This window comes from Sinohyriopsis cumingii, chromosome 10 (genome assembly GCF_028554795.1).
Source record: "Sinohyriopsis cumingii isolate HCF-2022 chromosome 10, ASM2855479v2, whole genome shotgun sequence".
NCBI classification, from domain to species: domain Eukaryota; kingdom Metazoa; phylum Mollusca; class Bivalvia; order Unionida; family Unionidae; genus Sinohyriopsis; species Sinohyriopsis cumingii.
In genome coordinates, this window is record NC_142970.1 from 67,952,666 (window position 1) to 68,024,754 (window position 72,089).

Sequence of the window (72,089 nt, forward strand, 5' to 3'; positions counted from 1 at the left end):
GACATAGCATGCACACCAGAACATCGGTTGCTTTTGTTAAAACTTGTCTTGGCACGGAATCGAAAGTTAGGTAGTATTTTTATGAAATGAGTGGAGAACATATCGTGAATAGCAGCAGAATCCAGCCGTTGACGGTGAAAAGAATGCAAAAGAACCATACCTGAATATTTAATCCAGTGATATCAAGATACTGAAAAATAAGAAATCTGTAAGGGTTGTTGATGGAAAGCACTCTGTGAATTAATTACTGTTTCTAGAAATGGAAAACCACTGGCGTCTGTGAGAACAGATAGGAATCCAGAGGGTTGAGGAACAGCAAACAGTGAAAGTCGAGTAATTTCGTTTTAAAACATAGGCCAATATATAAATGCATAGAACAAGCGCTGTGAATTGTATCTGTCACATTCAAATATCAAAGTGGTTTATTCAAGTAGAGTGATAACGCTGATTTTTTCGTTACTGATATAAATTATATTCTGTTAATCTTTATGTCATTTTCATCTGGTATAGGTATATGGTAGTAACTTTCATAGTCCACAGTGTCGCATGTGATTTATGCATTACTTTCATTGTAGCATCAAAGCGCCTGACATTCATTCCGGATTGTACTTGATCACACCTTTTGGTTAATATCGTCTAAAAATGTATACGTACTTTAACATTGATTTTTCCTTATGCACCTACCTACCAAAATGAATATGGATGTATGCGAATCGAAATTAAATGAATGGTTGCCACTTAAAGGCATGAATAATCAAATTCAAAAAAATGATACCCATTACTGAAAAAGTCGGTGTTGAATGCCTACATGACTTATGTGACTTCAACTCTAGCTGAACTGTTTCGACTAATATATTTACAAAACAAACAAATAAAACAGCTTTTTTTTCTTCCTATTTCGTTGTCGTATTTATTGTTTGCATTAGTCACACGATCATATTCCTATCCAATAATTCAACTCAAAGGTAACACTTTGTTTATATAGCAGCCATGGTACTGTGCCAGAATATTTACGGTTACAAAAGGTTTAGTTTGTTGCTTTAAAAGAAAGCTTTTCACATGTGTGTTACAACGGATACAAGACTGATTCCGCAGTAGTCCAGGCAAAAGTTTCGTTATTATATGATTCATGTTTTCCCTAGCACGCATCACCCCTAGCAGGGTATATATGTCTGCGTATTATACAATTTGAATTTTACTCTTTTAACCATGTTGTAGTAATATTTCTTATTTCAAGCAACACATTAAGCTAGGAATAGTATAATAAATGAGTCCAAAGTAGATTATGTAATAATGTTTTATAATTCAGCTACATTTTTTAAAAAATTAAAAGATGATATAATAACAATAACCCAAGGTCAACATAATGAAAAAAAAACATCTTGAATTTAGCAAGTTGTTATTTTTGAAGAGTGGTAATGTTGTTGTGTTTACTAAAATCTTAAGCCCTCATAGATGGGTCTGATTTGCTGTTATTGTCGTAATCGGATTGAATGCTACCATAGAGGAGTCGAATTCCAGAATAATTTCTTTCCTTTTTGAATCCATTGCGAATAATAACCGGTGTTATTGCTGTTTATTACTAAATTTGAAGGTATGTTGATGCCATGACGAATGTTTACAAGTTGGTGACTATTGATCATAAATATTCGTAACCAATATGCGCGGCATCAGTCATGTATTTAATTAAGAGAGCACGTGACATGATCGTGGTACGTTTAAAACGGATTAAAGTGAGGTAGCACATTTTGAATTAGCCATTTATGGTTGAGATGGTTCTGCTGCAGTTCAATAGTGAATAGAGAGGAAGATATACTATACCCTGGCATTTTATGCGATGTTTATTATAAAAGAAGTCGACATCTTTTGTTTGTTTATTAGTCTTTACAAGAGCCCGCGGGTTATATACGTCCGAGGGTTATCTCATATACTTTTTGTACCGGATTGAAAAGTTGCGGGTAACACATGGGTTAATGTTTTATTTGGACACATGTTATATTTGCTAAATTAAGGTAGTTTTCTTCAAGCTGGTCGAAAGTTTGATAATCGAAACTCAGATAATTAACTTAAAGTAAACTGCCCACTGTACTAAAGTCTATGTTTCTGTAACACATAATTTGTTCATCGAAGTATTTTAATTAATACCGTTTGACTAATATCGTGATGTACTGAATAATATACTTATTTCTCGATAAGCAATTAATTTGTACAGATGGTCTTTTAGGCGAGAACGTCACATGTTAGGCAGATTAATATACGATATATATATATATATATATATATATATATATATATATATATATATATATATATATATATATATATATATATATATATATATAATATGCTTATTTCAACACAACCAATACAATCAACTATCATTAACATTGTCAGTGGTGGTTGTGGTACTAGTATATGAGGGTATATTAATTATTATATTTAATAACAAAATGTTATGAATATAGAATATGCAGAGGGATTGTGGAATATTAATGTATTATGTATATATAAATTGTGTGCTTAACTGTTATCAATGAATGAGTCGTGTAGTCTAAGCTAATGATCATTTATGAACAATATATTTAGTTAGTGTTTTGGCATGATTGTAGGTTCAACTTTAAGCTAATATGGACTTTTACCTTAGAAGATTTTAGAAGCTAACCAACAGACGATATTCTGGTAATATTACGCTTTCGTAGGTTTTATATATGATTCGTATAAACAAAAGTGTTAATTCCTATTTGTAGATGAGAGGTATAATAACTTTTAGTTGTGTTCACGTATAATGTGTAATACCTAATGTGTTTAAAGTGTCGAATGGGTTTACAAATAGTTCATCAAAGTTTTGGACTAAACACTATTTTTGGATTATTACGAATTCATTCAATTTCATTCTGGAGTATGACATTGTGACACAGCGAAGAGAACTGGAACATCCGCACGTTCGTAATTGTTGGTATCTATGGCATATTGAAGACGATTGTTAAATCACTGCATTCAATCCTAGATTCATCTGTTAGGGCTATAAACTATTGCATGTTTATTTGAACATTTATTACGAATTGGAATTTAATTCACAATATCTTAAGTTTGTACAAAATTGTCACTTTTATTCTCGTGAATCAAATTATGTGTTGCTTTTTACTGAACCTGGCCGTGGCGCTTTTTGTGTTATTTAGTTTGCGACGGTCAAGTCGAGACATACTGTTACTTTGATAAGATGGAAAAGTACTTCACGATTATAGTTCAGAATTGTCTTTCGAAAGCAGGCCAGTCACGTTCTTGATACATAAGGCACGAAGTCGTATATATACTCGTAACATGTTACAGATAGGGATCATGGACGGAGACTAACTTGTCCATTTTACAATAAATGCTGCAGCCACATTGACATATATGAACGTACCGTCGACATGGTCATCTGATATGACTATTAAAGAAGGAACGTCAAATTCAATACGTAACCAGAAATTTAGAGTTTTAATTTGAATAACTAAACCACAAGGGAAGAAAACAAACATCAGTTGCTGGACAGTGTCTACCATGCCGGACGTATAGGTAAATTCTCATGTGACTGACATAAAACATGTGGATAGGACTGACTTTCAATCATAACGGACTTAAAAGAAGATATACTTTCTACGCAGTTATGACCCGACCAGCCGGAGTATAAGACCATGGAGTGCATTACTATTGATATTATTATATTCCTGATCAGCTGTCGCGATATTTAAGTAAGGAAATACCAATTCGCACAAATTGTTCCATTGATACAAGTGTTATTTACGTGTTGTAGGTAATTATAGCCAGTTATAATGGATATATATATTTTAAGTTTTGATTGTCTAAAACATTTAACATCCGTACTAATTCAAATTGATCTGAAAGCACTAGTAAAATGACAATACCAGCAAATGTCTTTCATACGTACCTCAGAAGAGATAACATATTGCCAAATCAAATTTGAATGTAGAAACTTTGTCTGCTAAGGAAAACCTCTTCAGATAATCCGTTGGTTTAAATTTAATTTTGTTAAAGAAGAGGAACAATATAGAATCGTAATATATTTTAAAATATCACCTTATTATTCAACCTTCTATTTCATTCAACGTTTAGCTAACTTTTGAAGTGATGGACATGATTTGGCCTCTTTTCATTTATATAGCTTGTGTTCAAATTGTATTCGTTCATCACACTGCCTGGCAGGACAATGTCAGTCCTGCATATATTTAGTAATCGTTACTCCTATAAAATGTACATTCTTGCCACTGTGCTTTATGTTTCACCCCAATTTACTTATCAATCTAAATTGTTCGGTAAGTACATATAAATTATAGGAATGATTAAATGGGTTCTGTCACATACCAACAGTATGTGTTGAAAATACAATTAAAGTCGCATATATATTGTTTAATATTTTTGTTGTTAAAATATCACACGTACAATAACGTTTGTTTCTCATTTCTTTTCAAAAAATATAATTGCTTATATTCAAGTATTCAAATATGTTTCAAATATCCGCTATGACGGAGATTGTGCATATCACGACGTACACATCCAAGTGGACCATTCCGTGTAAATGGAGATCACACGTCTTCAACAGCGCTTGTATTTGTCAACTGTAATGCAACATATTGGGCCACCTGGAGAAGAGAAGAACATATAATTATTACTAAAATATAGTTTTATTCAATGTTGTATTTCTTGTCACATTATAAATATAAATAAATGTATAAATATTGAATTACTGTTATGAATCTATTGCCGTAAACTAAATAAAAGAAAGAGGCAAATGTGACACGTTTTGTTAAACGTAACAAATAATTTACTTAGCAAAGGTTCAAAATGAAAATATAGGAGCAATTTAAGCGCCAGTTACAAAAAAAAATTCAAATCCAATTTGCGCTCCGTAAATCTAATGATTACTCATAGCTAGTGTTTCTTCTGATATAATATCATAAGAATCTTAAATACGTCTTCACACTGATGTTGCAAAAAGAATATAAGAAACAAGATTGACTAAGATTGTCCAGCGCCGCACATTTATATACAATCTTGTCGGGTGAAAACGCATTTTGAAACTACTAGCTGTTTGTATTTTGCAAACAATACAATTGACCTACCCATCCAAATGGAAATAATTTCATTCTTCTAAGAACACGTCGGACCTCTTTGTCCTATGGAAAACCTCCTAAAACATGTAAACATATTGTATTATTAATATTATTATTTGTTGTAAGCGCTTACGTCATCATTTCGATACATATCCTACGCAATCTACACACTTGATATGTTGAAATCGTTTGCTGGTTTTGCTTCTTTCTGTTCCTTTGTTTAACACCATCGAGTCTTAACAACAACATCCATAAATGAGATCACGGTATTGTTTTGTCCAAGGTCAAATGGAATCCGGTAAACCAACGAACGTTGTCCTTGTAACATGGTTTTGATAGTGTGAATAGTATCACAATTATACACAGAGACAAACAAATATATATAAGGAATATACACGTGGTTGAGATCAGGGAGGTATTTGGACTCGGAATAGTCAACTAAATGTAGCATATGGAACAGATTGTGTGATTGATTCAATCAAAACCAACAATATCTTTATCATCATCATTGTCATTTTTCACCGCTTCAGAAGAAAATGTCATCTAATAAGTAATACCTGTGTCGTTGTAAAGTTTAATACATCCGTCTGTAACTTTCTGGATATATAGATCCACACCTTGCGTTTCGACCCACATAGTTGGTTATCATATTTACAATGACTACACAATTAATCAAAACATCTCACAATGTGATTCTGAAATGGGTACCATAATGTTGAACACATTCCTGCTACGTATGTTTCACCTCTTAATGCCATAACTCTTAACTAATAGAATATTGCCTTATGGAACGGTGAATTGTAATTATTTCATAATATGAGATTACTAACAATACGTAGTAACTATGCTTATATATTTATTGTAGATAAGTCTTTGGTATGACACGGCCGGTGATCGAACCCACGACTTCTCGCATCCGAGGCGGACGCTGTAACCACTAGGTCACCGAAGCGGTTCCGTTCTAGGAATACGTCTCACTAATGGTAATACTGTAATATTCGAAAACTATTCCACGACCAACGATGACCCGAATGGTGTTCATATAACTAGGCTATCATGTTCCCCATATATGAGATAAATCTTTATGTAAAGACATCATATATATTATCGTAACTTCATTTGGATTCTGCGGCGTTGTTTAAGTTTTATAAAGCTAAAGTTTTGTGCAAACATATTAAAGGTCTGGTTTGAAAAGAGCTATCATATGATAATGCAAATTTATATGTGCCTCAGATGAGTTTATTCAAAAGGGCTCATATATTGATGACTTTAATCTGAGAATAAAATGAAGAAGATAATGTACAACAAAAAATTTAATTTGGTCATAGTAATGAAGGTAAACTGTCGAAACAAGAAAACTAATAGGATATCGATGCAACGAATATGAATCTAATCCAGACTATGACATAACGAATACACACTTTTAGACTAACATAATCTTAACAGTATTTATATATTATGATAATGGAAAAATAACATTCGTTATGGCACAAAATTACACAAACCATCATTTATATGTGAAATGTAAACTGAAACAGACTTTCGAATGAATATGCCATAATTATGAGAGAGTTATATCTGCGAAACGAATTGACTTATTTATTATTGTTTTCGGATTCATTGGTCCACCACAACGTTGTGTCCTAACTTTGCATCTCGCATGACAAGGTGAACATTGCCATATGTAATGTCTATTTTGTTCTATATTGTTTTCCTCACATGCTACATGCCCATAGCGTAAGCGTAACGGTATTACGATGAGAGGTTTAATGTAGAAACCTGCTTACAACAAGTAAACACCACGGATAAGGCATATATCGAGATTTGTTATGCTTTTGATATTACCACTGTCACCTTAAACCGAAATATGTGCCATCCATATTAACGATCACTCTTGCTGGCGCGCCTTATAGACACAATCATTAAGCCAAGCTTTGTATTTGTGTTTGCAACCTACTACTGATTTATTGTTATTGTAGCAAACGCATTATTTTGCAACATATGAAATGTCTTAATTGCTATAGTTTAAAAACTGTCTTGCTCTTATTGTAACGAGTATGATAATATATGTTATTTGAAGTTGCCGTCTGCTTCATACTTAATTTGTATATCATTTACCTTGCAAGCTATTTACAAATGGAGCAGACGGATCGACTGTGTGACCTGTGGAACCAATTTGATCTTTCTTCTAAGGGTTTCCGTCAGACATATATACAAGTTGAAAATACTTTTCTGATACGATAACGCTGAGCTGCTGTGATTACATATTACTAACCTCAGCAGGAACAAAGAACCTTAATTCAGGTGTATTATAACGTATCAGGAATATTGAAATTACAGCGTATCACTACGTCGATAAAAAGAGTTGCTTTGTCCCTAAATTTAGTAAAAGTGCAACGATTGTTCGATTACCTTAAATTAGCTATTTCTTTTAAAGTTTTGCATTCAGTGAATCCAAAGGGATAGTTTCATTCATATGTCGTCCCTTTTGAATGAACTTTAGTATCACAAATGAAACGCCCGCAATAAACAAACACATCACATTATTTAAACTTAGCAAGTGAACTTGGTCATGATAGATAATGTAAAAAATCTAGGTCACATATGTCGAACTTCATGTATTCAGAGGTATATCAATTTAACTGTGGTTTCCTCAAAGAGACCGTATGTATGAACAGTTGTTGTGCTTAATATGCTTTCACACGTATAAATTCCAGTATGTTTTAAGTATGGTAAATAGTATACTAAATACAACAATGTTAATGCTAATGGTCTAATGAGAGCAATGTAACAAACACCTTCATTGGAAGTTAATATTACTAATGTTACGATGATAAGCTACGAAAAATATTGCATAAATTTTGATTGGATTGGTAAATCTCGTTTTCTCTCTTTAAGACATGAAGTCGTATATGCACTTCGAAAATAATGAAAGGATGAATATTGGCTGAGATTGCGTATTCTTGTGCGCAAATTTGTTATGTTTATAAACCTAATTTTTGTCTATTGGATATACCGCTCTTCTGTGAAATTAATGTAAAGTCATATGAGACCCGAATGAGTTCATTCACAGGTAAAACTTTAAATTCTGCCTTACGCAAGCAGCTGAACAATTTAAATCAGGAGATCTGTAATGGCATCTTAAAGAAAAAATTGGTAATATAGTCTGAATACGTTCCAAATTTAGATTTCGTGATATAAATGATGGGCTGTTAACATGTAGAATGATATATACTTGTTAGGCTCTGAACACCACTGGATGCATCACATATTGGCATATTTGGTTTCGTTCGATCAAGCACAGAACACAAGATGTGGGATCCCGAGATAAGTGCCATTTCTTTTGCTTCGTTCGGAGCTGCAACACACACGTTTTATTAAATCTATAGAGCTTCATTTTCTGCCTGGAAATTGATTTGTATCAATTATTGTTTTCACTAGTATAGAGTTTACACTTACTATATATTAGTATGTGATAATCGTAATATATATCCCTATGCTATATATACTATGCTTATAACCTATGCTACCCTTTGTCTAATGGTATATTCATATTGTAGGGCACATACTAATTTCATTTTTTATTTGGTTCTATTTAATTTATTATTGTAATTGTCTGATATGCATGTGTGTTTCATCCACTTTCGAATCTTTTACAGATATTCTTGCATGACACTGTTGTTTACTTTAAATATTACAAAGGATACAATATAATTATGTTACATACAAATAATAAAAAATAACCGTGTACATATACAACAACATGAACATATTGTACAATTCAGTTATGGCTGAGTTTTCATATATATATATATATATATATATATATATATATATATATATATATATATATATATATATATATATATATATATTGTTATTATGCGAGACGTCCTGGTTGACATCAAATCGGATTGGTCGTTAAATAACGTGCCAATCCCTTACTCTATTCAAAATAAACGAAGTCGTATATACACGTGTAAAAGAATAAAAGTGCTGAGCATAGTACGAAAATGCAACTCTTTACTTTGTATTTTTATTTAGTTAATACAACTAATTTTTGTACAATCGATTGTAGGGTCTGTTGAAAATGGTGCTGAACATTTGTCAAAGCAAATTGATACGAGCCCAGGAGGTTCTAAGGGTTCATATAGTGACTTCTTCAACATCAGTATATTCGACACACATATAGGTCAACTAATATAGATTAAACATTTGAATTCGGCATAGACAAGCTGGTGAAGAGTAAATGCCATGAGAACTGTGATGACATCTAAAATGCAAAGTGGTAAGATATTTAGTATATGTTTCAAACGTAATCTTCGTGATATTGGTGACAAAATCGATTTCCTTCCAAATTTCTGCTTATACATGATACGCTGTTAATCCTGTGCGAAGAGTTTTGATAGTTAGCCTTGGGAAACCACTAGATGTATCGCATATGGAAATAATCTACAGGGAATTGGAATATACAGTCTCATTGGGTCACATTTTTAAATTGTGTAATCTAAAGTTAGTTCTACTACCCTAAACATCAAAGCAATGTGCGATTCAGAGAAACATTCCATTAACTTTTTATAGTCGAAAAGATATTTCATATTATTGATTAAATCTAACGATCTTTATTTTGTAATGGAACTTTTATTTAATATATTATTTCCCTCAGACAATGTTACACGATTATGATAAGACATTATAACAAAATTATTAACTTATGATATGTATAACAAATATTTAAACCATGCATTATATACCATATTTTAGAAAGTAGATTGTTATTTCTGCAATGGTTCATCCGGGGGATTTTTGTGCTGCTAACTGTGATATTTTCCTGATATTTTCATATGTTTCATCTGGTTTCTTTTTCAACCATTGTTGGGAGTATGATACTTTTAGTCGATTTTAAGTATCAACAAGAATACAAGGTGATAATGCAATCAGAGAGACATGTCTTCTAAAAAAATATGTATTCAGTTTGCATTTTTCATATACGAACGACTTTCCACAATTTTTTTCAATAATTTATATTGTTATTGTATACATGCATAGTGCACATAAATAAGTAACAGACATTATGACATGTAGATGCACGTTTTATAGTGTTGACGGAAAATTAGACTATACTTGACTATTAGAATCATTTTCATTAATTATCTCCAGAACACAAATTAAAATATGCAGAGGGAGATTTTAGGTGCTGGAGAAAAGTAGGATATAAATAAGCAATCGTAATGTATGTGATGTGTCTTGATTTATTGTGATTGTGATTGTTTCCCGATTCTATTACAGTGAATATACTACGGGTCATAATTCTGACAGTCGCATCACAAGGTAAACGTTTTGAAACAATAGAAAATAAATATTATAAAGTCGTAAAGTTAATTACATTACCCATAATCGCCTTAGAATCACCTTTCAAAGTGTCGTGGCATTAAATTCAGAGACCAGTCATAATGGTATATTATTGTTGGTTATATAGACATTATGACTTTATATTCTTATAATCGAACTAAGACTTTTTCAGAATGCCGGTGTAATATTAAGTTTCCATTACCATCACCATCACCATCACGATGACATTTTATCATCATAGTCGCACAATATACACCCATTGCATATCAGGATAACATATCGTTAAGGAATATACAATATTGATATTCTGATAATGTAAGGAAGTAATGTATGACAAAAGATAGTTAAAGGTAGCAAGGAAACCATAATGACCCCAAAAAGATACGCATATAGAATGCCCAACTGGCTTCACGTCGTGCATGGGGTAATGTAGCTCGTGCATTTATCTTGATTTTGATACTAATTATACAGCTACAATATATTAATATCGACTGGATGAAAAATTTTTCAGAATATTTTCCCATGTGTGATCCAATGATACGTATTTCAAACTCTGCTTAACATCAGCATGTTACGGAATGCTAAACAAAATATTAGTGTCGTTACTGTGGAATACTTTCATTTGTATTACCTTCGCTACTCAGAAAAGAGTTCATACGGCATTTAATCATATGCAAATATATCTTTGTTTTCATTAGTCACTTCATGCAGTGCATTGAACAGGGACGGAAGAAACCTACGGCGTGACCCATGTGATTCTCGACAATACAGAGGCATGGCATAAAATCTAATTAACTAATATATAATCTATTTACTTCATTTATGTGTGCAAATTTGTATCTCTCTTGCGTTCAAAATGTTAGTTTGATACGAAGATATACTTACTATGCTGAACTAATCTGTATGATGACTATAAGTGTTGATTCCCTACACTAACTGGTTCAGGGAAGAGTTATATATATATATATATATATATATATATATATATATATATATATATATATATATATATATATGTGTGTGTGTGTGTGTGTGTGTGTGTGTGTGTGTGTGTGTGTGTATTAGGCGGAATCATTTTCTCGCTCGGTGATTCCAAGATGTATTGCAATAAGTAATAACTGTATGAGTAAGTAACATTATTTTCATATAATTATCTAAGGTGTTCAGACTTGAATTTGAAAGCTTGTTTGTTTAATAGCAGAAAGTTATATAATCCATGGTCACATAAAAATATCATATTGTTATATAAAATTCCTGTATAAACATTGCATTAGCTCAGCAAGCATATACAGAATACAAATCAGGTGGCGAATAGCAATCCTTTCAAGCGCACTAGATCTAGGAAGGGATCACGTTTCAGGGATTGATTAATATAAATGCAATACACTGACAATGAACAGTGCGAAACTAGTATCTAGCAAGCCTGAGCGCTTTCGACTCTTTAATGAGTCCTTTTCAAAGGCAAATACAAAACATAGACAAGATAACAAATAAAACAGAAAAACGGTTATGTTTGCGAAACTGTACATGGCTGTTTCTGCAGGAATTCCACCTATTACATTTCAACTATTTTATTTCATCTTATTGCTGATACTGGAAACTGTTTGTATTGACCTCGAAATTGATGAGCCATAACGACATCTGTTATTTTATGTAAATTTATGTAAACGCAGTTTATATCCCGGATTTTTCGTTGTGTTGTAGTCATAGGTTATTAGGCAAATTTAGGGAATTACTTAAAAGAAAATGTGTCGGCTGCAATATGTAAATTTATTTGTGCATGATTTTCTTTTTCTAGTCTTCTTGGTTTAAACCGCTTGGATTCAATGTTTTAAGGCGGCGTATCTAGTAAAATTCCTTTTTTCTCCCTGTTTGGGGACTCCAGCTGGGGCTGTGAGCAATTTCAATAAGTGTAATATCACTGAAAGTGTGGCCAGGGGAGGAGAAGTGTTCTGCCATCGGCCTTTTGTATATCTTTTAAAGATTTTGTTAAAATAAATCGAATGTATCTGATATCAACGATGCATCTTTTTTTGATTTTGTGATGTCTTCTATTAATTGGCTTGCAAATTACATACATTGTTATAATATTTTCAAAACATTTTCATTGTTCCCGTGCTAAGTTAGTTAAAATTGTTTTAACAAGGCTTTAACTGATCGTGTCCGAACTGTTCACATATAGTGCAACAGAATGCTTAAAATGGTTTTCAGCTGTTTCAGGACCATTCTTATGTAGGTGCTAGGATATGTGAACATGTTTTAAAATATTGTTTTAGACATGTTCTCCTGTTCCAAAGGGAACATGTTTAAACTGGATTGAAACTTTCTTAGGAGTGTTCGTGCATAGGTGTTGGGTACCTTTGAAGTAGTTGACTATTTCAGGACTGTTTTGATACAGACGGACCAGCCGGTTTTAATGGTACATGAAATATAACGTTTCTCATTTTGCATTAAGCAGATTGTATAGCTTTAACACATTTATTATATTTCAGGAACTATAGTGAATTTCGTTTTCATTCAGTAATATGGATGAATACCAAGTGAAAGAACAAATGAGATTGCGAGACCATACTTTTGCCGTAACTGTGGAACGGCGCCATCTGTACTTGATTAGAGTCTTGACGAGTCTTTGTCGAAATAATCCATGGGCAATGCTATTTTTCGGGGAAAAATGTATCCTAGCAATATGTATAAAGGTAAAATCAAGCGCATGATATTGTCATGAACTATTCAATTGATCGCTGCTAAAGCTGATACTAGATTATATAAGGTACATCGGCGTTGTTACCTGCCGAGTACAATAAAAATATTTTGTCTTCATGTTTTTATTTGAGATTCACTCAAAAATGCCATGATTGGACTATTGAAACTTTTTCTCCTGGGCTCCCTTCAAACCTGCTTGGTCTACAAGGCAGATTTATCAAGCGCATAATCTTAAAGTTTAAATTGTATTGTCTTGACAGGATGCACTAATTAAAAATGATATTTCCAAATAAAACTTTGGGTGAATGACTTTGGCTGCAGACTGTTTGTCTGTGCAGGAAATGTAATGCTCTTGATTCGATGGCTCGGCTTGTATCATCTTCAGTATGGTTTGTGGAAGATATGGGTTGCTAGTGCTTTACAATCACAGGCTGTTTGTCCTTCTATTTGTATTTTAGAATCGTATTGATTATACACGTTGAGTTATTTGTAATTGCATACTGGATTATTTCTTTACATTAGACACTGTCAGACAATATAAATGTATATCGCATTGAACATAAATAGAACGCTTCAATTAGAAAGGAGTAAGTTAGCAATCATCTTGTTAAAGAGCCTTGTCTTCAGATATACGATTTCTGAAACTGATCTCGTATATTGGTTTTCTTATTTCGTTTCAGATGTGTTGGCTCTCAGAGATACAGAGAATTGCATAGGAGAAAATCACGGTTAACACCAGCAATTTAGTTCATAATCATGTTATTAAAATGGGGGCAGTAAAATATTTTCAATCAGATAGTAACGTTGAAGAATAAATCTGATATTGGATATGTCAGAGCTTTCAATGTCATTATAATTTATCGGCTTTTTATATTGGGAAAAGATGAATGCATTCGGCTTTAAATTATATTTTATTATTTTTTATGTAAAAACGACTGTGCTGTATATAACTGCATCCAATACGTGCATACTGTCCAACTGTATATTTAGTTATAACGCAAGTTCGTCATATTGAGTTTTCACATTTCAAATGATTTTGTAAAACTGTCAGTTCCTTATATAATGTTATGTCTGGCACGTATACAAATGATGGCATGACAAGAATTTTAGAGTTACAATTTATAATAATCCCTTATGACTGAATATTGTGTGCTAGATAATATTTTTTTAGAAAACAAATGCATTGTTATTGGCAATAGAATATTCATATTTTCACGTATGCCTTGACACAATGACCTCATACGTTTGAGTGAAAATATGTAATGATACTGTACTATATATTTACGTCTAAATCACACAATATGTCACGAAGGTGCTACACGAAGAAGTTTCATCAAACTGTATAACACGGTCAATGAATGCCAATGTATTTCCACTGTTATTGTATATGTTTCAGAGCAGAACAATGCATTAAAAACAACAAATTAGTCAAGTGTTATGGCATATCATATTGATTCCAGGAAAGGTGAATTAGGTATAGAGACTTAAATGCAATTAGATTCGACTTTGAATTATTATAGTCATTTCCATTCCAGTAAACGGTGTTATCTGCCGTATGTAATCTGTCTCAATATAGTTTGGACTGAATTTTTTTTATAGTTAATTCTCGTCAGGGTCGTTTGTTTCACGTATGTTCTATTCTTAAATAAAAGTTGTTTTGATTGCTTTGGCTAAGGATTAACAAGAGTTGATACTGATATTAAATAATTGTATTATATTCCCTTTATGCTTTCTAATACCTGAAATAAGCTCGTTTAAAACCAGAACAAATACCTTTTGCCTACCCTCCCATTAACAATCTATTTTGATTGTTTGGAGAATCAAGTAAAACCATGATTAGAACTAGCTAATAGCATTCGCCCTGACCTGCAATCTCATCAAGTACTATATTGTTCTGACTTGATACTGTTAACTCTTTGTTTCGTGCTATACGGGTAACTATTGTGATCTAAATTGGCAGTGTGGGGTATGCTCGATAGTCTCTATCATGCCACTAATGGACCCTACTGCATGAAGCAGGCAATCATGCTTCTGAGTGGTGAGTAATATTTCTTTATACTCCTTTAACATTAGTAATTCCTGCATCAGTTTTATTCTGCAATGGATTTATTAATTTCATTTATTATTTTCCTAAATAACCACAAATTAATAGTTAGGAACACGGGAACAATACTTTGTTAAGACACACATCATGTCCTGATGATATAATTTGCAATTTTCAAACACATTCTTGATGATAACCAAAACCTAGATGCATGCTTGAATTTGTTAGATTTTACTGCAGTTAATGGTGAATTGTTGGGTCTTCCTATTCCTGAATGTTGTCCGTAAAAGCATGTAATATTCTGCTTTTCTGAAGTGTATGCATTAGGCTGATATAAACGTTTTCACTTTACACGACATTGTAAACATAGACATTTTCGAAAATGTTGTACAGAAGTAATATACGGTACATAGCAATGACTATTGCAATTTAAACACACCATTATTCAGAATCCTGTACGTCAGAGTTATGTAAAACCTCCTAAATATGTTTAGCGTGCATGGGTTTAAGTATAAAATTAAAGGCATACACGTGTATGTATGTCTGTATATATCTTTTCGGGTGAGATGGGCGGTTTATCCTAAAGAAACAAACATGACATCATAGTGGAGTTGTTTAAATATTAAAGTAGTTAGTGCAGAAATGTTGTCTTAGATCTATGTGCACTTTTATATTCCAGCAATATTTAACGATCCCAAACACAATCCAAAGTATTGTACATGCACTGGATGGAACACTCTCAGAACTCATCCAAATGGTAAGCAACGAATGTCACATACTAAATATTTTTCAATGTATGTTTCTATATATACGGTTATATAGTCTAATTGATATGATTGTATGTTTTAAACTATGTAACACAAATAAGTTAGGCACACCTGTTTAGAACAATACAATTATGATTTAGTTTGAAACTAAAAAATGTAATGCATTTACAGCATTGTGAAATGAATCACAACACATCCTCATTTAACCAATACATGCGCAAAGGTATAGAATATCCAAATTTAATTTAAATGATATTGAATACCGTGATATGCCACCATGGAACAAGTCAGTTTGTCTCTGAATGGTTTCTCAATATTCCCTACGTTTGATTTAAATCCAACAAGCCAACGATAACTTTGTTATTTCAAACAATTAAATTAGGATTTTTCCTAGTCTAGTAGAGGGAATATGCCGTTTTTGTCATTTGTATCCTTTCGGTTCCTGATAAATGCGACAGCCTCTACCCCTATGACTTGGCAAGCAAGCTTTATAGGCTGTGTAAACAATAGATGATTAAGAATAATAATTCATGTTCTTGATGATATGTACAAGACAACAAGCAAATACTAAGCACAAGTGCTGAATCGATCGATACGTCCAAGCTATACGTACAAAAACAAGCCATAACTATGTGCATATATAATCATTTTTCTTACCAGAGAAATAAGCTAGTTGTATTTGATTTAGCTGTGCAATAATTTCGGTGTGAATTAAATTCAAATCGAAGTTATAGAAATCTACACCTAGCTATAACAAAATCTGTTGTGGTAATAACCCAGATCATTATTGTTTAATAAGAAGGAGACCATCGTGCCTAAGCTTGTGAAAGTGGAACATGAAAGACAACTTCATGCTGAAATATCAACCACAGTAACTGATACATGATACACATAATCTTTGAATCGAGTCTGAAACTGATATGGGCTGCACAGTCTGACTGTCACATATCACATATAACGGCTTACCATTAGTGGCGTGCCAGTTACGCCAAAGACCTTATTAAACACATCAGTCCTGTTATCATTTTATACTTAAGAGATACCGTGGTATATAATGATAGAAAATCATCTTGGCTCTCGAGACATTTTGAAAGAGTTTATAGAGATATCTAAAATATGTCATAAGTTAAAAAGTGGATGGTATAAGAGATATGTGGCAGAACGACGCCTATGTATGTATCGTTTGATGTATCAAAGATGCTCACAATATCTTATGTACGTTTCAGAAATATACCAAAACCTGCTAATACATTTATAAACTTAGGAATAATCTTTGGAGCGGATTTGAGTAAACTAGGCTTTGCTAATGAATATATTACGATACAAATAATAATGTAATATGTATGAAAGAATAAAAACGAAGCGGCCGACTATGATTTACATTCTTTCCAATATCGTTATATGAACGATACATTCAAATTTACCTGCTTTTCAATATCGTTTTATGAACGATACATTCAAATGTACATGCTTTTGAATATCGTTATTTGAACGATACATTCAAGATTTCGCTTATATCGGAGTGTAGATCATACACCTTTTTTTGATGTTCGGTGATAGGACATAATTCACGTTTGTTTGAAATTCCATTTCTTAAGTTCATGTTTGTTTTTTGTCGTTGAGGTAATTGTTGTTGATGGTTCCATGTTAGAGACTTTATAATTTTCCTTATCTTTTTGTTTATAATGGAATCAGATTTCTTAATATTTATTTTGAGTTTATAATAAAATTCTTGTAAACGCAGTTGCTTTTGGTGCCTTCCCTTATCCAGTCCAAACCCAGCTTCATCCTGTGACAATGACCTTAACAAAATCAAACTGTTTCACTAGCAACTTAAAAGGTCATTGATAAGTTCAAGGATGATGAGAGCTAGGGCAAACCAGTCGAAGTGTATGTGGGACTGCGACATAAATGTACTCAGTCGTAGCTGGATCCAATATAAACATTCAAAAAGCCAATGGGGTATTTGTGGAGATGAAGGGTCTCCTCAAGCAATCTTCGCTCACAGAGCAAATATGCCACAGTGTCAAAAACATCAGATGCGTGTTTACCTATGCACTACGCATTTGGCCATCATTTTAGTATGGTTCTACTAACGGCTGGCACATTTGAGTATAGTGCATTGTGCATCGACATGCGTTTCATTCATTTGTTAAGACAATTATAGCTGGTAGTTTCGTTTTGACTGGTACGACTTGCGATTTCCCTTTCACAAATGTTCAATTTTGATGTTGTTGCTGCTTTTCATTAATTGACCCCAAACGGTAACATCTTGCTTATTTTGGAGTATGTGCGTTCCGAAACTGTAATTCATAAATGGACAATAGCAGTCATTTGTAATATGTTGCGCACTTTCTATCTTCCTAGGTGCATACATACACCAAACACATTTGTTGCAAGGGTGCCAGCTGTAAAGTCATATTTGAGTAAATGTAACAGTCTCCATTATTCACTAATGTTTGACTACTTGAAGTCGTGTTACCCATTCACGAGATCCTGAGCTCAATCAGCTAGTTCACTTGCATCACTGACTTTCAATAATGATGTAAAACTAACCGTTATGTCAGTGTGTGATTAAATCATTCTGCAAAATATTGCTTAATGTATATATTTACTTGTCAAACAACAACTCTCGCACGGTGTTAGAATAAGAAAGCTGAACCATTGAAATAAATCTGAGAAATTCTTTAATACCAATTACTCGAAACAATCTTGCCCATGCTATTGTCGACGGCTCAACTTCTTTATAGATGCGGGTATCATCGACTATCGTTAATTCGTGTATGTTTATGCGACCCTTGATATCATCAAGTGGAAGAAATAAGAAATCAGTCTGATGGGCCTTGTTTGGTGTTTCAACATCAAAGAAACGACGTGAAAGTTATATTTGTACTGGTAGATATATGATAAACAGCGTTTCTGTGGGAAACCTAGTTACAGCAATCCCATGGGTGACGTCTGAGGCACTTGCTAACATTTCCACGGTTTTTACTCTCAAAAACACAAGTGGGAGATACAATATTTTCGACAATGTCGGGATGTTTGTGTCCATTGTTTGTTTATTTGTATCGGGATAATTCAATTTCAATGATATTACCTTTGTTCCTTAATGGCAAAGCATCCATCTGGAATCTTGGCTTTCATAGCCTTTTTGATGACCCATCTTGCGATCTCTAGTTCAGGGTCTCATATCATATTCCCTTCATTGACGAGATGGACATCAGTGCATTGGTGCTCACTCAATCTGCTAGCGGATCGATCGTTTTAGAATTTGAACAAAGTTACGCCACCCAAACCATTTTAGTTCATCATAAATGTAACCATCTTTAAAGTCAAGATTGAACTTGCTTATCATATCTGGAAGTAACGGACCGTGAGGTCGAGGGGGAATATTGATATATTCGAAATCTTAGCCCGATTAATTTAAGACTGCTATCGCATATCGAAAGAGAGAATATTGATATGAATTGTTGCACGGTTGCAGTGTTCTCAATGTAAGCATCCGCTGCCAGTTGAAATCACACCAAGTCAGTACATTCCGCGCTAAGACGCAATTAAGTACATACTGATAAACCTAATTATAAACTCAAACACAAGTGGCGGTTAAAACTCGTCCGGTTGAACATTAAATGCTTGAAACTGAATTTCATCTACCGCCACTAATAATGCAAATAATGCAAACGATTGCATTCCAGAGTAAAACTAAACGCAGAGTATAGAATGTGGAAGAATGATATGGGATTAAAATAAATAATTATTTGCCATATCCAATTTACACTAATATCCTTTGATGTAAGACACAGCAGAATGTATACGAATTACCAAATTTCCAACTAAAAGTTAAACCGAGTTGCCAACTTGTTTGCTTCCATGAAATGGTAAGCTGATAAACAAATGAAGTGTTTGAACTTTAATTATTGTATATATGTTAGGGCCATGACCAATGTCCGATAAAATAATTCAAAACCTGAGCCTAAAAGATAATAATCAAGTACGTACCACACAGTAAATATACGTTATTTTTTACTTTACTTCACATGGTATACTTTAAAGGTAAATACATAATCATATTAAGAGATACTTGAAGACGACAATAAAGCCAGTTTAAATCCGTATGATTATATGCAATTCTCCGTGGTAATAACTCAAATTCATTCCGCAAATAATTTACGTAAAATATGTTTGAATTATGTTTGCAATTTTATACCTTTCAGGTTTCATGCAACATACGCAAGACTGTGCTAATAACGACCAGTTATATGTGTGTAAGTGTTGTCTATATATTCTCATGTTTCTTTCGTGCGCTATCCTATTATTGTCTGACAGTATTGAAGGTACATGGATAACAGTTGTAAAATAGGTTTCTAAATAAACAATTTGGTGTCATGTTCTAACAATTACGTCATTATTTAAAGGACGCGACATAGCAACACGTTTCAGACATGCATACCATACTTCTATGAAAAGCATGTTTGCATGACATGAAACTTTTAGGTACTAATCACTGAACCATGCTAAGCATAAATAAATTATACTTAAATAAATTCAATACAGACCCTGCAACGTGCCAATGGAAGCACATCAACATAGTGATATGATATACAATGTGCAATTTGTTTGTTTGTTTATATATTATAGCCAAAGAATACTTCTTCGCTATGTCCGTAAGATACCAATTTCATTGTATATGCAATATATATTTTATCCCTGTATAATGTAAATCCAATCTGATATAATTAGGAACAACACTAGATATGGTTGTAGAGTGCATTTGAAAAGAAAGAGTTTACTTCTGGCCCTTAAAAATAATCATTTTGTTTTAAACTCTCTACACAATGAATGCAAATAGATGCCTTTTTGTAAAGTAGTCACAAAATAAACAAATATTTAACACTAACGCAACACGACTTAAATAATACATTTTTTATGCAAAACGTTTGCTTAGTTTACGTCCCAAATAATTGCTTGAAAATGTATATGCATACACTACGTAAAGCTAAATTAAACCAAAACAGTTGTATACAATTTTATGAATTACGTATTTACCTGGAAGAAAAAGAGATAATTGTCAAGGCGGTACTTTGAAGAAACAAAAAGACCAAATAAATAATTGTTGTATCACACGTCCAAAAGTACTCATTATTTCTACTGAATTGTAATAATGTCAAATGGCTTGATTTATTACAATGTTATAATTCCGAATATATATAAATGTATCTTTCCATAATAATCCTAAAATGTAATGGCTACTTTCAAAACAGTCAAAGAGCACTTCTTAATTTGTCCAAAAATAACAAGTGAATAAATAAATTCTCTTTGCATACATATATCCAATTTGAGATTTGTCACAACTGCAATTTATGAGAAATTAGTGGTAAAATAAATCCAACATATTCTCACCTAGTTCGCTTCAAAAACAAACGAACTCGGCAACTAGGTTAGCCTTTCAATTGATGTCTTAGCAAACATCGTACACACTTCACATAATTCAGATAAGCCGAACTTATACACTCAATAACATACAATTATCTAATAATACATACCAGTGTATACAGTACATATAAATATGTCACGCCTGATCATATTTAGAATGTGTTTTAAACGAGGATCATGCTTTGTGCTAAAATATGATATGGCAACTCAATTAGAGCTTTTAAAATGTGATATATGTACCTACATAATGCACTTAATATCCTATCTCAGATTTATACGAGAGACACTTCTTTATGGAACATACGAAATATTATCAACAACCTCCCCACTGCAGTTCACATCACGCAGGTAAGTTCTATGTGCACAAAGATAAAGTGAGTAATATCATTACATTGCCAATATTTGAGGCAAACTACGTACTTAGTTTACACAGTTAATATGTTTCAAATCATGAAATTATTTACCAAGTGCACATCTGGTTTCAATAACCTGTCTAGCATAATATAATTATTCAGTCTACATCATATAAATATGTTGAATTATCGTATTACACAACGTTTGCTTTAATCAATGTAGTGGCGTTAATCATCAATATAAACATTATGGGAAAACACTTATATATGATGCATTACGAAGTTATTGCAATAAGATAACTATTGGTGACTTAAATGAAGCAACATGATCTGAAATTCTCCTACATAACAGTCATAGTATTTGTGAAGTTATAAACACAGCAATATACTTCTAGGTGCGTGCAGATTGCGTGATATAATATCATTTAACTACTTGCATCTGTAATACGCCCTCGTGTAACATTACGCTTACTAAACGTCAAATTTATGGCCTCCCATAATAATTTGCATGATGAGAATCATCAGCGTCAAGAGCGCCATTTACATGTGAGAAAATATAAAAATATGTGGTCTTAATGAAAAATATATGAAGGCTAACAATTCTGAACATGACTTCATTGATGTTTTGTGTAGAAAGTATCCTAAGTAAAAATTAAAGTGACTGTCAAATACATAAGATTTATAAACCTATACTTCCTACTATAATTCGATGACAGTTTTAATTTATATATCTTATGTTGTCTCTATATGTGGTTTAATTTCAGTCTGGCCTGCCCTGGCTTCCATTGGCAGCGATATATGCAGAAATGATATAGTAATACAGGTGGCTTGTAAGCGATAGTTTTTAATGAATATTTTCATCTTGCTGACATCTATATATGTCAACCTCGTCTCTTCAAAAAGGAAATTCCAAAGAGTTTCGATTGTTAATATAATAGGAAACTGGAGAAACATCTTGCAAAATTAGTAAAGCATTAAACATGCATAATAAAGGCTTTCAGTCTCACAAAGGATACCACAACATTGAACAATACCTTATAAGTTGTAAACAAGAGAGACAATAATTAATTTTGATGTCAGTCAATGAATTTAACATATAGAAGATTATTATAAACATTTTAATCACATTCTCATGCGTTATGTACTTGGGTAATATATAGCGATAAGTAATATTTTTTTCTTCTAAACTTCTGATGGAATTGCTAATAGAAAAGAACTACATTTAAAAACACATACTGGAACAAGCACACACATATAAGCACACACACATACACTCACATATGACTACCTGATGCAGTTTAATGTATATTTAATTTGCATTTTGTGTTTGATTGATATTTTTGTTTCACTATATGCTATATATAATTGTATTTCGGACATGATCTTGTCCTAAATCAAGTCTATTTTCTGCCAACATGTAATATATATATATATATATATATATATATATATATATATATATATATATATATATATATATATATATTCTGATCTCTATTATCAAGATTAACTATCATGATTATTATTTTTGCCTACGACCAGGACATTATGTTCACTAGGTTATTCATTATAAGTTTGTTAAAAGGAACACTCTGGTTATCACTACGAATTCATCTTGTAAACATTTAATACGTTCATGAACGAAAGTTTCCATTACGTTACATTTTGTATAGAGACCAAGACTTGAGGTCAAGTAGAAGACTATATAATCTGTTTTAGAAATGATTTATTATTCTTTTAAGGTGTGATCATAACCATTTGTATTATTTTTGCGTCCATTAGGGATGGAGTTTATTTATTCAAGTGATTTACTTCAAGTTATTCTTACCTGTAAATGCAAAGTGCTAAAAAATAATATTTCTTCAAATAGCGCAGAATATATATATATATATATATATATATATATATATATATATATATATATATATATATATATATATATATAACATTCTAATAATTAAATATTATGGGATTATGTTATTGAGATTCAACAAAAGAATCGTGGTACATGAATACGAAAGAAAACACCAGAGACACATCAACACTGTTAGTGTTGTATGTATAGTAATACATTAGTACAGTTTATTCAGAACTTTAATCAGTATGACCTTTGCTCGAAAATCTAGGATTATTTAGGATTTTAGTCGCAAGATCATAAGTTCGTTTGAAAATGTTTCTCTTTGTATGAAAGAGATATACATTATTCGTTGATTTTTACAAACTTCTTCATCTCACTATTATTTTACCCACCTGTTATTAAGACCATAGGGCCGTATAGAGAATCGTACATCTGTTTGCCTTGAGGTCAATATTTGTGTTGCATCTTTGCCAACATATCTTCTATATTTCTACAGCAATGTTTCGATCTTCTGGAGACCAGTGCTCTTGCTTGAAAAAGGCAGAAGGTACACACCCTTTGTTCATTGCTTCTAGCTTCGTATTTGCTTCCAATACAAATGTCTGTATGTGGTTATGCTTGCGTTGTCATGAGTCAACATGAAGCAAGCCTTCTACGAGTTATGTACACATACTTGATTGAGATACTTTAATTAATATAATGTTGTCAACCGTTTATACAAAACTAGACCACGTTTGTCATTGTGTAACTTTGTTTGAATAAATACTGCGTTTTATGTATAGATGGTTTAGGATTACATGCATTCATTGCAAAGAAAATTATATGGTTGAATTAACGTTTGATATTGAGTATGTTTTCTTTAATTACGTGGTGGCCTATGCGACATTTACAATGATTCTTTTAATTCTTGAGCAGGTAACGAAACACAGCAACCACTTTATCCAGCCAATCAAGCCACATTCTCACCCAGAGTACCGTCTGATCACTGTCTCCAATATCAATCATATGCATGTAAGTTGTTATTCCCCTGCTCTGTAACACAATTGTAACTTGTGTTACAAGTAACACATTCCACACGATAAATACACAAACGTGGTATATTCCTACAATTTGCTTTAATCGATAGATTTAATTCCTCGACATCCGAAGGTTCTTATATGGGATGAAATGTTGCATTTGTGCATTTTACAGTGAAGCATCTCTAGTTCGTTGCACTAATACTGTTGTTAGAAATTACAGTTTATCACTGAACCTTGCAAGCAAGTATATTCAAATGTAATCAGGACATGCAAGAGCAAAAGCATGTGTGTAATTCTAATCAGACTTTTTCCAAAATCCACAAAATTAATGATAAAAATATTTACTCATTGATTGTTACAAACTATTTCAAACATCTGGTTCATTTTTACATGTTCTGTTTTAAATAATTACTGCTTTAATAATAGTCTGGCTCAAATACGTCTGGAGAAGCCTTTTCTAATACGGTATGTATCAACCACACAAAGTTTATTTCTTTTCATGGAAGTTAAAATGCGTTAGATATTTTGATTACTTATTCCTCTTTATGATTAAGTACGATAAAAACATTCAGTTATAAATCCATATAGCCACAATATTGTATTGCAATGAACAACATATAAAATATTCACTATGCGTCGTTAATATTATCCAATAATTTATTTCCGATTGAATGCGAACTGATACTTTGTGTCTAGATAGGTTATATACTGATATGCGACCTGCCTCTAAATGGGCAGCTGTGAAAACTCGAGAAAATTATTAATCATTCTGAATAATTTTCTGACATTGTAAAATATAAAATTCAAACACTACGTTTTTAAAGAGAAGCCATATAAACATATACTCTGAATTGGCACATAACCGGATAATAATCTTTATAATTCAGTAAAATATATTAAACATAAATCGTACACAAGATACACGAAATATTGCTGCAATGAAAACATATACAAAATCAGTCTAAATGAGGTGCAGTTTTATGGTTTCCAGCTATTAGAACAATATTTATATTTGTGGATGTGTTAATGATAGTTAGTACTGTTCCTGTTTAAAGGAATACAGTTTTCTGTAGCTTATACAAGAAAGTGTAGTGCAATGCTACACTTTTGTACATTTCACTCAAAAATGACGTGATTGGACAATTGAAACTTTTTCTCCTGGGCTCCCTTCAAACCTGTTTGGTCTACAAGTCAGATTTATCAAGCGCATAATCTTAAAGTTTAAATTGTATTGTCCTGACAGGATGCACTAATTAAAAAAGATATTTCCAACTAACACTTTCGGTGAATGACTTTGGCTGCAGACTGTTTGTCTGTGCAGGAAATGCAATGCTCTTGATTCGATGGCTCGGCTTGTATAATCTTCAGTATGTTTTGTGGAAGATATGGGTTGCTAGTGCTTTACAATCACAGGTTGTTTGTCCTTCTATTTGTATTTTAGAATCGTATTGATTATACACGTTGAGTTATTTGTAATTGCATACTGGATTATTTCTTTACATTAGACACTGTCAGACAATATAAATGTATATCGCATTGAACATAAATATAACGCTTCAATTAGAAAGGAGTAAGTTAGCAATCATCTTGTTAAAGAGCCTTGTCTTCAGATATACGATTTCTGAAACTGATCTCGTATATTGGTTTTCTTATTTCGTTTCAGATGTGTTGGCTCTCAGAGATACAGAGAATTGCATAGGAGAAAATCACGGTTAACACCAGCAATTTAGTTCATAATCATGTTATTAAAATGGGGACAGTAAAATATTTTCAATCAGATAGTAACGTTGAAGAATAAACCTGATATTGGATATGTCAGAGCTTTCAATGTTATTATAATTTATCGGCTTTTTATATTGGGAAAAGATGAATGCATTCGGCTTTAAATTATATTTTATTATTTTTTATGTAAAAACGACTGTGCTGTATATAACTGCATCCAATACGTGCATACTGTCCAACTGTATATTTAGTTATAACGCAAGTTCGTCATATTGAGTTTTCACATTTCAAATGATTTTGTAAAACTGTCAGTTCCTTATATAATGATATGTCTGGCACGTATACAAATGATAGCATGACAAGAATTTTAGAGTTACAATTTATAATAATCCCTTATGACTGAATATTGTGTGCTAGATAATATTTTTTTTGAAAACAAATGCATTGTTATTGCTAACAGAATATTCATATTTTCACGTATGCCTTGACACAATGACCTCATACGTTTGAGTGAAAATATGTAATGATACTGTACTATATATTTACGTCTAAATCACACAATATGTCACGAAGGTGCTACACGAAGAAGTTTCATCAAACTGTATAACACGGTCAATGAATGCCAATGTATTTCCACTGTTATTGTATATGATTCAGAGCAGAACAATGCATTAAAAACAACAAATTAGTCAAGTGTTATGGCATATCATATTGATTCCAGGAAAGGTGAATTAGGTATAGAGACTTAAATGCAATTAGATTCGACTTTGAATTATTATAGTCATTTCCATTCCAGTAAACGGTGTTATCTGCCGTATGTAATCTGTCTCAATATAGTTTGGACTGAATTTTTTTTATAGTTAATTCTCGTCAGGGTCGTTTGTTTCACGCATGTTCTATTCTTAAATAAAAGTTGTTTTGATTGCTTTGGCTAAGGATTAACAAGAGTTGATACTGATATTAAATAATTGTATTATATTCCCTTTATGCTTTCTAATACCTGAAATAAGCTCGTTTAAAACCAGAACAAATACCTTTTGCCTACCCTCCCATTAACAATCTATTTTGATTGTTTGGAGAATCAAGTAAAACCATGATCAGAACTAACTAATAGCATTCGCCCTGACCTGCAATCTCGTCAAGTACTATATTGTTCTGACTTGATACTGTTAACTCTTTGTTTCGTGCTATACGGGTAACTATTGTGATCTAAATTGGCAGTGTGGGGTATGCTCGATAGTCTCTATCATGCCACTAATGGACCCTACTGCATGAAGCAGGCAATCATGCTTCTGAGTGGTGAGTAATATTTCTTTATACTCCTTTAACATTAGTAATTCCTGCATCAGTTTTATTCTGCAATGGATTTATTAATTTCATTTATTATTTTCCTAAATAACCACAAATTAATAGTTAGGAACACGGGAACAATACTTTGTTAAGACACACATCGTGTCCTGATGATATAATTTGCAATTTTCAAACACATTCTTGATGATAACCAAAACCTAGATGCATGCTTGAATTTGTTAGATTTTACTGCAGTTAATGGTGAATTGTTGGGTCTTCCTATTCCTGAATGTTGTCCGTAAAAGCATGTAATATTCTGCTTTTCTGAAGTGTATGCATTAGGCTGATATAAACGTTTTCACTTTACACGACATTGTAAACATAGACATTTTCGAAAATGTTGTACAGAAGTAATATACGGTACATAGCAATGACTATTGCAATTTAAACACACCATTATTCAGAATCCTGTACGTCAGAGTTATGTAAAACCTCCTAAATATGTTTAGCGTGCATGGGTTTAAGTATAAAATTAAAGGCATACACGTGTATGTATGTCTGTATATATCTTTTCGGGTGAGATGGGCGGTTTATCCTAAAGAAACAAACATGACATCATAGTGGAGTTGTTTAAATATTAAAGTAGTTAGTGCAGAAATGTTGTCTTAGATCTATGTGCACTTTTATATTCCAGCAATATTTAACGATCCCAAACACAATCCAAAGTATTGTACATGCACTGGGTGGAACACTCTCAGAACTCATCCAAATGGTAAGCAAGGAATGTCACATACTAAATATTTTTCAATGTATGTTTCTATATATACGGTTATATAGTCTAATTGATATGATTGTATGTTTTAAACTATGTAAGACAAATAAGTTAGGCACACCTGTTTAGAACAATAAAATTATGATTTAGTTTGAAACTAAAAAATGTAATGCATTTACAGCATTGTGAAATGAATCACAACACATCCTCATTTAACCAATACATGCGCAAAGGTATAGAATATCCAAATTTAATTTAAATGATATTGAATACCGTGATATGCCACCATGGAACAAGTCAGTTTGTCTCTGAATGGTTTCTCAATATTCCCTACGTTTGATTTAAATCCAACAAGCCAACGATAACTTTGTTATTTCAAACAATTAAATTAGGATTTCTCCTAGTCTAGTAGAGGGAATATGCCGTTTTTGTCATTTGTATCCTTTCGGTTCCTGATAAATGCGACAGCCTCTACCCCTATGACTTGGCAAGCAAGCTTTATAGGCTGTGTAAACAATAGATGATTAGGAATAATAATTCATGTTCTTGATGATATGTACAAGACAACAAGCAAATACTAAGCACAAGTGCTGAATCGATCGATACGTCCAAGCTATACGTACAAAAACAAGTCATAACTATGTGCATATATAATCATTTTTCTTACCAGAGAAATAAGCTAGTTGTATTTGATTTAGCTGTGCAATAATTTCGGTGTGAATTAAATTCAAATCGAAGTTATAGAAATCTACACCTAGCTATAACAAAATCTGTTGTGGTAATAACCCAGATCATTATTGTTTAATAAGAAGGAGACCATCGTGCCTAAGCTTGTGAAAGTGGAACATGAAAGACAACTTCATGCTGAAATATCAACCACAGTAACTGATACATGATACACATAATCTTTGAATCGAGTCTGAAACTGATATGGGCTGCACAGTCTGACTGTCACATATCACATATAACGGCTTACCATTAGTGGCGTGCCAGTTACGCCAAAGACCTTATTAAACACATCAGTCCTGTTATCATTTTATACTTAAGAGATACCGTGGTATATAATGATAGAAAATCATCTTGGCTCTCGAGACATTTTGAAAGAGTTTATAGAGATATCTAAAATATGTCATAAGTTAAAAAGTGGATGGTATAAGAGATATGTGGCAGAACGACGCCTATGTATGTATCGTTTGATGTATCAAAGATGCTCACAATATCTTATGTACGTTTCTGAAATATACCAAAACCTGCTAATACATTTATAAACTTAGGAATAATCTTTGGAGTGGATTTGAATAAACTAGGCTTTGCTAATGAATATATTACGATACAAATAATAATGTAATATGTATGAAAGAATAAAAACGAAGCGGCCGACTATGATTTACATTCTTTCCAATATCGTTATATGAACGATACATTCAAATTTACCTGCTTTTCAATATCGTTTTATGAACGATACATTCAAATGTACATGCTTTTGAATATCGTTATTTGAACGATACATTCAAGATTTCGCTTATATCGGAGTGTAGATCATACACCTTTTTTTGATGTTCGGTGATAGGACATAATTCACGTTTGTTTGAAATTCCATTTCTTAAGTTCATGTTTGTTTTTTGTCGTTGAGGTAATTGTTGTTGATGGTTCCATGTTAGAGACTTTATAATTTTCCTTATCTTTTTGTTTATAATGGAATCAGATTTCTTAATATTTATTTTGAGATTATAATAAAATTCTTGTAAACGCAGTTGCTTTTGGTGCCTTCCCTAATCCAGTCCAAACCCAGCTTCATCCTGTGACAACGACCTTAACAAAATCAAACTGTTTCACTAGCAACTTAAAAGGTCATTGATAAGTTCAAGGATGATGAGAGCTAGGGTAAACCAGTCGAAGTGTATGTGGGACTGCGACATAAATGTACTCAGTCGTAGCTGGATCCAATATAAACATTCAAAAAGCCAATGGGGTATTTGTGGAGATGAAGGGTCTCCTCAAGCAATCTTCGCTCACAGGGCAAATATGCCACAGTGTCAAAAACATCAGATGCGTGTTTACCTATACACTACGCATTTGGCCATCATTTTAGTATGGTTCTACTAACGGCTGGCACATTTGAGTATAGTGCATTGTGCATCGACATGCGTTTCATTCATTTGTTAAGACAATTATAGCTGGTAGTTTCGTTTTGACTGGTACGACTTGCGATTTCCCTTTCACAAATGTTCAATTTTGATGTTGTTGCTGCTTTTCATTAATTGACCCCAAACGGTAACATCTTGCTTATTTTGGAGTATGTGCGTTCCGAAACTGTAATTCATAAATGGACACTAGCAGTCATTTGTAATATGTTGCGCACTTTCTATCTTCCTAGGTGCATACATACACCAAACACATTTGTTGCAAGGGTGCCAGCTGTAAAGTCATATTTGAGTAAATGTAACAGTCTCCATTATTCACTAATGTTTGACTACTTGAAGTCGTGTTACCCATTCACGAGATCCTGAGCTCAATCAGCTAGTTCACTTGCATCACTGACTTTCAATAATGATGTAAAACTAACCGTTATGTCAGTGTGTGATTAAATCATTCTGCAAAATATTGCTTAATGTATATATTTACTTGTCAAACAACAACTCTCGCACGGTGTTAGAATAAGAAAGCTGAACCATTGAAATAAATCTGAGAAATTCTTTAACGGCAATTACTCGAAACAATCTTGCTCATGCTATTGTCGACGGCTCAACATCTTTGTAGATGCGGGTATCATCGACTATCGTTAATTCATGTATGTTTGTGCGACCCTTGATATCATCAAGTGGAAAAAATAAGAAATCAGTCTGATGGGCCTTGTTTGGTGTTTCAACATCAAAGAAACGACGTGAAAGTTATATTTGTACTGGTAGATATATGATACACAGCGTTTCTGTGGGAAACCTAGTTATAGCAATCCCATGGGTGACGTTTGAGGCACTTGCTAACATTTCCACGGTTTTTACTCTCAAAAACACAAGTGGGAGATACAATATTTTCGATAATGTCGGGATGTTTGTGTCCATTGTTTGTTTATTTATATCGGGATAATTCAATTTCAATGATATTACCTTTGTTCCTTAATGGCAAAGCATCCATCTGGAATCTTGGCTTTCATAGCCTTTTTGATGACCCATCTTGCGATCTCTAGTTCAGGGTCTCATATCATATTCCTTTCATTGACGAGATGGACATCAGTGCATTGGTGCTCACTCAATCTGCTAGCGGATCGATCGTTTTAGAATTTGAACAAAGTAACGCCACCCAAACCATTTTAGTTCTGGTTTAAACGCTTTATCATAAATGTAACCATCTTTAAAGTCAAGATTGAACTTGCTTATCATATCTGGAAGTAACGGAACGTGAGGTCGAGGGGGAATATTGATATATTCGAAATCTTAGCCCGATTAATTTAAGACTGGTATCGCATATCGAAAGAGAGAATATGGATATGAATTGTTGCACGGTTGCAGTGTTCTCAATGTAAGCATCCGCTGCCAGTTGAAATCACACCAAGTCAGTACATTCCGCGCTAACACGCAATTAAGTACATACTGATAAACCTAATTATAAACTCAAACACAAGTGGCGGTTAAAACTCGTCCGGTTAAACATTAAATGCTTGAAACTGAATTTCATCTACCGCCACTAATAATGCAAATAATGCAAACGATTGCATTCCAGAGTAAAACTAAACGCAGAGTTTAGAATGTGGAAGAATGATATGGGATTAAAATAAATAATTATTTGCCATATCCAATTTACACTAATATCCTTTGATGTAAGACACAGCAGAATGTATACGAATTACCAGATTTCCAACTAAACGTTAAACCGAGTTGTCAACTTGTTTGCTTCCATGAAATGGTAAGCTGATAAACAAATGAAGTGTTTGAACTTTATTTATTGTATATATGTTAGGGCCATGACCAATGTCCGATAAAATAATTCAAAACCTGAGCCTAAAAGATAATAATCAAGTACGTACCACACAGTAAATATACATTATTTATTACTTTTCTTCACATGGTATACTTTAAAGGTAAATACATAATCATATTAAGAAATACGTGAAGACGACAATAAAGCCAGTTTAAATCCGTATGATTATATGCAATTCTCCGTGGTAATAACTCAAATTCATTCCCCAAATAATTTACGTAAAATATGTTTGAATTATGTTTGCAATTTTATACCTTTCAGGTTTCATGCAACATATGCAAGACTGTGCTAATAACGACCAGTTATATGTGTGTAAGTGTTGTCTATATATTCTCATGTTTCTTTCGTGCGCTTTCCTATTATTGTCTGACAGTATTGAAGGTACATGGATAATAGTTGTAAAATAGTTTTCTAAATAAACAATTTGGTGTCATGTTCTAACAATTACGTCATTATTTAAAGGACGCGACATAGCAACACGTTTCAGACATGCATACCATACTTCTATGAAAAGCATGTATGAATGACATGAAACTTTTAGGTACTAATCACTGAACCATGCTAAGCATAAATAAATTATACTTAAATAAATTCAATACAGACCCTGCAACGTGCCCATTGAAGCACATCAACATAGTGATATGATATACAATGTGCAATTTGTTTGTTTGTTTATATATTATAGCCAAAGAATACTTCTTCGCTATGTCCGTAAGATACCAATTTCATTGTATATGCAATATATATTTTATCCCTGTATAATGTAAATCCAATCTGATTTAATTAGGAACAACACTAGATATGGTTGTAGAGTGCATTTGAAAAGAAAGAGTTTATTTCTGGCCCTTAAAAATAATCATTTTGTTTTAAACTCTCTACACAATGAATGCAAATAGATGCCTTTTTGTAAAGTAGTCACAAAATAAACAAATATTTAACACTAACGCAACACGACTTAAATAATACATTTTTTATGCAAAACGTTTGCTTAGTTTACGTCCCAAATAATTGCTTAAAAATGTATATGTATACACTACGTAAAGCTAAATTAAACCAAAACAGTTGTATACAATTTTATGAATTACGTATTTACCTGGAATAAAAATAGATAATTATCAAGGCGGTACTTTGAAGAAACAAAAAGACCAAATAAATAATTGTTGTATCACACGTCCAAAAGTACTCATCATTTCTACTGAACTGTAATAATGTCAAATGGCTTGATTTATTACAATGTTATAATTCCGAATATATATAAATGTGTCTTTCCATAATAATCCTAAAATGTAGTGGTTACTTTCAAAACAGTCAATGAGCACTTCTTAATTTGTCCAAAAATACAAGTGAATAAATAAATTCTCTTTGCATACATATATCCAATTTGAGATTTGTCACAACTGCAATTCATGAGAAATTAGTGGTAAAATAAATCCAACATATTCTCACCTAGTTCGCGTCAAAAACATACGAACTCGGCAACTAGGTTAGCCTTTGAATTGATGTTTTAGCAAACATCGTACACACTTCACATAATTCAGATCAGCAGAACTTATACACTCAATAACATACAATCTTTCTAGCGAACGACATCAGTTAATAATACATACCAGTGTATACAGTACATACAAATATGTCACGCCTGATCATATTTAGCATGTGTTTTAAACGGGGATCATGCTTTGTGCTAAAATATGATATGGCAACTCAATTAGAGCTTTTAAAATGTGATATATGTACCTACCTAATGCACTTAATATCCTATCTCAGATTTATACGAGAGACACTTCTTTATGGAACATACGAAATATTATCAACAACCTCCCCACTGCAGTTCACATCACGCAGGTAAGTTCTATGTGCACAAAGATAAAGTGAGTAATATCATTACATTGCCAATATTTGAGGCAAACTACGTACTTAGTTTACACAGTTAATATGTTTCAAATCATGAAATTATTTACCAAGTGCACATCTGGTTTCAATAACCTGTCTAGCATAATATAATTATTCAGTCTACATCATATAAATATGTTGAATTATCGTATTACACAACGTTTGCTTTAATCAATGTAGTGGCGTTAGGCATCAATATAAACATTATGGGAAAACACTTACATATGATGCATTACGAAGTTATTGCAATAAGATAACTATTGGTGACTTAAATGAAGCAACATGATCTGAAATTCTCCTACATAACAGTCATAGTATTTGTGAAGTTATAAACACAGCAATATACTTCTAGGTGCGTGCAGATTGCGTGATATAATATCATTTAACTACTTGCATCTGTAATACGCCCTCTGTAACATTACGCTTACTAAACGTCAAATTTATGGCCTCCCATAATAATTTGCATGATGAGAATCATCAGGGTCAAGAGCGCCATTTACATGTGAGAAAATATAAAAATATGTGGTCTTAATGAAGAATATATGAAGGCTAACAATTTTGAACATGACTTCATTGATGTCTTGTGTAGAAATTATCCTAAGTAAAAATTAAAGTGACTGTCAAATACATAAGATTTATAAACCTATACTTCCTACTATAATTCGATGACAGTTTTAATTTATATATCTTATGTTGTCTCTATATGTGGTTTAATTTCAGTCTGGCCTGCCCTGGCTTCCATTGGCAGCGATATATGCAGAAATGATATAGTACTACAGGTGGCTTGTAAGCAATAGTTTTTAATGAATATTTTCATCTTGCTGACATCTATATATGTCAACCTCGTCTCTTCAAAAAAGAAATTCCAAAGAGTTTCGATTGTTAATATAATAGAAAACTGGAGAAACATCTTGCAAAATTAGTAAAGTATTAAACATGCATAATAAAGGCTTTGAGTCTCGCAAAGGATACCACAACATTGATCAATACCTTATAAGTTGTAAACTAGAGAGACAATAATTAATTTTGATGTCAGTCAATGAATTTAACATATAGAAGATTATTATAAACATTTTAATCACATTTTCATGCGTTATGTACTTGGGTAATATGTAGCAATAAGGCATATTTTTTTCTTCTAAACTTCTGATGGAATTGCTAATAGAAAAGAACTACATTTAAAAACACATATTGGAACAACCACACACATATAAGCACACACACATACACTCACATATGACTATCTGATGCAGTTTAATGTATATTTAATTTGCATTTTGTGTTTGATTGATATTTTTGTTTCACTATATGCTATATATAATTGTAATTTGGACATGGTCTTGTCCTAAATCAAGTCTATATATATATATATATATATATATATATATATATATATATATATATATATATATATATATATATATATATTCTGTTCTCTATTATCAAGATTAACTCTCATGATTATTATCTTTGCCTACGACCAGGACATTATGTTCACTAGGTTATTCATTATAATTGTGTTAAAAAGAACATTCTGGTTATCACTACGAATTCATCTTGTAAACATTTAATACGTTAATGAACGAAAGTTTCCATTACGTTACATTTTCTATAGAGAATGTTAACCAGGACTTGAGGTAAAGTAGAAGACTATATAATCTGTATATATATGTATACATATGTATATATATATATATATATATATATATATATATATATATATATATATATATATATATATATATATATATATATATATATATATATATATATAACATTCTAATAATTAGATATTATGGGATTATGTTATTGAGATTCAACAAAAGAATCGTGGTACATGAATACGAAACAAAACACCAGAGACACATCAACACTGTTAGTGTTGTATGTATAGTGATACATTAGTACAGTTTATTCAGAACTTTAATCAATATGACATTTGCTCGAAAATCTAGGATTATTTAGGATTTTAGTCGCAATATCATAAGTTCGTTTGAAAATGTTTCTCTTTGTATGAAAGAGATGTACATTATTCGTTGATTTTTACAAACTTCTTCATCTCACTATTATTTTACCCACCTGTTAATAAGACCATAGGGCCGTATAGAGAATCGTACATCTGTTTGCCTTGAGGTCAATATTTGTGTTGCATCTTTGCCAACATATCTTCTATATTTCTACAGCAATGTTTCGATCTTCTGGAGACCAGTGCTCTTGCTTGAAAACGGCAGAAGGTACACACCCTTTGTTCATTGCTTCTAGCTTCGTATTTGCTTCCAATACAAATGTCTGTATGTGGTTATGCTTGCGTTGTCATGAGTCAACATGAAGCAAGCCTTCTACGAGTTATGTACACATACTTGATTGAGATACTTTAATTAGTATAATGTTGTCAACCGTTTATACAAAACTAGACCACGTTTGTCATTTTGTAACTTTGTTTGAATAAATACTGCGTTCTATGTATGGATGGTTTAGGATTACATGCATTCATTGCAAAGAAAATTATTTGGCTGAATTAACGTTTGATATTGAGTATGTTTTCTTTAATTACGTGGTGGCATATGCGACATTTACAATGATTCTTTTAATTCTTGAGCAGGTAACGAAACACAGCAACCACTTTATCCAGCCAATCAAGCCACATTCTCACCCAGAGTACCGTCTGATCACTGTCTCCAATATCAATCATATGCATGTAAGTTGTTATTCCCCTGCTCTGTAACACAATTGTAACTTGTGTTACAAGTAACACATTCCACACCATAAATACATAAACGTGGTATATTCCTACAATTTGCTTTAATCGATATATTTAATTCCTCGACATCCGAAGGTTCTTATATGGGATGAAATGTTGCATTTGTGCACGTTACAGTGAAGCATCTCTAGTTCGTTGCACTAATACTGTTGGTGGAAATTACAGTTTATCACTGAACCTTGCAAGCAAGTATATTCAAATGTAATTAGGACATGTAATAATCTTAGGTGCAAGAGCAGAAGCTTGTGTGTAATTCTAATCAGAATTTTTCCAAAATCCACAAAATTAATGATAAAAATATTTACTTATTGATTGTTACAAACTATTTCAAACATCTGGTTCATTTTTACATGTTTTGTTTTAAATAATTACTGCTTTAATAATAGTCTGGCGCAAATACGTCTGGAGAAGCCTTTTCTAATATAGTATGTATCAACCACACAATGTTTATTTCTTTTCATGGAAGTTAAAATGCGTTAGATATTTGAATTACTTATTCCTCTTTATGATTAAGTACGATAAAAACATTCAGTTATAAATCCATATAGCCACAATATTGTATTGCAATGAACAACATATAAAATATTCACTATGCATCGTTAATATTATCCAGTAATTTATTTCCGATTGAATGCGAACTGATACTTTGTGTCTAGATAGGTTATATACTGATATGCGACCTGCCTCTAAATGGGCAGCTGTGAAAACTCGAGAAAATTAGTAATCATTCTGAATAATTTTCTTACATTGTAAAATATAAAATGCAAACATTATGTTTTTTAAAGAGAAGCCATATAAACATATACTCTGAATTGGCACATAACCGGATTATAATCTTTATAATTCAGTAAAATATATCAAACATAAATCGTACACAAGATACACGAAATATTTCTGCAATGAAAACATATACAAAATCAATCTAAATAAGGTGCAGTTTTATGGTTTCCAGCTATTAGAACAATATTTATATTTGAGGACGTGTTAATGATAGGTAGTACTGTTCCTGTTTAAAGGAATACAGCTTTCTGTAGCTTATACAAGAAGGTGTAGTGCAATGCTACACTTTTGTACATTTTGCACTTGCATATTTCGTAATTCAAGCTCAGTTTACGTCAGTGGAGATTGCAGTGTTGTAAACTATTTCTAGAATGAGTAAAGGAAATGTTAGAAAATACACCTTGCTTAATTGCATGCTAGTATCGTTGAGAATTCGATATATTCATCTTCACCACAACTAGACGTGCACTTGTTAAGGATATATGTTGTTAGTTTACGCACAGTTTTACACAAAATGTGACTTTGATTAGCGTAACAAATATTGCTTGCATTTATTGTTTTGTTCATAATATTGACACCCATAACATGAGATAGAGAGAATCAAAATCAGTTTTAAATAGTTGGCTTTTTATTTGTATTTACAGATTTGTACAGCCTGAGCCTTAATGTCGACCTATGTGTGAGTGTCAACAACAGTAAGTATATAGCCTCTAGCTTCATCACATGTTTCGATATTTGAAATGTACCTACTGACGTACACTGTTGGACATAATATTGAACCTATTGCGAAAAATACAGAAAAATCGCAATAGAATGTTGATTATAATCGCATACACAAGAAAGAATAATAAGTTGGAAATATACATGTACTACTTTAAGATGGAGTCCAAACTGAAATAATGCGCAATTTTAAAGTAACCATAAATGAAACCCATGTTTACCGTACGACAGGATGTTTATTTCTACCTCGGTTTATTTAACAACCATGTTAACATATGACTGAAATGTAAGTGATACTCATTTAATTATACATATACTGTTGAGTTGACGAGTATTTATCACATGTGATGAGAATAGTACTAAGCGAAATATTATATCTTCAGTAGAATAATTGTATGAACTAAAATGTGACATACCTATATTATCATGCATAATTCAGATTCGAAAGATATATTAATAAACGGACAGGCAATATCTACTTCATATTCAAATCGTTTTAAGTAAACGTTCCATGGTATATCGAAACAGGAATTACATTTGAGATACAAGTCAAACTGTCATAGAAAATATAGGAAATACTATAATAACACAAGAAAAATATTAAATAGTTCAGTTATTTATGAACGATATATGCAACTTTTTAAACATAGTATAAAACAAGAAGCTCAGAGTTAGCCAGAAGTAGTACATTCATGAATGATTTAAGTCTGCAAGGCTAGTTATTGTCTTTATCGACATGCATGCAAAATATAAATTATTTTCTAAGAACTTCAGATCCAGAGATGTACACATAATTCAACAAGGATGCGAAGTTTAATTTCCCAATGTTAAATAAGTGTATATGTCTTTATTAGTAATCTATTAAGATATACAAGTTAATATTTTATTCAGTAAACAGCATACATCATGAAGAATGAAAATAAGAGGTAGTTTAGGATCACTGGAATTGATATGAATCTTAACCCCTTGAATGGACAATCGCGTTCGTTTATCTGGAATACTATTGACGAGAATTGTTTCATGTTCTCGAAAATTGGCGACGAATCTGATTTAAATTATTCTTTAACGAAATATTATACAAGTTCATGTAGAGAGAATTTTGAAACAATCCTTAACAAAAACGTATATATTTTGGTTAACATTATTATCTGAAGTCATTTTGGTAATAAAGTAAAAACGTACTCACCTTTCCTGTTTAGAATTGCTAATGAGCCATACCGTTCGAGCTCAAATGCTATTTCAAACACGCGGTAGACACTGCATGAATTTTAATGAAGATTATCATAAGGCGACCGAAATGACTTGACATCAGTAAGCTTCTTTGTTTATAGCAGAGAACTTTAATCTTCAGAACATAGTGCTTAGTTAACATTTTATGTAAATATAAAGGGATAATTTTATAAACTTGGACGCGAGATTAACCGAACTTTGAATATTTTTAATAAACTCTTATGTCTTGAAAACAATTACTCTTATCTGTAGTGTGGTATTACCTGGCAGACTTACATCATAGAGACATCGACTGCAGAAAGGAAATTATGGACCATATGGGTGGTAAGCATGTGATTAGTTCACAATACAATACAATACAATACAATGCAACACAATGCAACAAAATAATGTACAACACAATTCAAAGCAATGCTATACAATGCAGTACAATACGATACAATACAATACAAAATACAATACAATACAATACAATACAATACGATACAATGCAATACAATATAATACAAATACAACACAATACAATACAATGCAATTCAATGCAATACAATATAAAACAAAGCAATACCTTACTGTAAAAAAACAACGGATTTACTAATGCAGTTTGACGCAATTTGATACAATTGCAAGTTGGTATAATTCATTTAGATATCCTTCCAACCAATATCATACAATACTATACCATATAAATTTACCCGACGTACACTATATTTTAGTCAGATAAATAATGTATTCATTGATTTGTCTGTGTCGGTGAAAAGATTGCAATGCTGGAAGTGGGCGCGGTTGTCAAAGGATACATCTTCAATATAAGAACATTATATCTGCTTTCTATCTATTTAAGCTATTTTCCGTGATTTTGAACAGTCACCGGACAGCTGCTCGTGCATAAGACATAACACCCAACACCACACAGTAAATCTACGTAAGTATAAAACACTTGGCATGCCATAATAATTTATTACAAGGAACAGTATTTTTTGTCAATGTTGTTAATTTTGCCAGTGTATCTTTACTTATGTATAACTTTCAAGTATAAATCACCATGAATCACTCATTCACATCTAACGAAACAAAATTCACTTTTGTCCAAGACAAAAGGCTCGTTTTATAATGAAAACCGACACTATAACAGTTATGAAATAAATTTGTGGTAGAAGTTAAAGTTTTGTGAATTAATTTGTGTGAGCACCTCATTTTCAAAATTAACATATCACATATATAGTCTCATTCAATCGCTGCCAACACACACATCATTCTAGTAGAGCTGAAATACTGGCGCACTATATGAACTCAATTAATTAGACGCCGAATCAAAATTATCTAGTATAAAAAATTGAACGCAAAATTATTCTATACCCTTTCCCCAAATAAATACGGGTATACCTAGGCCACTATAGAGGATTTGTATTTTGTAAAATCTAAATATGTCTACTTCCCATGATTTTGTCCCATTTATTAGCTGTGCATTTGTATATTAAGAATCTGAGAAAGTGAAGCGACCTATCCTACTAATACAAATTGTTATCAATTTTACTAGATTTTTGTTATCTGTATCTGATGGTAACTCTTTGGGTTTAACACAGATTACCTGTTTGAACAAGAACTGCTACCCGAGCAAGAGCATCTTAATTGAATAGCATTCGAAATCTTGTCTTGTTTCAATTGGTGCAAAATATTCTGTGGTTAACGTACCAACGGTAGACAACAACAATGAATAATAGTTCTTTATATAGCAACAAAAAACAGTGTTATCGCACCTGCTGGTGCAGTCAACGATGGTGTGATTGCAATTTCTATGATTCCAAGTTGACCTAAAGCTGACGAGGGTCTGGAACGAGCATTTCGCCGAACATATTCGTCGAGAGATGAAACAATTTTTAACATAGGCTAAACTACCCTCTTGTACTTTCCCCATATTTAGGCATAATCGTGCGTGTATATAATGATAAATCTAATTTGAAACACGTACGACCAACTTTTAAGTAGTCGACTGGAATGATACTGATTTATTTTGCTAAACTTATATATATATATATATATATATATATATATATATATATATATATATATATATATATATATATATATATATGTATATGTATATATACCTTCGACTCTAATAGGGGCCCCGAGTGGTAGAGTGGTTTAACGCGCTCTCCGTTCGTTTCGGATCACTGCCATCTCACCTCCGTATGCGTTGGTTCTAGTCTCGGATTCAGCCAATGTGGGTATGTGAGAAAGCTTGCCCGTAGCTTCTCGTGGGTCGGTGGTTATTTCCGGGGTTTTCTCGGGTTCTTCCTCCACCATTAATACTGGACGCCATGTATAGCCTATCGTGTGCTGAAAAATGGCGTTAAACCCTACAACAACAATCGACTCTGATCACTTTAGTCAACTCTCCATACGCTATAGTCAGATCTGAGCAGTTGAAAGTAAATCTAGCACTTTGTACTAAGAATAACACAGGCCTATACGAGAACACGTAATGACGTTATGTACAAGTTTTACCAAATAAATTATCGGCAGAACATTACCGAGCAATAAACAGGTTCAGGAGTGAAACTAGCTGTTTCCAAAAAGAATCATATGGTACTAAACGTTTCGTAGTAAAATCAGACTTTACTGCGAACATGAATCTCCTGTTCAGTCATATACAATGATTGAACATATTTGCATTATACTATTTAAGCAGGTGCTAAACAGAAACTATGCAAAACTAAATGTTGAAGTACAATAGTTATAACATATGATAGACATGATACATTTATAAATAACTCACATACATCTAATGCTGGAGATCTGCAGATCCTTAAGTAGAATATTCGCTGGCAAGACGCTTCCGTAGTATAATGGTGTTGTCCTAAGGTGAAATATTAAAGAAACGGAGGCAGTTTTGCCTCAATCTCCAGACGTCTTTACGTGAAAGAATAAAATTAAACGTATTACGCAACCGCAATGCTATCTGAATTTGATTGGGATCATCGTAGAATATGTGTAATTTCCTGTTACCTTGACCCAACAACACATATATGTCAATATTAACTGTTGGTTCCGATATATACTTGAACTGGATATTTCGTTATTAACTGTGCATAAAACATTTGCGTTAAAAACTGCAGACAATATTTTTAACTTTTTGTAGTACTGCTAGTGCGTTACATACGCTGCGTGCAGAACACATGCTCATCACAAAAACAATATGAGAATATGTTTCATTACATTAAAATACCTTGCTGGAGGAAAATAAACTTGATACTGAATAATATATATATATATATATATATATATATATATATATATATATATATATATATATATATATATATAAAATCAGAATTACTGTAGAGATGGGCTCTAATATTATTCTGGAGGAAATCAAGGAGATCTCATTAATTGGCATCTTTCGTCCCGACGAATATCATCTTAAGCATGCAATACAAAAGTGCATCGTTGTTTAGTTTGAAAATATCTGACATATTTAGCCTTGTTCAAACGGTTTTATATGCGTTTTCAGAATCATATATGCGTAATATTCTCTTAACCTGGTTAACTTATAATAATATTAGAACTGGAATGTAATAAACTGGTCTAGCTGATGAGTAAATAAAGAAGGTAATATAAAAATAATCACCAACATTATGGATAACAGGAGTAGTATAGAAAATATATAATCTTGGCTTAATAAATTATCAAATGCTATTTCATTCTTGGAGTGGATATTTCTGTTTGAATCCCTGATAAAGCAGGCTTTTATAACACATGTTCTTAACGTTTAAAAAATTGTGGTTGATTTCAACACTGCCAATACATTTTGAAATATAAACAGTATACACATCTGAAACTGATATATTTATTTGTAGCATTATATATGTTAGAAATGCAAGAAAAAAGTTACATTGCTAATATTATCTCGCAAAAGGTCAAGAAAACACCTCGTTGTTTTCACTGAATTTAAAAGGAAGGGAGGGGCAGAAATATATATCGCATTGGTAGATATGATTGTCTCTCGTTCTTGTGCTTGGTTAATGTAGCACATTCTATTAATTCAGATGTTATTTCAGCCAAAATATATAACCTTATGCAGTGTATTGTTAGCGATTATAAATATGTTCAAGAAACAATCTATTTTACTTACAGACAATTTGGACCAGAGCTACTGCAATAGATATCATGAAGAGTACAAAGGCGAGTGATAAATGGTTTTAAATCGATCTATGCTTTCTGGAATCAACTGTTTCCTGTCTCAAAGGCAGAAAGCAATAAAGGGACGGTTATCAAAATGGAACATATATGCACAAATATCATTGCTTTACAAATTCTACCCGGTATTTTATTGTACATAGCTGCTGAACGACTTTGGACAAACTAGCAAAAGAACCACGGTTGTACATCGCGTCTTCCTACTTTGTACACTAGGATGACGCTCGCAATGAATAAAGTCAATGGAGGAAAACAATCTATTTAATAACTTGGCAAGTCAGATCAGCATTACAAACATCGTACCTAATATAAGCTTGTGGACAAATGTGCAAGCACATACAAGCACACAGACATATAATATTTTCTAAACTGGTTTGCTTCTTTCTGTTATTTAGTCATAGATGAACAGTTAAATATTGAGAACCAAACTTATATCATGCAGGATATAAATTGCGATCAAGCTAGCTAAATGATATAAATGGGTCAAGACAATTACGTAATTTAATGATTATGCATTCTAAAGATGGAAACTAAAAAGATAGCGATATGGCAAGATGCGCTTCATTTCCCCTCCATCGGACACCCGTTCAAGAGTGTAATTCTTTCTGGAATCACAAGTAATCGAAAATGTAGCATAGGTTCTAGGATCGGAAGAAATTAGTTTGCTTTCTCTGAATGAACAGTCCTTATACTTTAAATCATTTTACTCTATTATTTATTCAGAAAATAATCTGTTTATTACTTTTCCAAAAATATTGCCAGCGTTTAGGTAATAGCCATTTGAAAATATACCTAGATTAAAACTTCAGATCGGACAGTGGTTGACAGTGCTATATATGGCGAGTATATTAAACTACTGACGTTCTTGATAACATTATCAAACACATTTGTTTGTACTCGCTAATCTTGTTCATGCACGTGCCCTTTTACTATCGATATCAATAACTTCCAATGTCCAAATGTCTGACTATATCATTGTTGTAATTATTTAAAGTGAAACGCTATTGAAGTAATGCAATTACTTTTTCATTTAAACTGTGAAGTCGTAGTGTTCGTGCCCTTGATGATGTGAACGGTAGATAGCAACATCGCTTGTAAAGTGTTGTTTGAAAGATTTCTTCAAAATATACACCTTTTCCGGAAAAGAAACTATTCAGTTCGTATATAGCCATACCGAAACATTGATGTGTGTTTATACATTTTAGGCTTAGTCAGAGATCGACATGACAAATATGAAACACGGACGAAATAATTTACGTTGAATCGATCACCTGAGTATGGCTAATGGAAGTCTTCTTTGAAGAGTATCTGTCCCATCTAAACAATTAAAATGGAAATCAAGTTGGTATTAACACAAGCCAGGAGCATGATGAACAGGATAGAGGTTATTCGTAATGTAAAAGCTTGTAATACTGCAGAATAATGTGTTGGTTTTCAGAAACAATTAACAGAGAGAAGAACGAAAATTAGGACAAAACGAAAGAATGAGTGATATTTGTTTACAAACGATATGCTACAGGCAATAACATGGATTTAGATTAAACATTGAAACACTAGCCTGTTAGGAACTAGTATGTGACTTTGCAAATGATCGCTCCCATTAAAACTGACTATTCCTACCTTTGACCAAAATGAGTAAATATGAACTACATATTGTGAACCCTTTGCACAGTATACTTGAATGATTTTTATATATAAGTAAACATCACGATATTGCCTCTATTTCAGTGCTGCTACATGACGAGATTTATGCACAAATACCTCCACCATGCAGGTCACACCAATACCGTGAGAAATTTTCCACTCTAGAAATTTCGTTATGATATCTGTATAATAGACGGTCAATCTCTCTGAGGCAATTGTTCTTGTCAAATGCTTTAGAGTACTTTGGTGTTAATCTGACATAAATACTATATTGGCATAAACTAACATAGTTCTACATTATGTTTATTTATGTACCTATGTTTGAAAGCTAGTACTACTTCACCAGATGAGCAAAAAAAAATTCAAGTCATTCATATACCAATTATATTGTTTGTGCCTTAACCAAAATCCATATATTTTATTTGGACATTCCAAAAAGGGTTATTAGAGTTACGTACGAAACTGTCCTTCAATTTGTCATCTCAATTGGGGTGTGTTAAACGCAGATGTATTTTTATTGATTTCCCATCAGAAGCCAATATAACTAATTAAAACAAATATTGCCTGAATAAAGTTACTACGTTCGAAGTAAGATTGTAAGTATAGACTATTAATTTAAGATGTATTTAATTTAAACCGTATCACTGATGTTTCCAATTGTTTCAGTTTGGGGAAAACTCCTTCGGATCAGTGTAGGTGAACTTGAGACAGACTGTAGGGCTGATCTTATACTTCATGCTGCAGGTATCGTATCTTCGTCTTTGTCTATCCAACTGTCTAGCTTATTGACACGTTGCTCACTGACAACTAGCTCCCCGTTATTTAATTCAGCTCTGATTCATGTAATCACCATTTGTATTTCTAACCGAAATGCTTCATGAATAAGTATAGGTATTAATGTTTGTTCATGTTTAATTAAACGTTTGTAATATGCATATATTATTGACATTCGTATGGACTTAATTTACTTTTCATTGTTAATAATTGAATGTGTTGTATTCTATGCACATAACTGTAAAATTCCAAGTGTATAATTGTACGTTTCTATCAAAATGTAGCCACTCATCAGATGACAGAAAGTGATCCATGCACATGTTCACACGGTACTGTATGCTTATCTACCTATCTACCTCTTTATCGATTTATCTATGGAGATATGTATCTATATACATTTATATTTCCATATGTGTCGGTACACACATCTTTTATAGGCAACCATTAAGCGTGTTTCCATTTTAAATGCGTAGCCTCAGTAACTATGGAAAAACAGTAAAGCAACAAATGAGTCATATATATCAATGGTTATAATTGATATACCTTTGTATATGAATATGTCATTTTATCTGTGTTTTCTATGCAAATATAAGAAATCCTTATATGACTAATCTGATTCTTTATTAGGATACGTTGTAATCAAATGCATTGATCAACATGAACATGAAGATCCTGGCACTTTTATAAACTTTGATATGGATAATATGTAGCGTGATTTCTCAAGTGTTCGAAATTAAACATAAACTGTCAGTCCGTCAGTAGATTCCATATACAGTTATCATCTTATGAATCTTCTTTCTACCATGACAGATGTAGTATGGTGTACATTTCGGAAAAAAATTCAAACCTAGGCATTACTTGAGATAACATGCTTACGAACTGATCTTAAATTATTGTATATCTCTGCTTCATAACGTTAACATTTGGTTTCCAAGAGAGATATGAGGACTAGTCGGCCTGATTTCAAGATAATGTGACTGATACATGTCTGCGACATGATGATCCAGTGCTAAACATCACTATAAGATGCCACGCTGCATACATCGTATCAATATCCCTGAAACATTGTATGTGTGTGTGTGTGTGTGTGTGTGTGTATGTGTGTGTCTGTGTGTGTCTCTGTGTGTGTGTGTGCTGCCTACATAGCAAACCGTTTCCACAAATTCAAGATATTTAAAACATCATGCAGTAACAGGATCGCCGACGCAATCTGTAACGCCAACAGTAGCGACGTCAGCTACCTTAAAACCAACTTTTACAAGTACAGAAGCTTCACCAGTGACAAGTAATAGCTTCCCAGCAACAAATACACCTGCTACGAATATCAAACAAGTAACAGAACATTTAATAGGTAAATATACACATGTATCCTTTTCATTTTAAACATTTAAACAAAAACACAAATAAAACAATCGACAGTGATTCCTCGGTGCATAGTGCCGAACTTACAAGCAGTGAAGTTTGCTAAGACTAGCCTGAGTCGGTAGTCGTGGTGGCATGACTGGAAAGCAGCGTTCTTTCGTGTTCTGTTTTACTTTATGAACTGGTTTAGTGTTAAGAAACCAACGACAAAAAATTTAATCTTATTTTGCCTCTGCAACTACGATCAGTACTAATTATCGCAAAGTTCGTAACGACATGTAAATGATTATTGAATAATGATAATACATATATTTCGTGTCATATTTTGGATGTCCCTATTAAATCTTAATGTTATATAAACAATATTATTGTGACAATACCAGTCAATGTTTGGAAATCTATAAAAGCAAGTTCAATATTTTACTAAACTATTTATGCCGAGACACAATGCCTACTAAGGAATGATATTGCACACAAAATTTGTTTACATTATTAAAAACGCATACTATTCAGAATATATTATATAATCACCCCATGTTAGATAAGTTGTTATATTATTCACAGTTTACCTAAAGTTTTAATTCCCATATAGTCCTCCTTTGTACTATTATTGTTGTGTTAAATTTATTTCTTTTATCAATCTTACTTGTAGACCCATTTAGAGCTTGCTTTGAATGATACAAATATATCATATTCTTTCCTCCAAATTTTTCTATACTCATGCCACAGTATAATAGTCTTCATCCACTACATATATTTATATACAGTGCTCTGATAAACGTCTAAATGATAAAAAAAATTATAGATAACTAGTCGCGGTTATAGATAACTTATAGATTTAGATATAGATAGTTATAGATAACTAGTCACACACACTAGTCGCGGTTTATTTTTCCCTTATATTCATTGCTTGGTAAGGAAAGATTTATATATATATTTCTGGATAATTTTTTGCTTTACTTTAGGTCTTCATATATGTAACAACGCATCTACTATCTTCTCGATTGCTCATAACGTCACTGTTGCTCATCCTGGCGCATCAATCTGCGTGACGGGAGAACACAGCTCTTCAGAAGCTCTTGTATTCATCAGCTGCAATACAAGCTCCACAGCGAAATGGAGAAAAGGAGAAGATGTATACATGAACTCATGATAGATTTTTTAAAATTCATTTCTCTAGTTAATGAAAAGAATGTATGGATAAATATGGTGTTAAAAGTTCGAGTTGTTTTCGATTTTGGCATTTAAACGAAACAAAACGTTTTCAATCGCGATTCTCTGACAAGAAGTTTAGATTTTTTCTACGTCTAATGCAATAATGTTTCCATACTCAACTCTTCAGATCCTCCTAAATTAAGAGGAAATATCAAATGAAACGACAACCACTTAATGTCCTATCTAATACATAAGGGTTTCTACTTTTCAGTGCGAAATTGTAATGATTCGGACAAAACCACAGTCTTCAGTCGCACTATAGTGGGTCTAAGTGAAAATATAAGAAAGTACAATAAATTGAATCAATATGTATAATTATTGTATACTTGCACAAAGTCCGACAACGTACTCATTCAACCTAATGTTGTACGTTTGCTCCAATCATATACACTTAAAAATATGAACCAGTGCATTGTGTGAAGTTCCAGTTTAGTACTTGAAACAAGTAAATATGGATGAATACGTTGCATTCGATACGAATTTACGCTTTGGAAAGGCCTTAAATGGTTCGTTAGCACTGGTCTCGCCATTACGAAGAATTCTCAAACAGATTTAAGTTCAGCACAAATTCTAGATTCGCATGCTATCAGAATTATGAGTTCATGCTGATTTGAAGTTTCATAATTCCTTTAATATTGTGGCTAATTTTGATAATGTACTAATTCACACAGCCCAAGAAAATTAGGAAAACAGTTATTTTAATTTCATAGAAATAATCATTTTTGTCCTAGACCTAAAAGAAAGGCTCTATTCCTTTTATGTTTTCAGCAAATAGGAAACAACCTTGCTTTCCTTTCTGATACTTGTATTTTTATTTGTGGGTGTATATGACATTGGTTTTACTCTACGGATGTCATGGTGTTATAACTTCACAAGCTTTCATCTCATAGGTGTTCATTTTCCCTGTCAACATCATATGTTTACCTTTTCTAACTTAAAATATTTAATTTTAGTATCAGTCTAATAAAATATTTCTAAATGTCAACAACGGAATCACATATATCCTAACTATGCAATGCAATATGAATATACCTTGAAAATAGTGAATTTTAGTTAAATATCATTATACATATTTAGGTATGAATCTCATATATACAAATTCATTTATTTGTAGAACAGTGAAGAAGTTTGCATTTTGTAACAATCTACCATTGCCACATACCATTTATATTGCCGTCAGTAATACGCATTTCTGAACAACCAAATATATTATGCAAAATCCACGAGCATAGTTTCCGATGGACTGTGCTTTTAACAATCGTGTATACAGCGTCCATTTGACCCAATAACCATTCACTATATTACATTTGCACAGGTAATGGAATTATGTAACAGAATTCCGTTATACACCCCCATAGCCACATTTAATACTGATGGAGTTTACGAACCAAATGAAGGGATGGCCGGCATATTTCTAGGATGTCTTCCGAATGGATTTAAGGTACTTATATATAACATGTAATAATTCATATAAACAAACACGGACGTTAAATTTCATTTATACATAGGAACAATTCTAAATACGTTCTACACATTATGTGTTTGCATATTGAGAGATTATGACACAAGCATTCAATTGCAGATTACGTTTATGAAATACGATGAATAACTGCTAACCAACATAAAATTTATACGAGAAAGTTATCTTGCAGATATGGTGATATGACCCGTGAACATGGGAAATATATATGCCGTTACAGCCTTTATAACCTTAGTTTCCGCGTACGTCGTTCAAGCTTCGAATAACTGACCTTAAGGACTTGTTCATATTCCATATTCATAGTTTCTCTCTAAGAAGAACGGTGAAAACTGTTATAACAAAACACCAGATTAAGTAAGGTATTAGAGCTGTTTAATGAACATGAGACGGATATATCGGGATTTGTCACCAAAATTAAGTGGTTATCAAAATATTACTGCAGCTTTTGTTACTGATTAAGACTGTAAGTTACAACATAAGTAGCGCAAGAATTTAAAAAAATCCAAATACGTGTCTTAAGAATGATATAAACATAAGTTTGAAGACGTTATGCCCATATTTATGTCCACTCTTTCCATACCCCAACAATATTCACTATTTCATTTTATGCAAACGATTTATTACTGAAAATTAGAAATTTAAAATTGAAACGTGTTTCCTTAATTGAATGATGAGGCTATTTATTTCGCAACTATGCACATTGTACGGCATTATAAACATAAAAAACTTTCGTAAAATGATGTGCCGTAAAGTAGTATACAAACTATTTGTTTGGTTTTTTTTGTCGCTGTAGCAGGACTGCAAATCCGTTAATGGCATTGTCACATAATATAAATATCGATGATTACGTTACATGCTTTCATATCACACTGATTATGTTTTTGATAAATGATTTAATTTTGTTTCTGTTTGCACCACTTGTGACCCTGATATGAAGGGATGATCACACAGTATATTATGAGGCAAATTCTACTTCATCCCTCCATATATGCATGTTCGTTATTGTTTGTCCTTCGAGTTTGAATTTAACAATGACGTGTCTAACTCATTAGATGTGCTTGAACACGTGATAGACATCACAGCGTTGTCTTTTGAACACTGCTGAGGTGTTGTCTGTCCGTGCAACTCCGTAAGGGTTGATGGCACATTTGATGTGTAGACCTTTAGTTTGTTGTGCAGACTGATGCCTCTGTGCTCTAACACATTTATGTGTAATCTAACAACGTGTATTCTTTCATTTGCAATTTGGCGTTGATGTCAACATCGCTTGGGACTGCATGCTACAGTGCATCGACTTGATGTGTTTGCGTATCCGTTGCCAAGAGGGTTTGGACATTTACTGTGATAGTAGGCATCACTTAAGCCTTTCATGGCGGGTTTGAAAGCTTCTGTGTCATTTTGAGACTGATTGAGAGATCGATAGTCAAACGCTGAAGATAAATGGACCATACTCTGTTGCATTGCAAGCTCATATTCGACGTTCAAAAAACAACCGTCAGCAAATAAGGGGACACAAACAGTTTCTTCTATTAGGTTCATCTTCACCTACATTATCGTCAAAATAAAGAGGTTGGCATCACTCCGTTACCTGATGTCAGTTTCAGTGTCATAGTCATGAGAGAGATAATTATATACTTTCATGACCCTATTTATGACTGGGAACTATCGGATGAATCACAATCGTCCACAACAGGACCTGGCATGAACGCATCTTATTGCCGATCCATTAACATAAACCCTTCTTGTTGCCACCACTGACTGTTTCAAAGCTTTGTTTACGTCCGTGAATGTGTTGAATAGAGTTGAGTTATATTCCTGAAATTGAACCAATTGAGGACAATCCACAAACACCGTGTCAAGGTTACCTTGTGAACTCATAAAGCCACATGTACTCGATCAACAGACCTTTAACGATGTTATGAACAAACGATTCTGTAGCAATTCGGTGACGATTCTGCCGGCTGTCTACGACATGGATTTACTCTAATGGTTGCCACAGGGTGGGTTGTTGCTTTGCGGTTTGTACAATTGGACGATGGATGCGTTTTTGTACTTCTCTGCTAATATTGACTTCAAGAGTTCGTTCATCTTCTGTTTCTTGTGCGAACATTACTCTTTCTAGACTTCTCTTGGTATTGCAACTGAGCCATGCCATTTGACAGCAAGTAAATTGCTTTAGTAGTTTAACTCAGCATTGGAGGATAAGCAAGTGATAGCTGAAGTTTGCTACAGTGGAAGATCAATTTCCACTTCAATGACATGTGATGATCGATTTAGGATGTTTTTGATGCATTATGCCCATATTAATAGTTTAGTTTGTTGTAGGCGAGCAGTATCCGGTTTGTACTCAGTTTGGAATATACTTTTGATGAATGTAGTGATTAGATTATCATCACATTAGTCCTGTATTGTATTATATATTAGGAGGGCTGAATCTAGTTACCTTGTTGTCCCGCCAGGAGTTATATAACTCTCTGAGCTTCCAATGAACAGTCAGCTTTGAAGGCTGCATTCGTATTCCGCTGAACGCTGTCTTTTGTTGCAGTCTTTCATCATTCAATAATCTTTGTATGGCAGCTATGTTTCCATCAAATCAATATTAAAACTTATCTGTGGTGGATCCGAGCCTATGTCAATTTTTCCTCGACATGATTTGAATCAGCATTAATTGTTTGCATTCGGCAGCATGATTCTTGGACAAATACCCCTTTCACAGTCTACTGTTTCGATATTGAGACATTTAATATAAGGGTCTCATTTTGTAAGTTTTTGTCCGCTACGCTGAATCTGGATATACAACTTGGAGACTATGAGTTTATGGTGAGCTGAGCATTATGCACTTATCATATCCTACATACTTTATAAATTATATCTGACCATTCTCCTGATGATGACGTGGCTAGTGACGTGCTAGCGCTTTGACAATTGGTAGTTTAGTACGTGGAAGACGGTGTTAGTATTTAGGATGCAGTGTTCAGAGCTTTGCCTCTGCTGGTAAAATCAATTGTTGCATTTGCTAAAGTCATGTTCGTCATTAACATATGCTTGTTGATATGTGCTGGTTGTAGCATAAGGACCTGTGCGATAAGACAATCCAGGGTTTCCAAACGTTTAAACGTAATCTCATCTTGTTTGGGCATAATGGATATATAGGCACTAAAGATACGTTTAACTTCCTTTGTGAGACTTGTGCACTTTATGACGAGGTTAGATCGTTCCTTTGACCTTGGACACTACAAAAGGTGAAGAGGTTCCTATTTCAGTGTGTTCTATTTTCTAACTTAGATGAGATTTACTCGAGGCTACTATCTACATATTTAATTTGGATAATTATCTACCAGTTAACACTGAATATTTCTTTGCCTGCTGGGTTGCGTCATCCTTGCCGATTGACCGGTTCAACAGTCACTTGTAGTACCTTATACAGTTACTTACAATAGCAGGCATAGTCTGACCAGATCCGAGCAATGTAGATGCACATGAAACATGCATATATATATATATATATATATATATATATATATATATATATATATATATATATATATATATATATATATATATATATATATATATATATATATATATATATATATTTAATTGTTTGTCAGTTTTAATTTTTATATTTCTTACATGCTATTGTAATGTAAATTTATTCACTAGAGATGAAACTTTTTCAGAAAATTGTTTGACCTTGACTGTTAGTTTATAAACAACAGGTGTTGATCTAAATTCTGACCTGGATTCAGAATTAGTAAACAAAGTTCTATTTTATTTTAAAATGATTGCTTGTTGTCAATGTCATGATGGGACTACGTGGGTTAAGAAGTAAACTCTTTTTTATATATTTTTTTTTCTGGGAATAAAATCATTCGTCTAATCAAGGCCATATTCTGTGTATGTGATATAAACATGATCACCCCCATTTAATTTCGCAATTCTTGTTTTTCCATAACTACGCACTTGTTAGTTATAATGGTGATGTGTAGAGCGAGATTTCTCAGTTTTCGGGCTTTTACACATGGTATCAAGTTGTTTTCTTTGTTGTTGCCAGATTCTGAGTTAATTATCTTCAGATCATTTGGATTTCAAAAGGATTAATTCTTTATTCTCTGGAAATATTTGAACAGTGCATACACAGATTTTGGAAAGACATTGTTTACAAGTTTAATTTGGATTTTCAATATCGGAGTGCCATTATTGGTATTTCTACAAGGAACTGTAGATAAGTACAGTACTGACTAAATCATACGTCATGTCATCCATCTTTGATTTTACATCAGGGTTCAAATTTGAAATTATTAGAACATTTATTACTAGGACTTTTACAATTTGATTCGTTGATTATTCCTAGATTATTTTTAGATTTGATTCTTGAAACCGTATGTTCTTCTCCTTTTTTCATTTTTACGGAATTTTCCAGGAAAATAAATTATTTGTTAAATATTGAAAAGCTTGTTGTTTTCACTCTTTCTTTGTTACTGTTTATTCGGGCCTAAACACGTAGCAAATAACTATAAATCTGTGAAAGCACAAATATGAGAAACAGTCTATTACATTTGGTATTTGTTTCCTTATCATGTTGCTCCTCTTCCGACCATGTTATTATTATTATTATTATTATTATTATTATTATTATTATTATTATTATTAGTAGTAGTAGTAGTAGTAGTACTAATAGAAGTATTAGTAGTAGTGGTAGTAGTAGGTAGTTGTAGTTGAGTTGGTATTACCTATGACATCATTGTAATTGTCACGGTCTTCTGCAATATTATCATCATTATTATATTTATTCTTACTACTGTTTCAGTTTGCTGCTCAGGACTGTAAATCTGGTATTCAAATCAAACATCTGGAATCCGGTGGAATGCTTGCGAATAATACATCAAAATATTTTGTTGTTAGATGGTGAAATAAATCATTGTAAAATAATAATGTTCATTGCATAACAAAATGTGTGTTGATATCTTCGTGCTATTTGGCCTTGCTGTAAGCCATCATTCATTAATGTGCTACTAAAATGGTAGTATATGCAAAATGGTGCAGCCATCATTTTTGTATGAAATTTTAAAAATGTGTAATTTAGCTACACAGACGCGATATAGGTGTGGATACTGTAATACATGTGGAGTATGCGCATTCTGTTATAGCGCCCCGTTTTAAAGAATTCTTAAATTTTTGGTGATTAAACGTTTGATTATTTTAACACTGTGCAATGGAAATAATTAGCTATTTACTAGGAGCAAACGTCACTCAGTAAAGTGTTAGTTTCCATGATGCCAATGGTTTTTTTAGGGAATTCAGCTCAGAGCCGGATGAGTGTCCTTGTCGTACCATAGTCCTTATGAAACATAGAGGTGTACATTGTGGAATAAGCAAGATGGGACTCGGCAGATACCGCTTATGTTGCCAAGATGCAAATGTGGTGCAGTTTTACTGGCGAAGTATGCCTGTAAACAATGAATTGACTGGCCTAAGCTGGAGTAGTAAAAATAGTTCACTGTGTTAGGGGATAGTCGTATAGTTTCTGCGGCGTGAACTGCTGACGGTACGGAACGTTGATGAAGAGATGTGCGGTTGATAGATATTTAGAGAGTTGGGATATATGTGGTCTTGCATTGATTAGAGTAACATTTATTTATATAATGGACGTATGTGGCTTTATTATTTACAGCTGAAGTTGTATGGAAGTCCTTAGAAAAATCGGGTAAACTTATGAATTCTAGCGGAATCGCGCCAAGATTTGACACCCCTCGGTCAAGCGAATACCCCTGGCTTGTTACAATACTTAATGGCATGTTTTCCTAACATTTGTTTGATAGGCTATATTTTGTCGTTTCCATTTTAAACTCAACAGTGTATAGAGATAGCACTAAACCAGCCTAATTATGTTTCAGCTGGTAATAGCGCAAATTAGCTATTTACATTCCCTGACAGCTGCATGATTTTCTTTCTCGCTCTCTGAATTTAAGGTTTTCGTTTTCTACATTCTGTCTCTCTTCTCTCTATATATGGATATATGTAGTGGTTAGCACATGAGCTTGTGATTGTTTTTTAGTTGCCCTTATGAACAACAAAAATAGATACTTCTTATAGCTTTGTTTTGCTGTGATCGCTATTGAACTCTAAAATAGCATGATATGATGTTTACGGACTATGTTTTAAGTACCATTTTATTCTAGTTAATACATCTGAATTGTTTAACTTGTTCATCTTTTTTAAGCTTAGTTTGTGGTTTCTGTGCATATTCCAGTAAAAATCTTAATTAATAATTTACCTAAGACAAACATTGTACATGGTGGCAGGTAAACACGGTGAAATACAAATTTTGCATTTACCAAACTATTGCAATGGATCTATCAAAACGTGTCAAATATAAATCTATATATTTCTAAAGGCTTAAAAATAATACTGCACAGGAAATGTTATTAAACGTTTGGTCGTTACTTCTTATAAGTCTTGTTGCAGATTCGGGCCTAAATTAAGTTTATAAATGATATCGGATTTTTTATTATTGTATAATGGACAAAACAATTAGACATGGAGGTCATCTCAAATGTGCGCCCATTCAAATTGTTTTATGTAATAGTCTTATTATATATCCTCTTTGTGTATACTCAGTGATGACCTCTTTTAATCGCCACATACTCGCACGTTGAAAAAAGCTAGAATACGGTATCTAGTATGTATTTACACATACAATGTAGTTTTCCGGCTCTAAAAAACTGCTTACTGTTCCTTTGCAATAAATAAAAAGACAGTTTATGACATGAAACGACAAAATAATAATATTCTTGTGTACACCCATCTTCATCGCTGGGAAGAAACGTAGGTACATAATCGACAGTATAGGTTACAGTTTTATGAAGCCACACATAATCTTAGCCATCTATGGATAAGAAATATAAGATGCAATAACCATGTGATATTCTAATATAGTGCCATGTCCTGCTGCTTCGCTTATCTATATTGTGCGTGTTAATTTTCATTATTGTAAAGTTCATTTAGTAAATAAGATTAAATATGAGGTTTCTTTACAGAAGTAGGCAAGCTTCGAAATTAGGTCATGTTTGTGACCACATTATATAGTTTTATGATACCGGGCTTGACCTTTCAGCGAAGTGTATACGCTGCTACTTTTTAAACTTAGAAGCTGTAAGAATTTTTGTTTGACTATTTGATGGAATGAGTTCATGTAATGGGAATCCCCCTAGATAAACCAGGTGACCTAATTTCTGATTCGTTAACTACAAACGACCTTACTTTGTTTAAAGGTAAAGTGCGTACGAAATGATTATTCGAACCTCGTTCTGATTCTTAAATTGCGTCTTAGGCTTTCATATTTGGGATGATACCAAAAATAGTTCAAAATATCATACACCTCAGTCTTATTGGAGCCATTTAGGTTTGTCTCAGGGGAGATGACATATTCATGTTTTTACTCTAATTATTCATTAGAATCAGCAAGTGTCCAGATTCTGCAGAAGTCTTCTTCTTTGTAGTCTCTCGAGCCGAGGAAGACAAGTTGTGCGATCTCATCGACGGTGGACGCGCATGCGGTTCCGGAGTCCAAATTCCGATGCACGCAGGCTGTTACAGGTGAGGCATGGGCCATTGGTGGTTGGGGGTGGCTGTGACACAGCTTGTGACGTCTGCAGAAAGAGGCTGGCGGCTGTAAACCTCGAAGGTGGAACAGGCTTTCCTGGTCAGGGCTCGCCAGTGGCTTCTGTCTGAGGAAAAAAGCTCGCGCTGATGGGGTTAAATGTTTGTCCATTTGATGTGTGTCTTGAGATTGTTTTTGTACCTCTTGCAAGGGTGGCCTTGGTTTCGGTTGCACTGGGCTAGCTCGCCAAAGAACAGATGATTTGATCCATGCAAATGACATGGCGAATCCAACGAAGATGGGCCTGGATTAGTTTGGCTTCGATGACTGTTATGTTGGCTCTGTCAAGGACTTCCTGGTTGGTGATTGGGTTCTGCTACTTGATACGCATGATAGATCTCAGGGAGCACTCGTGGACTTGCTCTAATTGACTAATATGCCTTCGGTAGACAGTCCACGTTTCATAGCCATACAAGAGAGACGTGAGGAAACCTTCATTGTACACTTTCATCTTTTTGTTGACAGGCGTATGTCTTTGTGTAGCAATACATTGGTTCAGAGTCGTCTGAGTGCTTGACTGGCTTTTTTGATCCACGCAGGGAAACATCAATGCATATTGTGTTGCCAAGGTATTTGAGACTGTCCACATTCTTCAGCTGCATGTCGCCAATGTTGATGCAGGGTTAAGAAGGTACAGTGTTTGGGGCTAATTGTGAGTTTAAATGGGTTAGGGGCTTCAGAGACCCTGTCGACGATTGCCTGTAGGTGAGTCTCTTCATGGGCCATGAAGGCACAGTCATCTGCAAAGGGTGCCTCAGTGATGAGTCATTCTAGCGTATTGGGTTTCGCAGCTAGGCGACGGAGATCAAACACTGATCCATCCAGTTAGGGAGGTTATCTTCTGACACTGCCGCAATAAGCCAGTTGGGAATTATGCAAGCAAGTATTTTGCCAGCTATGGAGTTCTAGTATATGCCTCTGTAGTTACTGCAGTCCGCACGTGTGCCTTTATTTATTTTATAGAAGGTCACGATTGATGTGTCGCGGAGGTTGTTTGGCATCGCCTCTTCCGTCCAGATGCTGATTAGCACATCTTGGAATGGCTCAAGAGTCTGTTCACCGAGAGCCTTGTACACCTACGCTGGGATACCATCCTATCCAGGCGCTCTGCCACAGTCCGTTTGCTTAATGGCCGTCCTCAGCTCCTTTATAGTTGGCACAACATCTAGTTGGTCTGACGTAGGCTTTTGGGGTATTTTGTCAAGAAAGGATTGGCTGACTGATTAGGGCAGGTTTAGGAAATGACTAAAGTGTTCCATCATTCCTTGATGCCTGCCTTGTCCTGTTCTAGTATACTGCCATCTTCTGCAAGCAAGGTGGCAGTATCAGACTGTGAAGGCCTGAAAATGTACTTGATGGCGTTGTAGAACTATCTGATGTTGATAGTGTCAGCCTAGCGTTTCACATTATCAGCTTTTCTTTCCCACCAATGGTCATGCATCTTGCGGATTTCTCTCTTAGCCTCAGGGTGATAGGATTTGAAGCGGTCTTTTTGGAGGATGTAATTTGTATCATTCTGCTACTTCATGAAAGCTTCGTTCTCACTTGCAAGCAGATGTTCAATGGCTCCGTTGTTCTCGTCGAACCAGTCTTGATGGGTTCGCTTCTTGTGGCCCAGAGTCGCCATAGTTGTTTCTCTTATTATGTCCCTGAGCTTGGTCTATTTCTCGGAGGGATTTCCACGTATAGGTCCGTTGGTGGACATCTTGTCATCTAGGCAATATCTAACTTCACTGTATCCCATACCCTACATACAATTAAATGAATGAATAAGCATTGAGTTTGTTTGGGTAATTGAAACTAACTAAATGTTTAAACTAGACACTCATACATATCATATTGGAAGAGGCATTTACACTTTTAATTAGTTGAAATTGGATTTCTGAACAATTGTCGCCAAATTGAGCTGTTTATGGTAATATACAAGTTTAATTGTTTTCTGATAAGTTTAATTTTGAAACTGGTGTTGCCGAGTGAAACAGTATCTTTGTTCTGGCTGCAAAATACATTAAATTGATTAGATTTAATTTTGATCTTTTCAAGGGAATCCTGCTATATACTAGTTTTGAAAATAAAAACTTATTTTAGATGCTTCTTTTGTAATGAGGGAGTATAATTTTATTAAGCATTCAGTATATGGACTTTCACTTACTTAACCATTTGGGAATTTGCGGAAATGATTTGGACTTATATCCCGAATTTTATTCTTATAGGATATTAAGTGGCTTGTATAGAAACAAGTCTACTTGTTAAGCGTATGAATTTATTAATTATACTTTTAATTAATGCATTATAGAGATCACGTCGTAAAATATATGTTACAATGCTAACATATTATAATCATACTGTTGTACGATAGAAATGGCTGGATACATAGTCAATGTGAATAACAGAACTGAACATTTTAAATGAAGTGGACAAATGTTCTCAACGCTTGGCAAATGTGATTTTCTTAATACTGTCGTAAACTATCTTGTCCTTTTGCAAATTGAAATATACTAGATACCAAGATAACGGACACTTATACAATACGTTGTGGGTTGTGTTATGATTGTGCCTTCACCAAATTATTGTGTGCGTGTGTATGTGTATGTGTGCGTTGCTTCATACGCAAATATATTACGGGTATCATACAAGCCCATTAGCACCAGGTCAAGTGATATGATGGCGGTATGTAAAATACACGCATCTTACTTTTAACAAAAATAATCATTTTCGACTGTAGGAAAGTTATTCCCCTTTATTTTGCAATCGGTTAACATGATAGCAGTAATATTTGCTGAAAATGGCAGTAACTCCAATGAATGCAAATATATACAACAGTCTTATGTATATAAAACACATCCCCATTTTCATATCAATTACCAAACACGTATGTCCTCAGTTAGTTTATAACGCCTTAAGCTTGCGGTGCTATAGTTATTATTACCATCCATTTCTACTTTAGAGTAGTAAATAAAAACACGAAATATTACTATGAAACGTAGCAGCCACGGACATATACACTAAATAATTATTTCAATATTCGACTGCTGAGAGATACACAAAATATCATTTTTCCAAATATAACACCATGCATATAACTAGCATGCCACATGTCTGCCCTAGCTCTGGGACTCATAAGTGCAATACTATGTTGATATGTTATCAATGTTCTAAAAGACAACAATGAATCTCTGCAACAGGAAACACAATAATTGGTATGACGCGAACTAATACACCAAGAAGTGAACTTTAGTGCCGATTGATCCGACTCAATCACAGGCAATTGGAAGGTAAAGAAATATTGTTTTAGCTTTCCATATAATTGATACTACTTTAAAAACTTTAAACTGTTTGCAGATGCTAAAGGTTTTGGCGAAATATGATATAGAGCAAAAACAAGTTAATGCTGAAATGACTTCAGCACTTTTATCTAGCAAAACACGTCGTGAACGTTTATAGAACCACCAGGGTACCAGGATACACAGTTTTAAAAACTGTAAGAGGATTATGCGACTGGTATGTAATGGAGAAACATCGATACCCTCGCTTAAATAATCTGGACGTGGATGGATATGGCTCCCCTTCACCCAAGAACTAAACATTAACTGTGTCGACAATACCTTATGTTGCTAGAAAATGAAATAACCAATTCATCCAGAATACATAAACGAAAATAAAAGGCACATAAATGATGAGATCAAGTATGATGCGTTCAACTCAGTAAGGATAAATAGACCAAATTAATATTACTGCGCGTAGTTATCAACGATGTTTACAATTACATTTGTGAGGCGCAGGTGGTAAATGATTTTTCAAGGAAGTAAGTATTCAAATGACCATCGACTGTTTAGTAACGAACATAGAAGTTTCATGATACGTCCAAATCTGACAACTGTGACGACGTGGGTTGGGATCGTGATTGGTAGCTCCAAAAACATAAAGCGAATGTCTTCTCGTAATTGTAATTGCTCTTCTTGCTGGACAAAGTTCACCTGGATTAGCTTCTGTTTGTGGCACCGGTGCAACACGTTACAATGTAGATTGCCTTATAGTATAAGTCCGGGTTGTGATTGCAATTAGAGCCAGTACCACGTGTGTCGCCTTCAAAATCCCCCGGGCATGCATTAACTGATATAAACTAATTGTGTCTAAATGCTTTGGTTGGGAAATCATTTTGCAGGAAACAGTGGCAGCGTTCTGTCCAATAGTGTCAGAATGCTTCAATTCAATCATATATGTTTCAATCTCAGTGCGTCAATTTGTGATCATATGACTGATATAAGTCATGCTATACATTTGAGAGATTGCCGTGTAATCCGACATAGATCAGTCTAATAATGTCGTAATCTTAATCAACCTTCTTGACTAAGCACCTCCTAAGAATTATTTGTTCCTTTTCACTTGCTAATTCGACATTGGTTTGTCCAGTTTCTTTTTTAAATTCATAAATCGTTTTCGTTATGCTTTAGGTACCAATTATTAACTCTTAAAGATAAAGTATTTTAATGCATGATAAGTATGTACATTTTGAATTAATAAAGGTCGACTCACTTTTCCACTTTAATCTCTATGTGAAGAAAGCATATGTCAGATTTTGTCTCATGAAAAATGTGTACAAACCTAATATTTATGGTAATATGCAAGTCAAAACTTTTATGTAAATGAAGAGTGCTCCTCCTGACAGAGCTAATATTTTATTCAATATTGTACTCCCTCTATTCCATCTATGCTCTCTCTCTCTCTGAATCAGTATTTTTCTCTTCTCTTTCATAGATTACATTTCCAACACTATTAATCCAACATTTCAATTCGCCAAATATTCAATGAATCTATCATTCATTGCTTCCTTTGCGAGATATGCTCTTACTTCAGAACGATCAAAATGTCCCGTCTTTTGTCATAGATTCCAACTATTAATGGATACGATTTCAAACAACAAATTCTCAACTTTTGATCACATGTTGAATGCTTTCTGGTTTCACTGAAGGTTTCACAGATACGACAAATTAAAAACTTTACCTGGGACAATCGTATCTTGTAACATTGTCGACTTAAATTGTAATGGTAATTTGTAAATATCTATGTGATATTTTAAAGTATTATGGGATATTGTCTACTTAATGTTTCTGCATTATACATGTTCTTACCGAGTACAGTGTTACCTGATATTGTTTTACTAACGTCTTAAATTATTTTAAGAATGGTTGTTAGCCCGAGCAAGTCACTCGCAGTAGGAACATATTAACTTACACTATCTAATGGTGGGATGTCTCATAACCAGTATAAGTAAACAGTCAAGGCATACATTAAAGTCACAACCCCTAATATTTTTTTTCCGGAAGATGTCCACTTTTCGGGATCTTTTTTTCAGCTGTGAAGGTATGTTTATGTAATTGTTTGATGTATCGGTTGTTCCATTATTTATTAAACCTTTTGCAGATAGCCAGATATTGCTATATAATGCAAGATTATTATATTGACTAAGGATGTATTTTTTGTTTGCCATCTGAAGAAATGAAGTGAATTAATGTATACGCTGCATGTATTGATGGATAGGAAAATGTAATTGTTCTGATAATTCTGAGAGATTAAGCAAGTATCATGTACTATAATAACAATCTAGTACAATAGTATTGTTGATAAGATTTAGGTAACAAGTAATTTCAGATAAACGTATGCGTAACGTATATCATTAGATTTTGATTTGACATTGCCTCGTGCACTACATTGACATAGACATTATGTTTTAGATGATTTTAGAAAGCAGGATTTCGTATAGATTCTGTTCTGTCTTGAATGAAGAGGCCATTCATGGTGATTCCTCCATCATCCAATGAGTGCGTTAAAACGGAAAGTACTTTATAATCGGCAATGGGACGCCCCGAGTTATATTTCGTTGTTAAATAATGATTCATTATCACTGAATGAGTGAAAATCAAATGATCATATTCAGTATTGCTATGAATAAAATAAATAAATATGTATATATCCTTGTTGTTCCTGAAACATTATTTGTATTTTGAACACATTTCATGTGTATTCATTGTTTGATACCCTTGTGGTGGATGAAACATTAATCATGATTGTGTTTAATATAAAAAAATAATCGTCCATGGTGATATATAGCCATATATCAATAATTTCTGTTTATATTTTCAATTGTTTATGTTAAGATAATTATTGTTGATTTCTTGATAACGTCGCTTGTTTTGATTAGTTCCGATTAGGAACGATATACTTTCCTTATACTAGTTGGTTAAATCGGTGTACGTAATTTTGTTCAACGAGTTTGTTTTTGAATCTAGTCACAAGCATTTGATGTCTGTATCATTTATTTCTTAATCAGATAATAAATAAATCTTTTATTCAAGCAATCTCTTTATAATTATGGTAATTAATAACTACATATCCTGGAACGGATATTGATTTCTGATACGAATCTAGGTCTTAAAATATGTGAAACGAAAAAGTTAAGTACAATTAAAATCAACATACTATATATATATATATATATATATATATATATATATATATATATATATATATATATATATATATATATATATATATATATATATATTTCATTGTTAGTTATTTTTATTTTTTTTTCATTATATATTATTGTAATGTAGCATTGTTTGCTATATTTGACCTTGTCAAAAACTGAGTTCATTTCTGCTTGACCAGACTGATATTTGTAAATTTTTTATTTCATGTATGTAAACAACTAAAATAGTTTCATTATACTCTATGTGCATGACCTTATTAACCAAATTGCTTTTGAGGTAAACAAGAAGTTTTGAATATGTTGATCAGGGTCAGGGTATTGAGGATTCCAAAGCAAGTGTTATAGGCTCTTGTATTTTAAGTAAACAAGACTCATTATGATCATCATGGAAGGTTATTTTCCATTAGGCAATAGATGTTTTTAGAAAAAGCTAATGTGACATTAGGTCAAGCAGATAACTATATTATCTTGTGACTGTAAGAATTTTAACAGTTGTGCGTTAACATCTATCACTATAAGTTGTGTTATGTTGTGTCTAGTTTGGGCTGAATTGTATTTTCTAAAAATTATTTTATTAAAATCATTATTCCTCTGGAAATACAAAAGTGCGCTGATAAAATTCTGGGTAAAGACATTAACTCGAATTTATACTTATTTCAAACCTGGAATAATTTGTTTTGTTGATTCACCAAGGGAATATTGACACATCTTTGCTTCGTATGCCATAACAGAAACGCCATCGCTTTCAAGTTTGAATCTCTTCAGGACTTGAACTGAGATTTATTCAAGTCTTTGTATTACTTGGACTTGTGTCTTTAATTATTGGCTTATAATTTGGATTCATTTTTCAATATTGTAAGTTCTTTTTTTCATTTTTCAGCATGTTTTCTAGGGATACAAATATTTGTTAAATTGTACAGAGCTTGTTGTCTTCACTTTTTATGTTACGTATTCTAAGAGACTCGTAACAATACAATTTATTTTCCTATAACGAAAATTAACAATTAAAGCGATATTTACAACATTGTAAATTAAGTCCAAAGAATCCTAAATGTTATAACTCAAGTCGAAAATATAGAACGTTCAGAATGAAGTCAAATGGACTTGAATGTACTGATGCAAATCATGATCTTAATGAGTTGACACAAAGAAGATTAACGTGTTCGTCTAAAAATCAATTCGCAATTTAGTAATTCAACTGAATTTAACAACTTAAATATTTCTTATTGAAGCATGTCCGATTTCAACAACACTACTCTAAATTATGTTCACAAAATAAATTCACATAGACTGAATTAATCACGAATTAATTATTTATTTATCAAGTCCCTATTTTGATAATTTTTCACTTGCCCTATGCCCTAAATGAATGTTTTGGAAAAACATAATCTAATGATTAAAACGACTCGCCTTGAGCTGAAATGCTAGTAGACAATTTGTTGATAGCAGATCATAATCTGAAGTACGAACGTGTAAGCTACAAAAATGGATATAAATTTAGGCACACAATAGGTCTTATGTGAGTATTGTATAAATATATGTAAAGTATAATGAAGATAATTGATTATAGAATGTAAAATCTGTATGATGTATATATCATTTTAATCTTATCTATGATAGTAAATGTGGTGAGGAAGGATTTATTCAATACAAACTTTAAGAAGCAATACGATGAATAAAACCGATTGTAAACCCCATTCATGGTCTTTGGCAAAATGGGCTTCGGGGAAATGATAATCTTAACTAATATTGTTCTCCAGAGCCTGATTAGATCCAATATGGAGCCTCGTTGTACTATGAGATTTCGGTCATTATCATGTTACTGTCATTAGTCACTAATCCAAATATCGGTAGCATAGCTTAGAATATAATGATGATTAAATCTGAGATAACACATGACAGTGCTGTATTCACAGTTTAAGTCATACGTTATGTTATCTTGGGTATATTTAGGCACGCATAACATATTTTGATGATAGATAAAGAACGTTGATACTATTATATATGCATAACTGAACGTTTCAAATTCAAATGTATAGCATGTTGGGCATTTTTCAGGTATATATCACATTTTAAATTTGTTTCATTTACCTCAGCGAGTCAAAAATCATATCGACCCAACAGTTCATGAAGAATGTAATTTGATGGTAATATCAAAGAAAAATACAGAGTTGTGACTCAAATCAATAAAGGGAAAGGCTTGTTGGCAGGCACATAATATGCTTGAAGAAAAAAGTTGACACGCCATCTGCCGTTCATCTACGAGGTAATGTTGCCTACATCTATATTGTACCTTATGTGAAAACCCTACATAATCTGATTTACTCAATTAGTTGGCCTCATATTTACTAATGTCCGAATTTAATGCACTGTGATAAAATAGGACAGCTATTCAAAATTCAATACCTACCTACCTAGATTTCGGAAGCAATTATTATCATATAATTGAGCTTGATAATCGCGATAAGCACTTACATATTATTTATCGTCATTCAAAAACGATAAAACAGTAAAGAGTGAAGAATGATCCATGGGATTTGCATCGGCATGCCGTATATAAAATTTCTAAAAGGTGATTTCATGTTTTTTGCACTTCCACCCCTGTCTGTGTCCTGCCATCAATTTAACATTTTCTTTGTTTTGAAATACATTAGTACTTCTGGAGACTCTCATTTGCATTCCTGCAACTTAATTCAGATACTTGATTGCATTTTCCACTCGTTCACTTTAAAATCCAGCTTGCAATTCACATAACATAGTATGCACACGTTAAAGGAAAATAAGTAGACCTTATGATCAGTGTCATATAATTACATAACCCTGACCAAAATTCCAGATCTTGAAAATATATATGTTCAGTTGTTATATTCAACACGTAGTGAACATTGTTGTATTATATGTAAGCTGGTAATGTGACTATGAAGGGCACAACTGTTTCATACTAAAACGGTTATTATTCATGAAGGAAAATAACCAAATACTTGTATCTTCTCCTTCGGAATGGTCCTAATTTAGCGTATGCGGTAATATTGAAATTCTTTTCCAATCTTAAGTCTTAGAGTTTGAGATAAACACTTACACAGGCACAATGCATAGTGGGCCAGAGTATGGTTGAGCAAACACATTCGTTATAGGTACAATTGATAATTAAACTAACTTTTACAGATATACACTACTTTATACAGCCAATCTCGATATTGATTGGCTTGCTTTATTCATGTCAAATATAGCATTTAGATATCACATTATCCGAAGCCTAAATAAATTGCATTACAAAAATATACACCAGGCTGAGTCTTATAATCAGAAGATATCTTTGCCCCTATGGGTCAAAGTCAAAGTAATAGAAACATGGATTTCCAATACGTGTATGTATGACATATTGTCGTGAGAAACTCCGCAACATTGTACGATAAGACTTGGCCTATGGAGAGGGCGCAACACGAATAAAGAATTGTAACCATCTAGAAACAGGTCATTTGGCTGAAGATCAAGGTCTAAGCAACAATGAAATATAAGGATAGGCATTCACTATGAGTTGTTTCTGTGTCTAGTCTGATGCTTATGCATTACTTAATACATGCACTTGAATAAGTGTATAGAATATCACCATATTTAAAGCATATCGTTAGTAATTATAACAATAGTGAGCTTTAGAAAATTATCAATATGTGAATAATATTTTTCTATTACGTTTGACTAAGATTATGAACTTTTGTTCGTTAAATAATATTCCTGTTGAGAAAGGCCGTTTTAAACTCATTAATTTAAGGTTATTGCATGCACTGCATACAAGGAAAGGGAGATGTGGCACTTATACATCGACAAAAGAATAAACATATCCCTACCAGAGACATGGCTTTGATACAAACGAAACTGGTTGCAACTGAATCTTGAAATACGCTAAGGTTGTAACTCAACTACTAGTGTGATATTACCGTAAATGGCATTTACACAATGAAATAAAAACCGTGTCATATGTAATGAGACTTGCAAATTATTTTTGATATTCATTGATCATCAAAGTGAAATCTGAAAGGAACTACTGTTGGCATCCGTTAGTCTCGAGAGACGATGGAACTGCTCCCATGAGAGATGTCCCGGTTGGTGGTTGTGCAGCGTCTGCTGTGGCTAAGTAGTCCAATGCTGGAGTGACAGTCCCTGCTGCAATTGCTGCACTTGAAGGATGCGTCAGGTGTTGGTTGGAGCTGCTTCTTCTTCCTCTGCGATCGTCTTTCAGCAGCTAGCAAGCGTTGCTTGTCCTCTCCGGCTTTCAGACCAGTGATCAGAGCATGTCGCCAGCTTGATCTGTCTAGGGCGAGCTCTTCCCAGGTGTTGACATCGATATCAAGGGCTTTCGTGTCGTGCTTACAGACATCCTTGAAGCGGAGATGTGGCCGTCCGATCGACCTTTTGCCAGAGGCGAGTTCCGAAAAAAGAATGTCTTTGGGGATCCGTCCGTCATCCATCCGACGTACATGGCCCAGCCATCTGATGCGGCTTTGGCGGAGGAGTGTGATCATGCTGGGAATCTTGGCATGCTCGAGCACCTCGTTGTTTGTTATTCGATCGCTACAGGTGATCCCGAGTATGCGTCGGAGGCATCGCATGTGAAAGGCGCTCAGTCTTTTCTCTTGTGAGGCATACAGAGTCCAGGTTTCACTGGCGTACATGAGAGTGCTTAGTACGCATGCACGGTACACGGTGATCTTATTGTTCATGGTCAGCATGCTGTTGTTCTACACTCTCTGCAAAAACCTGGAGAGAGTTGTTGATGCCTTTCCAATCCGTTTGTTGAGCTCAGCATCGAGCGAGAAGTTGTTGGTGATAGCAGAGCCGAGGTACATGAACTGACTCACCACCTCAAGTTCGTAGTTGTTGATGATAATGCTTGTGGGGGTCTGCGTCCTGAACCATCACGTTTGTTTTTTTCAGACTTATAGTTAACCCAAAGTCATCGCATGCTTTAGCAAAGCCGGTCATCAGGCGCTGTAGCTCAGCTTCTGTGTGGGTGGCTAGAGCAGCATCGTCTGCGAAGAGCATGTCCCTGATGGTTCACGCACTTTGCTCTTTGCCTTCAGTCGCGCCGGTTGAACAGTCTGCCGTCTGATCGTGTGTGCAGGTAAATCCCTTCTGTGTACGTCCCAAAGGCGTGCTTGAGCAGGACTGCGAAGAAGATACCGTAGAGGGTGGGGGCAAGCAGTCAGCCATGTTTAACTCCACTGCGGATGTCAAATGGGACGGATGTTGAGCCATCGTACTGCACTGTGCCTTTCATGTCATCGTGGAAAGACTGGATCATGCTTTGCAGCTTTGGAGGGCAATCAATTTTCGCCAGGATTGTGAAGAGTCCGTCTCTGCTGACCAGATCGAATGACTTGGTGAGGTCTATAAAGGCCAGGAAGAGGGGTCTGTGTTGTTCTCTGCATTTTTCCTGCAGTTGCCTGACAGAAAAGATCATGTCGATTGTGGACCTCTCTGCGCGGAACCCGCACTGCGACTCTGGATAAACTCTGTCAGCAAGCGTCTGCAGTCTGTTCAGGATGACGCGTGCGAAAACTTTACCCACGATGCTGAGAAGTGATATGCCCCGTAGTTGTTGCAGTCGCTTCTGTCGCCCTTGTTCTTGTACAGGGTTATGATGTTAGCGTCTCTCATGTCCTGAGGCACTGCACCTCCGTCCCAGCACCGGCAGAGGAGGTCGTGCAGGTGTGTGAGCAGCACGCTACATCCGCACTTGATGAGTTCTGCTGCGATGCCATCCTTCTCTGGGGCTTTACGTAGGGGCAGTTTCTCTAAGTCCTTCTTTAGTTCGTCTACAGTAGGTTTCTTGTCCAGTTCGGCCATGAGAGGGAGGTTTTCAATGGCGTTGAGGGCATCATTGGTTACGTGGTTCTCTTTGGAGTACAGTTCGGAGTAGTATTCCACCCAACGCTCCATCTGCTTGCCCTTGTTGTGGATGGTATCGCCTGTGGCAGACTTCACTGGTGCTGTAAGTTTCCTCATGGGACCCATTGCTTTCTTTATGCCATCGTAACGCCTCTGATGTTTCCAATATCTGCTACTGACTGGATACTCTGACAGAGCTGAAGCCAGTATTCATTGGCACACTGCCGTGCTAATCTCTGTACTTTGCTTCTGGTAGACCTGTAAGCCTGTAGTGTCTTCTGGCAAGGGGATCGCTTGTATTGCAGGTGAGCACTGCGACGCTCTTCTATGGCTGGCATAAGTGTTGCAGAGTTACCCTCAAACCAGTCATTGTTCTTTGATTGCTTCTTACCAAAGATCTGTGTGGCTGTGCTGTATACAGTCTCTCTGATGTGATCATATCTTTCTTTGGCACTGCCGTTGGGGGGTTCTGAGTCAAACGTCTTGGACAGAGCATAGGTGAATTCCTTAGCCTTGTCTGGATATGGTGTCTTGCTCACATGAATGCGTGGTTGACCCTCTTGCCTAGAGCGGTGGATCTTCATTGGCTGAAGCTTCATTTTGCAGCACACCAGCGAGTGGTCGGTGTCGCAGTCAGCACTGTGGAAGGTACGGGTAACAAGCACACCCTTCATGGCTGACCGTTTTGTAATGATCAAGCCCAGCTGGTGCCAGTGTTTAGACCGGGGATGAATCCAAGACACTTTGTGCTGTGGCTTTGTCTGAACGAATGAATTGATGATGCTGAGTTCGTGGTACGAGCACATCTCTAGAAGGCGCTGCCCATTCTCATTCATCTTCCCAACGCCAAACTTGCCAAGACAGTAGGGCCAAGAGTCATGATCGCACCCACCCTAGCATTGAAGTCGCCCAGCAAAATCAAGTTCTCTTCCTTGGGAATTTTGTCGATGAGCGAGGTTAACTCCTCATAAAACTCATCTTTGGTATCTGTGGAGGGTCTTAGTGTGGGAGCGTAAACGCTGATCAGGTTGACAGGCCCGTTTGTGGTGTGGAGGCGGAGGGATAGCAGTATTCCATTTCCTTGTTGGCAGGGTTCTATCATCCCCAACAGAGTGTTCCTGACAGCGAATCCAACACCAAACTCTCTGGCTTCATCTGAGCTATTTCCTTGCCAGAATAACGTGTAGTTCTTTTCTCTGACGGACCCAGAATCTGGTAGTCGTGTCTCCTGTAGTGAGGCGATGTCGACCTGGAGTTGTGCAAGTTCATCGTTGATGACTGAAGTCTTACGAGCATCACTGATTGTCTGGAGATCATCTGAAAGCGCAGTCAGCATGGTCCGGACATTCCAGGTACCTAGCCTGAGGATTGAAGTCTTCTTTTTTATTTTTATCTTGTTATTTCTTGGTGCAGTAGTTGCAATCCGCTTGTCAGGTACTCGCGTACCTTAAGCCTTACGCACGCAGCAAGGCAGGCGAACTGTGGCGGGACGGCACCTTATTGGCTGGGGACTGCCCAGTTTGAGGCGGGCGGTAGCTGTCCAGTGAAATATGTTGGTCTCTCCCACCGTCAGAAGC

At 33.9% G+C, this 72,089-nt stretch overlaps 1 protein-coding gene across 1 annotated transcript; it reads left to right on the plus strand.

Annotated features, from left to right (window-relative positions):
- The first annotated feature begins 9,298 nt into the window (after window positions 1-9,298).
- LOC149790332 (uncharacterized) lies at window positions 9,299-55,379 on the plus strand. The gene is made up of 30 exons (XM_089973200.1): window positions 9,299-9,402; window positions 10,404-10,445; window positions 11,165-11,239; window positions 13,850-13,897; window positions 15,130-15,207; window positions 15,893-15,970; window positions 20,195-20,245; window positions 21,684-21,761; window positions 22,531-22,596; window positions 24,121-24,171; window positions 24,540-24,635; window positions 26,307-26,354; window positions 27,587-27,664; window positions 28,350-28,427; window positions 32,667-32,717; window positions 34,173-34,250; window positions 35,019-35,084; window positions 36,482-36,532; window positions 36,901-36,996; window positions 38,484-38,534; window positions 40,042-40,113; window positions 40,634-40,714; window positions 43,930-43,977; window positions 45,721-45,780; window positions 46,303-46,380; window positions 46,695-46,739; window positions 47,600-47,761; window positions 48,738-48,907; window positions 50,303-50,428; window positions 55,278-55,379. The coding sequence occupies exons 1-30, from the start codon at window positions 9,369-9,371 to the stop codon at window positions 55,377-55,379; spliced, it is 2,238 nt and encodes a 745-aa protein (XP_089829326.1). The 5' UTR covers window positions 9,299-9,368.
- The last annotated feature ends 16,710 nt before the right edge of the window (window positions 55,380-72,089 follow it).

Coding starts and splice junctions, on each gene's coding strand:
- LOC149790332 (XM_089973200.1), top strand. CDS start 9,369: ATGAGAACTGTGATGACATCTAAAATGCAAAGTG. Junction 13,898..15,129: donor TTGCATAGGAGAAAATCACG/GTTAACACCAGC, acceptor CTAAATTGGCAG/TGTGGGGTATGCTCGATAGT. Junction 46,381..46,694: donor TCTTATACTTCATGCTGCAG/GTATCGTATCTT, acceptor ATCAAAATGTAG/CCACTCATCAGATGACAGAA.